The 72,089-nt window shown below is 38.4% G+C and overlaps 2 protein-coding genes across 3 annotated transcripts in view; one reads left to right on the forward strand and one right to left on the reverse strand.

The window, feature by feature from the left end:
* Positions 1-13,628: 13,628 nt before the first annotated feature.
* On the reverse strand, positions 13,629-41,474 carry LOC140549078 (neuropeptide FF receptor 2). Its single transcript, XM_072672358.1, has 5 exons — positions 41,362-41,474; positions 24,948-25,310; positions 22,490-22,589; positions 20,799-21,717; positions 13,629-20,282 (listed from the first exon to the last, which is right to left on the reverse strand). The coding sequence occupies exons 2-5, from the start codon at positions 25,300-25,302 to the stop codon at positions 20,265-20,267; spliced, it is 1,392 nt and encodes a 463-aa protein (XP_072528459.1). The 5' UTR covers positions 25,303-25,310; positions 41,362-41,474; the 3' UTR covers positions 13,629-20,264.
* Positions 41,475-63,600: 22,126 nt separating this feature from the next.
* glipr2 (GLI pathogenesis-related 2) overlaps positions 63,601-72,089 on the forward strand; it is an 11,889-nt gene continuing 3,400 nt past the window's right edge. Inside the window, exons 1-9 of one of the 2 annotated variants that reach the window (XM_072672371.1) lie at positions 63,601-63,680; positions 66,066-66,093; positions 66,820-67,029; positions 67,352-67,429; positions 68,421-68,603; positions 68,859-68,960; positions 70,187-70,396; positions 70,507-70,584; positions 71,809-71,991. In XM_072672371.1, the coding sequence (XP_072528472.1) occupies positions 66,087-66,093; positions 66,820-67,029; positions 67,352-67,429; positions 68,421-68,603; positions 68,859-68,960; positions 70,187-70,396; positions 70,507-70,584; positions 71,809-71,991 (1,051 nt within the window). In that variant the 5' untranslated portion in view covers positions 63,601-63,680; positions 66,066-66,086. Of the gene's footprint in view, positions 63,681-65,705; positions 65,775-66,065; positions 66,094-66,819; positions 67,030-67,351; positions 67,430-68,420; positions 68,604-68,858; positions 68,961-70,186; positions 70,397-70,506; positions 70,585-71,808; positions 71,992-72,089 lie in introns of those variants that run through there. The other variant, XM_072672379.1, reaches the window with a different exon arrangement.

Consider the following 72,089-nt stretch of genomic DNA (forward strand, 5'->3'; position numbering starts at 1 on the left):
CCCTTAAATCACAGTCCATTTACCCCCTCCTCCATATTTCCTATTTCTCACTCCTGTTCACAGCCCCCTCTCACTAGTATCTTGTATCTTGCCCCCTATAGAAACTCACCACCCACTGTGTATTTTTCTTTTACTGACATGGCAACATGACTATGATTATGCCATACTATTAATAGAACCATTTAACCTTTCATTAAGTATTCTTTTATAACACTCATATTTCCATATAGAGAAGATATTAAATGTACACTGTACACTAGCATGTAGGATCATGTAAATAGAATCTGATATGTGACTTTTTCATCGCTTACTGCCATTAAAATGAGGTATCTGCAACAACTGCTTAATGCCATGCACAATGTTAAGCATAGTAAATAAGTCCTGATAGATTCACTGGGATTTGTGTACTATGTATTTTGATGTGTGTTCTTGATTAAAGAGTAACGTCCTGTATTTTATAACTCCATCAATTGTTAGAATGAAAATGGTAAAAAAGAAGTGATATGCAGATATTCCATCTCATCTTATTTGTAAAAAGAGTATTAGTAATAGCGTGGGAAAGTGATTATTTAGCATTATTATTCTAATTATATGGATGCACTAAACCCACACAGACTGAATAGCAGAATTTTGAGTCAGAAGAGATAGAACTGTCTGCTTCTCGTATTTCAAACATATATTTTGCTAATCTGGAACATGCCTTTAGCATACAGTACCAGTCAAAAGGTTGGACACAACTTAAATTCAGTTATTTAAAAATGTTCTGCATTGTAGATTTATACTAAAGTCATCCAAACGATGAAGAAAAACACATGGAATTATTAACAAAAAAGTGCTAAACAAACCAGAATATGTTTTATATTTTAGATTCATCAAGGTAGGCACCTCTTGCTTAGATGACAGCTTTGCACATCTTGGCATTTTCAGAGGCAGCTTAATGAGGTAGTCACCTGGAATGGATTTCAGTTAACAGCTTTGCCTTGTCAAGAGTCAATTACTTAAATTTCTGTCCCTCTTAATATGTTGGAGACCATCAGTTGTGTTGGTGTACAGTAAGCAGTCCTATTTGAGTAGTGTTCTAATCCATATTATGGCAAGAACTACTCAACTAAGTAAAGAAAAAATTACAGTCCATCATTTCTTTAAGAAATTAAGATCTGTCAATCTGAAACATTTCAAGAATTTTGAAATTATCCTCAAGCTCAGTCACAAAGACCATCAAACATTACAAGTAAACTGGCTCTGATCTGGGCCACCCCAGGAAAAAAAGACCAGGACTGCAAGATAACAGCACCCCAGACAATAACCCAGTTAAATGCTTTACAGAGTATTTTGGCTTGTTTAACACTTTTAAGTTTATTCCCTAAGTGTTCCTTCGTAGTTTGGATGAATTTAGTAATAGTACACAATGTAGGAAAAATAAATATTGAATGAGAAGGTGTGTCCAAACATTTGACGGGTACTGTAGACAATTTGGGAGATGATTGTAAAAAGGAGTGTATATTTTTATATATATATATATATATATATATATATATATAAATATATATATATATATATATATATATATATATATATATATATATATATATATATATAAACTACTTCTATAACAATATTTATATAATAGAGGGTATGATGGAGAAGAAAGGGTCATGTGTAAAGACCTGGGTGAAAGGACAGTCAGTCAGTCACTATAGATAGAGTTCAAGTTACAGTCATGCACAGGACAACAAAAGGCTACAAAATACTTTTATGTTTTTTACTTATGAAGAACTAGAAGCTGCACCATACCTCACAGGCACTGCATTAGTGCATAAAGAAGGCTTTTAAAGGAAGCCACAGTGAGGACAACAATCACTGTGAAGGTGTAAGTTCAGTGACTGAAATTGTAATGAAAGTGCATCAGTCAGTGCTATTAAGAGCTCTGGATACAACTGACCTGAATGGGAATGTGGTTAGAGAGCCTCACCATTACTGAGGTAAATCGTTTTGGGAGTCACCAGAGTGATCCAGCTAAAATGTTAATGTTGTGTTCAGCTGAGCTCTTTGGCAAATATTCAAAATGCTATTTGTGTAGCAAACCTAGAACAGCAAATTCCTCAAGTTAACAGTGAAGAATGGGAGTGGCACCAATATGCTGAGGGAATGCTTTTCTTTAGCTGGAAAGGACAGCCTGTTAAAACTGAAGGATGGATGAATGATACCAAATACATGCGGATGGGCTGAAGTATAGGGGGATATAAGACAACCTGCTTCAGTCAGCTAAAAACTAAAGCTTGAGAGAAATGTCCTGTTCCAGTAGGAATATGGGCCTCATTCACCAGTATCATCCTAAGAATTTTCTTAAAACTGTCCTTGAAAAAAGTCCTAACAAAATATCTACATCAGATTCATGATGTGCTTATAAACTGCAGAACTGTTCACATATCTGCTCTTATAATGGTGGATTTCGCTGTCATTGTAAACTGAACAAATAGTAAACATTAGTCAATGTCAGAATCTTTGTTAAAGTGGATTATAAAAAGGATATTTAATGGTTGGTGAATGGTTGGTCAGAGGTTGGTGAATGGTCCTAAACTCAAGGTCAAAGCAACACAAGAGTGGTTTTAACTGTATATGCTTTAAAATAACCACATTCAGATCCAAGTCCAGATCTAAATCCGATAAAGAATCTGAAGATCTATTGCAGAAAATTGCAGTCCACAAACATCACAGTCAACCAACCTGAACAACCTCAAGCAAATTGACCAAGACCAATGTGCAAAACAAACCTTAAAGCTGACTTAAAGCAGTTATTACAAAAATCAGAGGAGATGATTCTGGTGAAGTATATTTGCTTATGAGTAGAATGTTCTGATTGTAATGTACTGATTGTAATAGCAAGTGTAATAGGTTTATTTAACTAATTTAATTATATTTTTAATAATTAATAAATTCAATATTTACCTAAATCAGTAGTGCCCCAATTGTACTGAGGATATTCCACCAGTGAGTTTCATGACAGCAGTAAACATCACCTGAGCAGTAAAGTACTGGAAGCTGACCTGGGCTTACAGAGTTTGCATGTCATTAAGTGTAACCTTTAAAAGCTCAGTTCCCAGTAATGTACTTTCATTTTTACAGTATGTGTTTAAGATTTTTTACAAAAAAGAGAAGAAAACTCTCTTTCACACGACCAGCGTGTTCACTGACTAGTGATAAACAGCAAATAGCAGCTGACATTTGACACAAGTCTGAGCAACTCTATGTACTTTAATACTTCTTTTTAATCCCCTGAGTACTGTTATCTTCTAATAGAGAGAAAATCTTCTCCAAATCTCCTCTGACTAAGGATTTCCTAAGATAATCTATTAATGCATGTTTGGTTGTTCTTTTAAGATCCACTCAAGGGAAAGTCTGCTTTAGCTGTCATCTTCCTGAGAGCTGTAGCATTGTTTCTCTCTGTAGCTTGTTACTGCACAATATCGAGGGACTACTTAAGATACTATTTGCCTCCTTTCATCTTGGTTTTTATATCCTCACTGCTGGAATACACATCATGCACTCTTTATAGCAAACAGAGCCTAATGATGAGAGCTATATTACCAATGTTCTTAGAATGCCTTCCTGATATGGCACCCCACCAGAAACAAATCCTAATATCCTGGTTTGTGTTAGATAATAAATATAACTTCATTAAGCCACAGTTACTACAAGAAACAAAGATGTCCTCAGCCCAAAAACAAAACAAATGCCTTAATGGTTCCCAAAGCTTTCTACTTGGCAATGGACTACTAGTAATGTACAGATTCATTTAAATCCCCCCAGGTTTATTTACATTGTAACAAACAATCAAAATTACTTCAACTTGGCCGGCCTAGAGATGATATTTATAGGACGTGAGATTGAGAGGAGGAACATCCCAAACTAATGCCCTATAAATACCAACTCTACCTTGTTCTAAGAAATTGCAACCCACCACAACCCAGACTCCTCCCTTTTTAACTGTGTTATTTATCAATTTTTGTTACTTCACAACACTATCATGTGTTAAGGGGCCAAAATAAGACTTAAGAATTAAGTTCTGGTGAAAAACTGAGAAATTAACAAGAGCATATGTTTTTAATATGAGTGTAAAACTCCTGTATTACTTTATATACTAAGCCAGATTGTTTGAGGTATCAAAAATGATTTAGTCAAAAGTACTTTCACAATAATTAAATGTGCCATGTTAACAGTAAAAAACTGTAAAATAACAAATGTACTGCAGTATAACTGTAATCTGCTGTACAGGCATTCCAATTAACTAATCTACTGTATATAATACAACTGTAAATAATCATCTATAATTTACTATAGAATTACGTATGAAGGAACAGGTTTAACTGTAATTTTGCCAGACGTATAAATGTGTAAGCAAAATTTATGGGGAGAAGTGCAGGAAACTGAGGCGTCTGGGGCCATTTTCACAAGCACACTGCAAATACTACCTAGTGCTAGCTCTGTGCAAGCTCTGCTTGCTCTAGCTTTGGTGATTTGCATAAACTCTGAAACAGCTGCAGAGAAAAGACAAAGCAACTTAGTTTCCTTTAAGATGAACAAATTATAGTCTTAATTTAGAACTCCTGTCGATAAGTTTTCAGTACTGCATCAAGTTAGATCAGAGTTGGGCTTAGGACTGTGACTCCCCCTACAGCAGAGGTCAGTAACCCACATCAGGGGTCAGTAACCCATGCCCTTATAGGAAAAATCCAACCATTCTTTGGTTAGTACACTAGAAGTATGTACATTTTTGGTGCAGAAATAAAATAGTCAGGACTGTTATGTAATAGCTGTGAGGTTGTAAGATAATGACAAAATGGAAATACCTTAAGTTCCAAGGTAGTTTTGCCAGTTTATTGGGTGAAACCACTGGACAAAACAATTTTATGAAAGTGAAGAAAAACATAAATAAAGACAAAAATCATGATAAACATAAGAATGTTTTTAATGAATTAAAAACCCCATCACCACAGTAAAATCTAAGTGTGCTCTCAGCTTCGTTCTTTCTCCCAACTCCTTCCAGACAATCAAAAATGAGCTTATTTCTGTACAAACCGACCTTCCTCCAGCCTGAAATCCCCTATATTTTCTAAGGCCCCTTAGGCCCAATTACCATTCGCCACCACACACTCAGCTTTTACCCCCCATATGGAAACATAGAACATACACTGTGGAAGAAAGTACTTTGAGATGAAAGGGGTGAAATAGTGTATGTGTAATAGTGTGTATGTGACGTGGAAATGTGTGTGTGATGTACAGACTAACAGCCTAACTTGTTTTTGCATAGATTATTCTGGCAAAAGACAATGTAAAGATAATTCCAAGGCAAATGAAACATCTAATCCATCATGTTCTACTAACTGGTACATTATGATCCATGCTTATATATATTAACTTTAATAATACTGTTTTTAATGATTATACTTCTGATTCTCTTATACTATTGAATAACATAAAGTTGGATGGGCAAGATCCCCAGATCTCTTACAAGGTAAATATTGTTTTCCATTCTAGGTCCCACATTTTTATTGGAGTAGTATATGATTTGCAAGCAGGACTGAGCTCCCACTGTAGACAGACAGGTCAGTTCAGAAATGGGCAGTACTCCAAATACATATTGTAAGACTTCAGGTTTATTATGACTGATGTCTGATCTCTGAATACTGCAATGGCAGCAGTAGTTCTATGTGAATGGTTTATTCCACTGCTACAAAGCAATGGTTAAGCATTGCACTGTATAGCATGGCATAGCAGAGCAAGCTACCCAGAATACACATTTGCTTACACTAATAAATATAAATGTAATGGAATAAAACATTGGACATCATTTAGTGAACCGAGTGAATTGTTTGGTACCAGCTAACTACCTCTTTACACACTCCATCTCTTCATAAGAATTAATGACTGCCCACCTGTTAGACCTGACGCTGATGGAAGACTGAGAGTCTGGGTCTCCGACTGCCTGCCCCAGACCAAGTTAGCTACAATCCACACTTTCAAACTACATGTCTATGTCATCCTGATATGCCAGCACTTGGATATATGATGGAACTAATTCTGCTTTACTATTACTATTACTTCTGCTAAACATGCACTATATGGACAAAAGTATTGGGACAACTGCTCATGTATTGTTTCTGAAATCAAGAGTATTTAAAAAAAGAGTTTATCCAGCTGTTGTTGTAGTAACTATGCGTACTGTTCAGCGATGGCTTTCTACTAGATTGCGGAACATTCCTGTGAGAATTTGATTGCATTCATTGACAAGAGCATTAGTAAGATTAGGATGTTGGATGATCACTACCCTTCCTCTCCCCCAACTCCTCAACCCATCCCAAACGTTCTGGAGGGAGCACTATTATTCCAGAGAACAAAGTTGCACTGCTTCACAGCTCAATACTGGGGGGCTTCATCAGAATCAGAATCAGAAACAGATTATTATACCCTCTATGCTTGGCCTGGTGCCAATAGGTTCATGTTTTTCTGCTCCAGAGAGACAAGCTGTGTCAGGTGTGTCAGCAATGGGTGCAACTTAAAGTAGCTGATTGCATTCATTAGCAGGGTGTCCAACAACATTTGGACATATAGTGTATACATATTGTATATGGGTTATATCAGTAGACCTAACCATAACAATGGACCTATGTAGTGTTATGGAGACCTAGCAAAGTTTCTTCCTCCAGCTTTGGGGAGTCTTTTCATTGCCACTGTTGCTCTTGGCTTGTTCCCTTGGGCTCACATTTTATTGCTTGATATTTTTTGGTCTGGATTACTGTAAAGCAGCTTAACAGGGACATAAAATTGTAAAAAACAAAAAAACAAAACAAACAAAAAAAACTATGCTATATAAAAAAAATGACTTAACTGGACTGTTTACATTGATGTTGTTTGCCCTAAAGAATTGAAATTAACATTATTGTACACATTTAACATTGTTTCTATTAAAAGCTTTAAATTGACTTGATGAAAATTCCAATCCATGTGTTATCTTCTATGGTTTCTACCTTCAATAAAGACTGTCGCTGTACAGTGTGGTGTGTACAGTGTGTGGTGGCTTTTAGGTTCTTTGGCAGTTGAATGGTGTAACACTCACATGTCTGCGTTGCTATGAGACCAGCAGTAAACGCAGCATATAGCCTGCTCACACTTAAAGAGAGACTAGTTAGCAGCCATACATTAAACAAGCATTATAGCTTGCATAAGGTGCTTAGCAAAGAATTGTTTTGGCCACATGTCTCCAGGCTTCTGGGGAAAGGTTTGAGAGTCCTGAGCATGGTGGCTTTGGCGTTGCTGGAAGTCAAACTCATGACCTCCTGATTAGTAGGGAGTGAAAATGCAGAAAGACATTTTGAAAACTCTCCTACAGTGCACACTACATAAACAAAAGTATTGGGACACCTGCTCGTTCATTGTTTCTTCCAAAATCAAGGGCATTGAAAGTAGTTCATCCTGCTTTTGTTGGAATAACTGTCTCTACAGTCCAGGGAAGGATTTCTGCTAAATTCTGGAGCATTGCTGTCAGGATTTGATTGCAATTAATTACAAGACCGAATATTGAATATTAGTTGTCATTCTATCATTCCAGGAAACACAGTTCCACAGCTCCACAGCTCACTGCTGGTGGGTTTTACACCCTTCTAGCCCATGTCTGGTGGTTGGTGTGGCGCAACAGATAACACCACTCACTACCTGCCACTGAGCTTCCACACCATGTGGGAGGCTGGGGTTTGATTCCTGGTCTTGGTGACTATGCTGTGCTACATCGATAAGAGTCCTTGGGCAAGACTCCTAACACTACATTGGCCCTCCTCTGTAATATGAGTACCCTTGTAAGTCGCTCTGGATAAGAACCTCAGCTAAATGCCATAAAGGTAAATGTAAATGTCTGGCATTTGCTCCAGAGAGTCCTATTCTACAAGCAATAGTACTAGTACTTTACTAATCAAGCTGTGTGTGTGCATTTGCACATCTGTGTCAGCAAAACGGGGTCAACTTAATGTAGCTAAATGCATTCATTAGAAGGTGTGTCAACAAACATTTGGACACATAGTTCACTTAAAATAACAATTCTTTATTTAAGTGCTCTGTCTGACCATAATGAAGGATTTGAGCACAGACCTCCTTCAGTTAATTTACCTTTTCATTTGTCGACACAGAAATGTAACTTTTTGGCTGTCTAAAGCCCATTTCACACCAGACATGCATGAGCAAACCCCTCCTATATCAGTCATTGAAGCCTTTGCAATACACTTTGGGTGCAATATGCTCCGGGTGCAATATGCTCTGGGGTTATTTTTGATGCCTGCCATGTGCAATATTCTTGCAGTTTATATACAGAAACAAGTACAAGTACAAACACGTGCAAATATAAGTACAAAATGCAGTATTGCAAGCTTATATATATGCAAAACTCAATATAGGATAATAAACATCTCAACAAGCAGCTATTCTAGAGCTGAAAGCAAGTATTCCATAACAATAAGCTATTTACCTGATACACCTGATACATTAAATAATAACTGAGGCTTATTGAAAAAGCTATGCTCACATTTAGTGCACATAGCATACAGGGATACAGGGACAACATTGCCCTTTGTAGCCTGTATTCTTATCATGAAAAAAACAGGATCCGCTGGCCCCTCGCAACACGTGTGCTGTGTCTAGTGTGAAATGAGGAGTGTCATGAAAGCATTCTGGCGCACCCTGTGCATTATGTCTGCTGTGAAATAGACTTAGGTTCCTCCATAAGTTCCAATCTTCATCCAATCTGGCAACATCGGGCATTTGAGGGTCGGGAGCCCAGGAACCCTGCCTTGGCTGGAGGCTCTATGTGATAAAAGTTAGGAAAAGATCATGGCCTGTGAGTGGAATTTGACAATGATGAATTTAGGGGGAAAGGGAATGCTGAAAAGACATTCAACAAAAATGGAAGCAATTCAATTCAGCTTAAAGTCATTTCAGAACATTGTCAGCACATATTTTATTTGTTAGCTTTCTGCACAGCTTTATTTGAGCACAGTATACATGCTAAAGCTTATTATTTAGTAATTCCACAGACAGCAATGTAAACTGGCTCAGCTATAGTAGAGAGAATCGGAACAGTAGGCCTGCTGGGAGGCCCTGTTCCGTTGCTAAAGTTGCTAGCTACTATTTCATTCTTACGGCAGTTCTGTCATCCTACTGTTGTTCTCACATACAGTATGTCCTTTGATGGGGTTGTAGGGCCTCAGCCTACTTCGGGCGGAGACAATGTTTGCCTGGATTTGGTGAACAATGTGACGTTATTGTGGGAAAAAAATGAACAACCAGAGAAAACGAACTAGCATTAGAAACTTGCCATCCTCAACCCTTGATCTGTTCAAGGGTCTCACATACCACCTGTGGCTTAGTTGCCTTCTTCTCTTCATAATGACAGAGTAGCCAAAGCAGTTCTTAATCCTTTATCCTTCTAGCATTTGTTTAAACGCTTCCGAAACCTTGCATATCACCGTAGCTAGAACTGTGATAATAGTTTACTAGTTGACATTTGGAATTTAACATTGTAAAATGTCACAGTCAGACATCACCTGCAGGCAAAGCCAGCTTGTACAACACTTGTAAACGTCTGAGCGCCTTAGCATTTATCCTGTGCCTTAGTCTAGTGAACTAGTGTCATGCTACAGGCCTATACCAGAAACTCCTAATCTCTAAAGACTGACATGGTCTACATATATGCTAGCTACCTGTGTCCAGCTAGCTTTTGCTAGTTTCTCACATTTCCCTAGATAGAGCCTTAGTGGGCAGACTTAATTAGCCTAGTGAGCGAGCGCCTTCATAGAGGCTGTGCCAGAAATGTCAGAAAGACTAACATGGCTCAAATAGGTATTAGCTCACCAATGAACCACTGGTACTATATTAAAATAACTATTTAATTCTAAATGATATTCTGGCATCCGACTGCCAACTCAGACTAACAAATTGGCCATTGCACTCACACAATTAAAGTTCATTTTAAGGTTTCAAGATATACTTGCCATTTCTAATGCACCTCCTGATGCATTTGAGCCCAAATACAGTCATTTACAGCTCCCGCTCCAGTGTTCACTGATTAAAACTGATTAAATTAAAATTAAAAAGATTAAATCTGTGGAGCCAATGGCAGCCTTCCTCTAAAAGAATGGAGGGGAGCAGGCTAACCTGTCAGCCCCTGCCCATTCATGCATGTTGTATAGTACATTGGTAAGCGCCGACTGGTAACCATAGCAACAGTAAACCAACAAGGAATGTCTGCAGAGCTTCTAGCGATTGTACTGTACTGATTATACTCGTACACTGTTTGTCAGAGAGTAGCTGAACACACAACGGAAGAGGATCGAAGGGGAATGTAAAGGTAAATGACAAGACAGAGCTAACAACAAATGATGAATGGTAAATAAGCATCTCTAAAGGCCTAAATGGTGTCACTTGCTTTTAATGAGATCTAGTTTAACAGGATACTATTTGTATGGTTAAACTCAAACCATAATTTATGTATGCAATATAAAAGCAAATGACTGCTTAATATTTCAGACGGAATTTCTGTGGACTGTGCAGACTATCCTAAAACAATAGGTCCAACATTATAAAGCGAAATAGAAGCTTCTGTGTTGAATATTGTTATGTAATGGCGCTGGTGGCCAATAGCAGCCAGTGAATTTGTGGTTAAGTGGCTGCCCTCATCATCACTTGCAGATTACTTAAATAGATCCAGTATCACACAGTTAGTACCAAGCCAGCAAAAGTATCTTGCACTTGCTTAATGCCAGTAGTGCAGCAAAAAAAATTACAAGCATATATAATGAACAGTGGGTAAAAAAAGTATTTAGTCAGTCACCAATTGTGCAAGTTCTCCCACTTAAAAAGATGAGAGAGGCCTGTAATTGACATCATAGGTAGACCTCAACTATGAGAGACAAAATGAGAAATAATGGTGGAAAATAAGTATTTGGTCAATAACAAAAGTTCATCTCAATACTTTGTTATATATCCTGTTGGCAATGACAGAGGTCAAATGTTTTCTGTAAGTCTTCACAAGGGTGGCACACACCATTGCTGGTATGTTGGCCCATTCCTCCATGCAGATCTCCTCTAGAGCAATGATGTTTTGGGGCTGTCGGCGGGCAACACAGACTTTCAACTCCCTCCAAAGGTTTTCTATGGGGTTGAGATCTGGAGACTAGGCCACTCCAGGACCTTGAAATGCTTCTTACAGCCACTCCTTTGTTGCCCTGGCAGTGTGCTTGGGATCAATGTCATGCAGAAAGACCCAGCCACGTTTCATCTTCAATGCCCTTGCTGATGGAAGGAGGTTTGCACTTAAAATCTCACAATACATGGTCCCATTCATTCTTTCATGTACACGGACCAGTTGTCCTAGTCCCAGAGAAACAGCCCCAAAGCATGATGTTGCCACCCCCATGCTTCACAGTTGGTATGGTGTTCTTTGGTTGCAACTCAGCATTCACTCTCCTCCAAACACAACAAGTTGTGTTTGTACCAAACAGCTCTACTTTGGTTTCATCTGACCATAAGACATTCTCCCAGTACTCTTCCGGAACATCCAAATGCTCTCTAGCAAACTTCAGACGCGCCGGGATATGTACTGGCTTAAGCAGAGTCCCTGGCGGCGTAGTGTGTTACTGACGGTAGCCTTTGTAACATTGGTCCCAGCTTTGTGCAGGTCATTTACTAGGTCCCCCCGTGTGGTTATACTGTCTGGGATTTTTGCTCACCGTTCTTGTGATCATTTTGACCCCACGGGCTGAGATCTTGCGTGGAGCCCCTGATTGAGGCAGATTAGCAGTGGTCTTGTAGGTCTCCCATTTTATTGCTCCCACAGTAGATTTCTTCACACCAAGCTGCTTGCCTATTGCAGATTCATTCAGATTCCAGTCTTCCCAGCCTGATGCAGGTCTACAATTTTGTTTTTGGTGTCCTTCGACAGCTCTTTGGTCTTCATCATCGTAGAGTTTGGAGTGTGACTTTTTGAGGTTGTGGGCAGGTGTCTTTTATACTGTTAACGAGCCATTAATACAGGTAATGAGTGGAGGACAGAGAAGCCTCTTAAAGAAGAAGTTACAGGTCTGTGACAGCCAGAAATCTTACTTGTTTGTAGGTGACCAAATACTTATTGTCCACCATTATTTGCAAATAAATTCTTTAAAAATCAGACAATGTGATTTTCAGAACTTTTTTTCTCATTTTGTCTCACAAATCGCACAATTGGTGACTGACTAAATACGTTTTCTCCACTGTATAAACTGCCACGGTTGGCAAAAACAACTGCCACTCACAAGACAAGAAAATCACTCATGGACCACTTCATCCCACAGACGAATTAACAGTGAATGCTCACCCAGAATTAACCTGTGTTTCAAAGCCTTTGTGAAGCTATTCATAGATCTGAGTATGGGATGTTTGACTGTGTTAAGTTGATAGCCAAGGATGCCAACCAATTCTTGGCAGTGTTTTTGAAAATGATTGCCAGATCTTGTCTCCTTCACTGCTACCATTCTCATGTCCAACAGACTAGCTCTTTCCACTTAAAATATTCACCACAGAATACAATCTACATTTGACTATACTGGATGGATCTTATTATGATTCATTTCCACATGAATAAAATAATTTCACATTCAATGACTTTGGTGCTCAGTTTTTTTCTTTTGTTTTTAAGGTCTTCTAATAACTGTGTTGATGTAATGATCTTGTAAATGTCAGGCCCTCATTATTGTGCCTTCCCGTGGGGCGATCCCGGGTCGCCGCCCACAGGCCCATACAAGGACTTCCGGATCATTACGTGTTCATTTCGTGTTCATGTGTTGCACCTGGGACTGGGAGCATTTAAGGAACCTCCCTACAGATAGTCACTGTCATGAATTGAATCTCCATGTGTTTGTTGCGTGATCCTGTTGGCTGGTATCTTGACCTGTTCAAGTTATCTTCAAGTCATGTTCTTGAGTCAAGTCCATTACATCGCGTCCAGTTCATGCTTCCTGGTGGCTCAAGCTCACGAGGCAGTTTCACGACATACTCAGGTTGGGCTTGCCCTGGTATCTAGTTCAGCCAGCTACCCCTTTGTTTACATAAAGCGGGGCTCTAATTCTCAGTTCTAGTTTCACTTTAGTATTGCCCAAGCACGGCTTGTGGCTGTGGCTTGTGACTGTGGTTTCCCAAACGAGGCTTGCAGTTTTAGTTCTGTTATTACTCCTCTGTCTCCCAAGCTAGGCTTGGTTTTCGTTTGTCCCCTTCCCACGTTCTGATTTTGGTAGTTTACGGATCTATCCCCTGTCGCTCCCTGCTCCTCCCAGTCCCAGGTTTGTTGTTTTCACTGTTTTGTTTGTCACATTCTGTTTGTGTTCCTGTTTTGCCTCTTAAATTGCTGTTCCTTGGTTTCACTGCACCTTATTTTGTATCCCTGTTGTGTTTTAATAAATCTTGCTTAGTGACATCTCTGCGAGTGTTCTTCTCGTCTTTGTCTGGCCACACACGCTGTGACAGTAGAAATTTATGTGAGGAGCCTTTCTTCTAGATGAGTATATTTGACAATCACAGGCAGAGTGATCAACACAAAGTATGGACTTTTATTCATTTGTCGTTTACAGCATTTACAGTCCTTCACTTACAGTCACACACTTGAACAATAACAGTTTTAACAGATTCTTGCTTTGCTCTGGATACCAAATTGTTATGTAACATGTAACTTATACACAAAGTATTGGACTTTGAACTAAATTTGAAGTAAAAGTCTCTTTTTGTGAACTGCCTCCCCAGTCTGGAATTCATCTCTCTCCACTGTCTGCACTTTTGCATAAAAAACACTGCTTACATGGAACACTGAATGAACAAACACACACACACACACACACACACACACACACACACACACGCACGGTAAACAATGTATGAACACAATTGTCAATGCGCCCTCACTACTGTGAAACGAATAACCTGTAGATAAATTCCAGACTCCTTTAGTAGGTAGTCCCTGTGCCAAACAGTCTTGCAAGAAAACTGTTTAATAGTATATACAGGTTTTCACTATGAACACCATGCAGGCCCATTAGTTTGACATTCCACGTCAATTACAATTTCCAGTGAACTTATGCAAATCTAGCCATAAAGATGTAATGATAACCATTGATAATTTGCATTACTAAGTTGCATTACCACAACAGAACTGACAACAACTATTTACAGAAAGAGGTCTCTACAAAAAGGCAAAACAATCCTAATGTAATGTCACTGACAGGTGTGAGATGCTAGAAATTGTTTCCATTTGTATCATGTATTCCTGGTACAATAACCCATGTTTGAATAAATGTCATTGATTAGGTGATTTATTATTTATTAGGATCTTATTTAACTTAACAATAGAGGAATCCAAATGTACACAGTTGCAAATTTGAGCTAGTAAGTTTCTGTTGTGTTTACAGTAATGTTTTGTAGACAGCAAAGCATCCCTTACATTTTTGCAATTTTCTTTTGTATTTGACGTGTTTTAGAACATGCACAGTGAATTTTGGACAACTCTGATCAAATGACAAATTTTGCTGATTTTTAATACACCAAATGTTAAAATATGAAAATGTTTTATAAAAGAAAATCAGCAAAAGCTATTTCACAGTTACTTTATCGTAACTTAAAAAAAAAACAAATTTTGTAGAGTCTTCAGAACTTAACTTGTAATTTGTTTGCTGACTCATTAGGACTGGTTTGACTCTTCAACAATCATGGGCTCCTCTAAGCAGCTGGTAGAGCATCACCTTACAAAAAGGTGTCAAAGTGCTTTCAGCTAAGACATTAAGGGAACTGTGGATGTCAGATGCTAGATCTCAAAGACCAAGAAAAGTCTTTCAACTCACTCGATGACCAGAAAGGCAAAGCGAAACCTCTATATGACGGCAAAATTCTGCAGAAAGGTGCAATCTGCAATGTACAACCTTATCAACAACCTCATTACAACTAACGTCTGAAATATGAAACACAACATCTATATAAACCACAAGATGTTCTAAAACAAGCACTGTTTATAATAATTCTTTTCTTTTCTACTTCTATTACCAAAGAATAGCCTCACCAGTTTGTACAGAAGTCCCTGTTGTTACTGAATAATAGACCTTAGCGTGTAATACTCCTTGCTGCTTGAGGTTAAACTTGTTGGCAGGCAGGAAACTTTGGTTTGATGGAAGAATGGATTCCACAAAATATCAGCCAATTCTAGAACAATTCTACAACAGGCAATACATCGCAACATCCACCATCGTCTACCATGATGGCAAGGTCCTCATAATTCCCTGATGTAAACATTGATAAAAATGAGTTTCATCAATGTGATCTGAAACAAGCTGTGCGTGCAACACAGCCCAAGAATACTGCAGAGCTACTCGTGTTCAGAAAGGAAGAGTGGGTGAAAACTGCTAAAAATAGAAAGGACTTTCTTATCATTTGCAAGCTGTGATATTTGCCAAAGAAGGTGTTACTAAGTACTGATTTAGTAACCTTTAAACATGCCACAATTTATTTTCTTCTGTTTGGTTTAATAAAAAATCAAGACATATAATTATGTATCAAGTAACTGTGTATTAACAAGTGCAGAACAGTTTTATTTATAAAAGTAGTTTGCTTAAAATTTTGCATGTACTTAATTCATTTCCAAAATCAACAAAGTACTGTATGTCCTTTTTCCAGACTTGCCCAGACTTCAACATTTTACTGACTGTCAAATATGGATATATTCAATGACATACCCAGACAGTTTGCCAGTTGTGTAATTGTGTAATTACCTTTAACAGCATAGCAATAACTGTAGCCTATTAAAATCTTAAAGCTAAACAATCATAATGTTAAAGTTTGCATGGACAGTAAGAGTATAGGATTTGAATCGTGAGGATTCTGTAAGTTTAAAGGTTTTCAAAGCCTCTTTTGGTGTGCTTTTAAGACAGCCTTGCAGGCATGGCTCTAGACCAGCTCAACTACCTAAATCCTTAAGTACGCCTGTCTAAAAACTAAATAAATAATAAAATAAAAATAAAAAAAATGCAAAGCTCTGGGTTGTCAGAGAATATAGTCTCACTTCACTGCCTTTTTAGAACAGAAGACAAGCAAGCTATATGCATCAGAACCCTTTTCTCTATTTATAGAAACACACTTATAAATGTTTTAAAAGTTAACTGCTGTGCAGCTGTCACATTAAAGTGACAATGTTTTCATGTGCACGTCACTATAATACAAGCTGGGCTAGTATTTGTGGAAAACAGAGCAGTTCACCTTGTCCACATAGCAACCGTAAAGCTTGCTTTGTTACACACAAGGTAGAAACCGGACTGTTAGTTAGTCAGCAGCTACATGAAAATGAAACAAAAGTGTAGTATTGGTGGTGTAGTCTGGTCTGAAGAAGTGGGATACACCGTGAGTAGCTGGTAGCAAAGCTTCTCTAGCTAGTACATACTGATGAAATAACAACAATTAGCTAGCTCATAGCTCATGGACCCATAACCAACTGATCTGTCCATCAGTTACTTTGTTCAGTTGTTCGGTTGTTTTGCACATGCAACTCTACTGTACTCTTTAACTTTCTTTACTGTTTTTTTTTACTTCTGAATCTTACAACCTGCCATGAAAACACCCCAAACAGACATGTACATGTATATAGTGGTATACACTATGTGGATATGTCCATTAATGGATATTTTCCATTAATATCTTAACCCTGATTTCCACAATCGCAAGTGAATGTCCAGGTTGGTGGAACCATCTCCAACAAATCCTTTTCAGATCTGCACTCAGGAATTTCTAGTGGTTCTTTGTATTAGCCAATCCAACAAGTTCTGTTAAACTAACCTTTTTTTATATGGGCACAGATCAGCTACCAGCTGTAGTCCATCATGATCACTAACAGGAGGTTAAGAGGCCTTGGCCATGGCCAGTTAAAAGACCTTTTGGAACTTTCTACACCACTGAATTAATCACCTAAGAGGGTGGGCGTTTTTATATTTTAGGCTCAGTATGTATAATTTGAGAGTTGAAAGCCTAATATAATGATAATGTTAATATCCTATTCCCACTTACCATCTTGTGAACTTGTGAGTTTTAATGTTTATTAAGAGGCTGGAGCTTGGGTAACCTCAGTTGGCAAACCGAATAAATCTGGATATACATGGTGCTGAAAAGCTCTGTTTACCCAGAGACTTTCATTCATTTGCCAACATTTTGGCATTAGAAGAAAGTTCCTAGCAAACATGGACAGGCACAGGAAGCTAGGCACACTTCTAGGTGTTATAGGACCACTGAGTAAATCCCATTGAAATGAAAATGTGCTCTTTGCAGGTGTTATAGTTCCTATGCCACTATGGTGGTTACCTTCCTCTTAGCCCTGTACAGTGTACAGTTGGTGAGATTGGCTCAAATTAAAGGTCTCAGTGACCATCTAAACATCTAAACTGAGCTTACAGTTTTGTGAGCACACAATGGCTACTGTGTAATAAAAAAGTCTTGCAATCTGCCAATGAACAAAACTTGCAATTTGCCAATGATCGGGCCAATAGTTGTTGTGCCACTCACAACTCACAGGAACCTTTAAAACCTTTCATTTGGATTTTAGGAAAAACAAAAGAGTAACATTTGATGGTAAGGATGGACCATTCTTAACCATCTGGACCGTATCGCAATCTTTAAGTAACAGGAACAAAATGTAGAAATAACAGTAGGAATCATGGGGGTTATGGCCCGGACTTCACATGACTATTTCACACGTACAATAAATATTTACATCTTTACAATATTTTGAAAATAGCACACAGGTTATTTTAGCAGCAGTTAGAGTAAACAGACCATGTGTGTAAACGTCATCTTTTCAGTATAAGCAATCTAGAAAGTTACATCTGTGTGAGGTCACTGTTTTTTTATGTACAAAATAAGCAGCAGAATTTGTAATGAGAGAAAGGGCGCAGGACTGAGACAGAGAGAGAGAGAGTAAGAGAGAGAGAGAGAGAGAGAGAGAGAGAGAGAGAGAGAGAGAGAGAGTGAGTAAGTGTGCCATCCATAATCATCAGATGAAATGGTCAACGACAGTTATGACAGCTGTCCCCTTTGGATCTATTTCCTGACTCATTCAGCTTTTTGAAGCAGACTAAATCTCACTGTCTCTGACAGGCAGCGTTCTCTTTCTTAGAAAACACTAGGAGGGCAGGGTCATTTCATTTTCAATAGGTCATTACAGAGCATGGAAAAGCAAGCAGGGACATGACAGTGAGAATTTGTTGGAAAAATGTCCAAAATTGACAGCATAGTTAAAGATATATCGGTTATTATGACGATAAAGTAGCGGCTGGCAGAACATTTTTTGGGTCGACTCAACTTTTAGTTTAGCCTTAGTTTAGTTTCCCTTGGTCACATTTTTAAGTTCTGCTTCTCAGGTTAGTCAGCAATAAAATCAAGTTGGACAAGATGGGAGTTAACATAAAAACATTAGTAAAAGAGTTGCAGCTGAAATTGATTATTTTGTATTGAGTTCAGTCTGTGTTCCTCTCCTTCAATTACATCCCAGCTTCAGGTCTGGACTCCTCCTATCACACGGGGAAGCCTTCCCATTCAAACTTATGATTTCCTGTCTCTTAAGAATTGCAACACAGAAGAGCTGTAAAACCATGTACGTATCTGTGTCCAAAAAAAACTGAAAAAAAGAAAGTTAACTCATAACTGTGTTTTATGTAGCATAATTTACAGTTCTAGAGTGGTACAGTCTAACTGCCTGCTTATCAAGTGTGAGAAGACCTTAGGTTCAAATCCCAGCAAGAGTTCAGCCCTCCACTGTCAAAAGAAGCTAGGCTGTTACAGTCTGAGGTCATGTGATAGATGGATATTCTAACCTACTGGTGGAAATAAACAGTAAACTAATTGGAGGAAGAAACACTGACTAAGCATATCGCACAATATTTTAGCAATTTCAGCTGCAGCTTATTTACCAATATTTTTAAGTTGGCTCAACTAAATATATATTGTGTGACCTAAATAATAATTGTGAGTTAGGAGGGTTTTGTAAGTAAACTGAATTAAATAAAAATCAGTAACTTTATTATTTTAATTTGGCCTGACTTTTTCAGTGTGCATAATCAATCTGGACTCCTATTGGAATCTGGACTACTGGAATACTGGAATGTCTCCAGACTACTGTAGATTCATTTTTACAAGCCATCAGTAAAAATGCCATACAAAACTTTCATGTAGAAAACACAGATCAGCCATAACATCAGCATCTCTCTAATATTGAGTAGGTTCCCCTCGTGCCACCACAGCAGATCTTACTATTCAAGGCACAAACTCCACAAGCCATCTGAAGGCGTCCTGTGATATCTGGAAGCAAGGCGTTAGCAGCAGATCCTTTAAGTCCTGTAATCTGCGAGGTGGAGCATCCATGTCACCGGTTTACTGGTTGTTGTTTCTTGGACCACTTTTGGTAGGTACTGACCACTGCATATCAGAAAAAACCCACAAGCCTGCCCTGATGTTTCAGTGGTGTCCTGACCCAGTCATCTAGCTATCACAAAAGTGCCTCAGGTCCTTATGGTTGCCCATTTTTCCTGCTTTTAACACCTTTATCACCTTTCAGAACTGACTGTTCACATGCTGCCTAATATATCCACCACTTGCCACTGTAGTGGAATATAACCAATGTTTTTTCACTTCACCTGTACTAATGTTATGGCTGATCAGTATATGTTAATGAGAGTATGCTTTCCAGGCTCTCTACTCAGGCACTCCAGGCTGTGAAAGAGAAGTCCATTCATGACATAAACGAACATGCCCCTATGTATAGTGGCCTTAACATTTACTTGGCATTTCATCAGCTCATTGAGTTGACCTTCTCAAGTCAGAAAAAGCTGCAGTCAATGCTCATGACAGGAAGCATGCCTTGCCAACCAGTGAAATGCATTTCCATTTGAATTAATCCTCAAGAAACTGGCAGAGAGGTCACTGTGCATTGTTAGGACACTGATATAGTGTGATATGACTGCCTGAAAAGTTTGAAGAGAATAAAAGCATAGGACTCTTTGATGACTGCGGTCCATTGAGGATGTTGTCTTACACTGCAATTTAATCAACAGACCATTGTTTTTAAGAAGTCCATAGAATGGTATAATGTATTTCCAGTGTTGACCATTTTGCTGAAACACGGATGATTTGAAGAGCAAAAAGTTCTTTTTTATTCCAATGGTGCCATCTTAAAGGTCATAGATTACCTGTAAACAAAAGAAAAATATTAAATAAGTGTATTTCATCACAAATTTACATTTCATTATGGCAAAGAACAAACGTATTGCCCTAGCTAACCTGTAATCCAAAATGTAGCAAGCAAACAAAGTCAGAAAGCACACGCCAAGTTTTCCAACTTCTGTATAATTTCGTTTTGCAAGGGTTTGTGCTTGTGAATTCATGCATAGTTTCTAAATCAGCAGATGACAGTATGCTTCTGTAACCCAGCAGCATGGTCATTGCCTAGCTGTTGTTATTTTCTGTGGGTGCTGTAGCATTACATTCAAGTCTAAGTCAAGTGGATGTAAAGTGGGCATAGGTCTTATTAAAAGATATAATTGAATTCCCCATTAGGATCACACTATGAAGGCAATGAATAATTACTGAATTAATAACAAACAAAGACAGAAAACAAGATCATAAGGTTGCTCATAGCTATTATGTGCTGGCACACTATCAATAGTTTGAGAAGACTTAAGCAAAACTACATCCAGTATACACACCTTTTCTAGATCCTCCATAATCAGATCCTGTTTTTTCAGGTTCTCCTTCCCAGAAGACTGGCTGCTCTCACCTAGACCTTTCCCATTTCCCACTATTTGAATTCCCTGAACCAAGCCCAGCCCAGGTCTACAAGCCCCAGTTCCAAACTCAGACACCTTGGTCAAGTGCAAGTTTGTGGGTAGAACTGCGTTGCCTTGTACCCGGTGCGAGTAGGTCCTCCTCTTGCCCCGCTGGGCTGAACAAAACTGCAGCTTGAAGGCAATCTGGAAACCTCTGCGAAAGTTCTCGTTGAAAAACCCGTAGATGATAGGGTTGACACTGCTATTGCAGAAGGCCAACCAGTGGGCCAGTGGGTAAACGTAGATGTTGATGACCCGATGCTGGTACTCACTCAGGCTGGCGTAGTCACTCAGCATCATTAGTGTCCACAGAGGGAGCCAGGACAGAATGAAGAGCAAAGCCACGACCAACAACATCTTAATCACACGTTTCTTTTTCCGAGACACTGTGTGAGCTTTGCCTTCATAGGCACCTGCTTTTCTAGAGCCAGACCCATTGGCGGACTCAGAGCCCCCAGCTTGAGCCGTTGCTGGGACAGCCGTCTTGAAGAGCGTAATCCCGATGCGAGCGTACATGATGACAATGAGGGTCAGGGGAGCCAGGTAGATGTTGGCAAAGAGGACAGTGGTGTAGATCTTTCGCATCTCCTGGCTGGGCCAGTTTTCACGACACCAGTAGAAGGGGCGGGTGGCATTGCCGTCACCCAGCAGGATGGAGACTCGGCTCTCTTTGGTGACCTGGAGCATGACGCCTGAGGGACACATGATGGAAATGGCTAGCACCCAGATGATAATGATGATGACAGTGGAGGTGGAGATGGTGAGCTTCTGCTTGAAAGGATAGACAATGCAGCGGAACCTGAGAGAAAGACAGAGAAGGGAGAAATGGGGAAAATAAGTTTTGGACCCTCTTTATTTGGATAGCTCTTGGAAAGCAGTTTACTACAAACTACTGAAAGTCAGTTGATTCATCAGTTGAACATCATTAGGGCTAGGGTTAGGATTAAGATCAGGATTATGTTTAGGACCAAGGTAAGGGTTAGGATTAGATTTTGAGTTGGGATTAGCATTAAGGTTAGGTTTGGGAACGGGGAACAATGTAAGGGTAAGTATTTATAAGATAATAAAAAATTGTTCATTGTGGCATGAAAAACAATCCCATGGTAGTTTTGCCAGTTTATTAGATAAAACCTCTGGAAAACATCATAAAGAAAACAAAACATGAAAGAGTAGTTTTACAGTCTATTTTCTACAGTGTACAGCATGTTAGTTACTTATATTATACCTTATATTTAGGTGAATAGTTAAAAATTAGGAAAGCATCTACAGTGGGATATCCAAATAAAGTGTTACCACAGTTTATGTTAGTCATGTAGGAAAATTCATACACTTAAAAAAAAGAAAATCTGTGTTATTCAACTGAAATAAATGACTTGAATAAACAAGGTATTTTTTGAGCTCAATACATCTAGTAAATTACAAAACTAACTTGTTGCCACCTTAAAATGTTTTTAAGGTGAATTGACATAACATTTGTTGTGTGTGAGTGTTGGGACATGACATCTTCTTAGACATTTTCTCATGGGTGTTATGCAAAATCATGTCAATGGCACATACATACAAAAACTTACCTGTCCACAGCAATGACTACCAAAGTGAAGACTGAAGCAGAAACTGATATTCCTTGTACCATCCCACTCAGCTTGCACACCAAACTTCCAAATGGCCAGCCTGTCAGAAAAACAAAGGCACAGACTTAACAGAGAAGCTCCAGTCATTCTTTTGACATGACGCATGAAACAAGCTCTATTGTTCTCTATTGCTGTTTGTACCATAATTATAAGTGCATTCTCATAGACCTTCAACAGCACTTTGAAGCGTCTTCCATAGCTGTGCTCCCTCACAAGCTCAGATGTTGACTCACAGATGTGGATAAGCTGAAAACCCAGGTAAGCATAATCAACTTTTCAACTTGGATGAAACACTGATGAAATATGAAAACTGCAGACAGCTCTTACTCTTTTTCTCTCTCACGCTCACTGTCACACATTTCTGCTCTTTCCCCTATCTGTCTTTTAGTGTTTTTCAATTACTGACACCACTTAGAGGAAATCCCCCAACTCCTTTAGACTGCTGCCACTCTATATGCCTCAGGGTTACTGAAGAGGCAAAACATAATTCTCAGTAAGTGTGAGTGTGTTTTTAATAAATGCTTCTGAAAGTAAGAAGGACCCATAGGAATTGTTACAGTGGCTGATTAGATTCTCAGACTGAGCCTGACGGATAGCCTCAGTGCTGGTAAGAATGATGTAATGTGCTGAGGACACTAGGCAAAGACTACAGCAAAGACAGAGCAAAAAAAATAACGAGCCTGACAAATGAGAAAAAGTGAGGGAGCGATCAAGAAAGCGATCAAGAGAGAGTTGAGGCTTTTATCTCTTTTATATCCAAGTTCACATCTACTTCAAGAGGAGGGGAACCTTGCACTTGCAAGAGCATTTCAGACACCCCCAGATACTTTTGGGAGAACATAGGAGTTCAAATAGTACATTCAGATAGATACATTTAAAGCAACACTGGAAAAAAACACTTTGAAATCGATACCATCGCGAGACTACAGGAGATCCAACATGGCGGCGCCATGCTACTGAAAGGCAAAACACGGATAAACTAAGACGCTACTGGACAGAACACCTTCTCAATGAAACTCTGAATAGCACTTTTGGTTTCCTGGATGATTACTATAATCGGCTGTGCATCATGAGCACCATGAGCAACCCAAGAAAGCAACTGCGACACGATTGCTCCTCGATACGGAGGAAGACACGATCACTACATCTCGGGTCATTCTGCTCCACTCTATCAATGAGAAACTTGCTATGCTCGAAATGATGCATGCCAACATAAAAGAACTCAAAACACATCTTAAGTTCACCCAGTCACAGAAACAGACAGCACTATTAAACCAATAAAATGAGGCGAAAGTACATATTTTAGATTCAGACTCAGAAAACAAAAAGCATGCAGACTTAGGAATGTGGCTTTAAGTGTGCAAGGCAGTGCAATCAGAAAAATGCCTAAAAAGACACTTTGCAGCTGAGAATTAGACAGGTCACTCACAGTCTCTTGCTTCATAAATGACAACAAATGCTTTTTGTACAATCACTGCATAGTGCATGGCATTGAATGGCTTATATGCTGTTGTGTGATGTTTTTGGTATGTTATGGATGATAAAAGCTTGCTTTAAAATCTACATTTTCTAGCGCTTCCTGGAGCATACAAGTTCTTCAAAAAACACACTCCCTCAAGATATGAACTTGGAGCCAGACCTTAACAAATGATCCATTAGCGCTATGAATGTTGTCATGAATTGGAAATACTTCTTCAGTCCTGGGGTCTCTGATCACTGGACATTTCTTTCAGTGGTCAAATTTCAGTCACCAGCTATGAAACTTGCTGAGTGTAAATTATAAAACTTCTGAAACTTCATCATGTCATCACTGTTGAATGATATTTGCCTCCTTAAACGTCTGCTAAGGCTGAACTATACCTAAATATAGGGCAATGCAGTATGAACAGAAATGTGTATATTGTAAGCAATTTGCATTGTACAATCATCAATGTAAAAAACCCAGAATTTAAAATATAGGTATTTTCAACAATAATATAATAATGCAACAAAGTCATATTACCGTAATAAAAAGTAAGCTGCTGGTTAATGATATTTCCTCTAATATTGCAATCTTAAGCTCATGCACTGAAAGTAGCGATGGGTTCATTTTAAATCAGGCACAAACAAAATAGGATCCACCATAGGATGAATTTTAAAAGGTATATGGAATGAAGTGACGTATCACCCTTATGTATACCATCACATAATCAACTATTTCAATAACTGCTTTTTGCTTAAATTTGTCCATAAGATTCAAGTTGTGTTTTTAAATGCAGATTTGTTCACAGCTTTGCTCTTATTATGGATCCCACTGTCCTTGTAAACTGAACAAATCCCAAATAGTAAAACATTAGTGAATGTGAAAATCCCAAAATAAAGGATAACATTGTCCAACATTTAAGGGGTTTTTACTTACCTGTGATAATGTTATCCACCAGGGTGGTGGGCATGCAGAAAATACCAACCAGCAGGTCACTGATTGCCAGATTGAGGATGAACAGGTTGGTGACGGTGCGCATGCTTTTGCTCCTCAGCACAATGAAGCACACCACCCCATTGCCTACCATACACACAACAAAGATGAGGAGGTAGGACATGATAAAGATGGCTGATACGGAGGGCTCATGAAGGTAGAAGTCCACATAAGTAATGTTGGGGCCGGGCAATTGATGATAAAGACTTGAGTCCAGTGAAAAGTTCTTAAAGTTCTCCAAAGTAGACAGTGGCACAGAGGACACAGTTGAGTTGAACTTTGGGGGCTTCATCGCCATTTTATAGCCTGCAGGAGAGATATATATTAATGTGTGGCGTGTGTCATCATAAAAGTACAAATAGAAACAATACACAGTTTATTAGGAACATTAACTAAACAGCTTCAGTGCTTCATGGCAAAAGATGTTGGAAACATTTCCCACAATATTACACCAACTCCACCAGCCCAGACCGTTGACACAAGGATGGATTTATGCTTGAGATCCTGCCGTCTGTGTCCCTTAGTAGAAAATCAGCAGATCATGCTACATTTTTTTACAGTTTTCAACTGTCCAGTTTTGGTGGGCTTGTGCTCACTACAGCCTCAGCCTTCTGTTCTTGGCAGACAAAAGTGGAACCAGACACGGTCTTCTGTTGTTGCAGCGCATCAACCTTAACCTCTTAAAAAAAAAAAAAAAAAACATTCTCTTAACATTCCCAGGCTTATTACACACTAAGGCGTATTACTCAGTACCTACAGGGACCTGATGTGTTATGCATTCTTGGGTGCTTTTTTGTTCAGAGTGGTTCTCTGAATTACCAGAGGCTTTCTATTTAGCTCAAAGCAGTCTGGACATTCGTTGTTGAGCTCTCTCATCAAGGGGGCATTTCTGTCTGCAGAACTGTGGCTCACTGGATGTTTTTCCTTTTTTACACCATTCTGACTAAGCTCTAAAGACTGTTGTGCTGAACATTACTGAGTGTTTATCATTGATTCCCAATAAAAAAATCCAAAGAAACACTCAAACTAGCCAATCTGGCAGCAAAAATCAAGTCATTCTGAGGGCCGATGATTTCTGAAGCTGCTGGCCTGTATCTTCATAATCTATGAAGGTGAAAAAAAAAGGTGAAATACTGTATATGCAGACATTTGATTCATCAGTCACATTGTAGTTGGATTTAGATTTCCTGGAGCTTTCAAACTACGTTAATGCTTTGTGGATGTGAGTTTGAGTGTGTGTATATGACTTAAATACAGTGCACAGGGGAAAAAATCCTAATATTTACAATTCTACCTATATCTCTTCGGAGAGACGTTGAGAAATGTCACTAGGAAAGTCACCACACATTCACTCTGGTATAGCTGTCACACACACACATAAATAACACATTCCTAACGATGCTTTTGCACAGTGGGAGTCGTAAAAGATGCATTAGCTGGTCTGAACAAGAATGAAGCAACCAACATAGGGACCTGGAAAACACTGGACCAAAGACGTTATCATGGTAATAGCACCCCCACTCTCTTTCTCTCTCTCGCACACATACACACACCTGCTACTTTTTGAGAATTTAAACATCACCGTATCCGATTTCTTCAGAGGAACTTTACATATCCTGATGTGACACAGCCTGAGGCACGGAAGCTTTGTATGTACTGTATTTTTCAATAGTAAAAGCTCCAGCTGTGCTTTCCTGTTGGATCTGCATTGCCCTGCCTAACTGCCTCTACCAACTCCATGCACTTTACTCTACTGATCGACAATTTTCTTTACTATTTACTTTTTACCCTTACTATTTACCTTTACTATTTTTAGAAGCTTCCTAGTAGCACAAAAATGCTTTTACAATTGCTTCTCTGCAACAATGAAAGCACTCCTCCTGAAAGCACCATTTGGGACTGACACATTAACAACACACTCACTAATGCTACGCACGCATAGGCAAAGACTACATTAGCAATATACACTGATCAGTCATATCATTAGTACCACTGACAGGCAGCAAATGATAAAAACAGTGTTAAAAACAGGAGAAATAGGCAACCATAAGCATCTGACCCACTTTCACTAGGACCAAACTGGGATGCCTAGGCGACTGGATCAGAGCATTTTCAAAACATTAGCCAGGTCTTGCAGGGTGTTCCCGGTGTGCAGTGGTCAGTATCTACCTAAAGTGCTCCAAGAAAGGATAACCTGTAAGCCGGTGACAGGGTCATGGGCAAATATAGCTCACTGATGCGGTCCATGGAGGCCCCACCTCACAACTTACAGGATCTGCTGCTAATGTCTTGGTATACCACAAGGTAAACCACAGGACACCTTCGGATGTCTTTCAGAAAATCCATGCCTCAAATGGCCAGATCTGTTGTGGCAGAACAAGGGGGACCCACTTAACATTAGGTGGGTGGTGCTAATGTTATAGCTGATCAGTGTATGCAGGCTATGTGACCTTGCCCCATGTTTTCTAGCTGTAAATGGGAACTATGCTGTTGATAATATTTTGCATTTTGTAACCGACGTCTCAATAGTCAACAATGATCCACCACCATGTTTAACAGCACAGAAAAGCCCCTAAAAGATCTTGAAACGAAAATACTTTTAAGAGACTTTCTAAGACCTTTTCTAGAGTGACCTCAACATTAGAGACAGTACAACATTGGCTTTGGGTCACTTCTGCTCCTTAGGACAAGGCAAGTATACAGAGTGTTAAGGGAATTGCTACTGGATACAAAAGCAGGCACAGGTGGAAACGCTGTTTTAGCATTTAATATACGATTGTCTCTGCAACGCTTCTGGTAGTGATGGTCTGCAACAATATAGCAGGGGTCATAAAACAGTCAAGTGCACAGTGCAGCCATGAGTCATTAAGACTTGAATGAAATAAGGGTTATAAATTATTGAGCCTCCTGGTGTGAATAATTTTGTACCCTCAGATGGCATCTGTGCCTCTTGTGGTCTCCTGTGGTCTTTTGTGGATAATGTAAATGTGGTGGTACAAATACTGAAACATCTGTAGAGCCAGTTTTATTCTAGGCTAAATGGTCTTGATTCTAGTTAGCCATAGGTTTTGTTTGCGCTAAAGACAGCTCATTAAGCGTTGTTTTCTATACCATGTAGACTCGAGAACACAAGAGTTCACCAGTCAGAATGTAACATTTGATAAATTGCCTATGTGGCTAGACAACTCTGAAAGCATCTGCCTGATTCATATAAAATGAGAAGAGATGTTTGAAGCTGCCGGCAGTCTAGTTCCACTCTACTGCAATGTTTGGATCTCTACACTCTGTAGTGGGTCTACTCATCTCTGAACACTGCTAATGGTAAGCATGATTCTGAAATTAAAAAAAAATGTAACATAAAAAAACAGTTGACATTTATCTCTCATAATGTGAAATACAATGTGTAGATTGAGGAGATTTTTGACCACAGTAATCACTGGTCTGGCTAAATCTGGAGTTAGAAAACTCAGTAAGTTCTGCATTTCTTATTTTCACTGAGGACTGACTGATACAACAAAGTACACAAGCTTCCACAGGGATGGAATGAAAAAATAGCACTGAATAAAGTCTGAGAAAGTAGGTTACCAAACAATTTTGTTCTTCACACAAATGAAAGAGTAGAAGTACATACCCAGTCTAATTATTGGTAATGGAAGAAAGTTTTGTGACAGCATTTCAGGTAAAATGAACAATATCAGAACACAATATTGATCTATACTGGTTTGTTATCTGGGTGCTTGCACAACCTGACAATCAATAATTGGGCGCTTTCAGTTTTCAGACTGTGCCTGAAAGTCTGCTACATCCTGTTTCTTCTGCAAACTGATAATAAAATGCAGTTTATTACCACTGTAACAAACTACCTTCACTACTTCAATTATTAATTATTCAATTATTAAACTTCACTGTCAATTTCAGAACTTTTATAAATAATATTTTGGATAAACTATTTTCACTAGATGAATTAATGTGAGATAACCAGTGAAGTATAAATTATTAATTTAGCTTCTCTGAAAGTATCAATAAAGCAAAAGACCTTGTTGTGATGTATTATTAATCACCTAAGAACAATGTTCTGTGAAAGGTGAACTGAGCTTTGATGGACACTCTTCTTTGAGCAGCAGTAGCTCTGATGGTAAATTTCCATGCTCCTTTAGCCATTGCCTGGAGAATATAAGTGACTGATGATAACATTAGGTGTCTTATTTGGACATTGTAAGGCTAGGATTTTAAAAGTACTTGTACACCATAGAATTCACATTGTTTAGGTGGTCAAATTCAACAATTCTGAAAATGTGTTCTTAATATCAAAATTGAGTCGAGCTTCGGTTGATTTTTTTTTCTTGACTGAACCGTGTTTACTACCAAAATAGAGTCAACAACAGCAGTTAGTCCAAGCGCTACAGATAAGATTCAGTAATGTATTTAATGAGTGCAAGGCTTTCCACACGAGGAGCAGGTTGACTATACATTGTATAGTTGAGTATACAGGTAGAAATGATAATAAGCTAACCTGACTTTTTACATTCTATTATTGCCACTTAATAAAAACATACAGTTCTTACATTTCATAGTTCATACAGTACTATGGCTCACTAAATGCTCTTTGCAGTTGGTATAGCCTGCAAATGTACTAGCTTTTATGAAAGGCTTTCGACAATGATTGACATTTCAGCTCGGTGAGGTTGACCTCAGTGATCCACACAAGCTTTCAAGTTCATGATTCACAGCGACCTCATCAGTAGATGCATCTTTTGATTTCCCTGGAGAGTTTAAGGTAAAATCAGCCACAACCGAAACATGCATTTCTCTCTCTTTTTTATTTACAATAATAATGATCCTGAACATCAGGGTTCATAGTAAACATATTATATATTATTATAGTGAAAGTTCTCATATTGCAGAAATATTAATGCAACCATTTTAGCACTGAAGGGCAGCAATGGCTTAAAGATATGTGGCCATGGGACCGTAAGGTTGTTGGTTTAGTCTCCTGTACTAGCAGAAAGTGGGGGCGGGGGAGTGAATGAACAGCACATTGTCATCCCTCAACCTTCATGGCTTCATGGCCATTGAGCAAGGCATATAACCCTGCAACTTCCCAGTGCTGAGGTGGCTATCCACTGCTTTCACTGCCCTACTTAATTTTAATCCTATAACAATTTACTACAGATTTTCTGTCAGCCCTGTGAGATTTTCTGTCCTCTTTTAATCTGAACAGGGCTACAGAGAGAAAACATACCTTCCACTAATCTGTCTTTATGGCAAAATCTTTTTTTTTTTTTTAACATGAATTTATGAGGGGCATTGGGGATAATAGTTTCAGCAGAACTATCATCCTTTTCTCACTATGACACTAAGAGCACTAACTGCTAGCTACAGTATAATGAACCAGATGTGTATCGAAGGACACATCCTTGCTATGTTCAGCTGGTTTGGTAGCGCAACAGCTGTTTGCCATTACAAGGTGATTTGATTTGAATTGTAGAGTCTTTGCCTTTGGCCAGGCTTACGTTCTCTGTCTCAGAACATGCCATCCTTGACAAGGCATGTTGTGTTGCAGCTGTAGACAGCAGGATTTGTTACAAAATCATCAGAACACTGCCATAACAAAACACTCTCAACAACACAAAGCTCCCATTCTCTCCTCAAAGTCTATCTGGTGTGTTTTTTTAATTTGGAAAATTTCATTTTTATTATATGTGAATAAAAAAAATAGAGGAAGTTGTCACTTAAAAAGACAATCTCAGGGTTTCAGTGTCAATCTACTTTTTTGCTGTCTTTTTTCGTTGTTCTATTGCCACTCAATAAAAACATACAGCTCAGAGATATTTGCTACATAATTATTATTTGATAATGAATACATGGCTCACTAAATGCTCTGTGCAGTTGGTACAGTCCGCAAATGTACTAGCTTTTGTGAAAGGCTCTCAGCAATGATTGACACTTCCGCTCGGTGAGGATGACCTCAGTGATCCACACAAGCTTTCAAGTTCATGATTCACAGCGACCTCATCAGTAGATGCATCAGTAGATGCATGATTTATGGCAACCTCTTCAGTGGAGGTTTAATGCATCTTTGCATCCCTGCACTCCCTGCAGAGGTAAAGGTGAACACTGGAGATAAAAGTTCTCCACTACTCCACTACTGGGTTTAAATTAGCAGATGTGAACCATGGACTAACACTGTAAGTGCCACATTATGTAGTCGTTGGGGGGAGGCTGTGTGGAAATCTGAGAACACTTCCACTGGGAATGATATATTCGGCCAGGAAATCAGTTGCTTTCACACACATTTTAAGAGCCACTGGCAATTTTACTACTTACTCTTTTATGACACTAACTGGAAAAGTAGCTCCATATCATTATTCTGTGCACCAGACAGAGAAATTATTATAGTAATATACAGGTTGGTGCAGCTGAAGGTAAAAATGTGGATCAGTTACATTTTTATAAGCATTCTAATGTCATTGGTATTACAAATAAAACCATTTACTGTTAAATGAACCACTACTTAGATAGTAAGAGTCGTCTGCATTCTCAAACTTTAGCGCCAAACGTTTTTCAAGGAACATCTAACCTATTCTGATGCATTTTGGAAACAAGTCCCATCAAAATATATATATATATATATATATATATATATATATATATATATATATATATATTTTGTCCACAATCAGCAAAGGTATGATTGGAGAAAAAATAGAGAGGGATGAATTCAATTTAATTCAATTTAAACTTTATTAGAAACACATACAATAATCAGCACAGATTAAAATGATACAAAACTAACAACCAAACAATAAATGTTAGCAAATTTAAGTGAATATTAAAAGTCTTGGATAGATTCATAAAAATTATCCCAGTTTCTAAGATTTTGCTTTGTTAAGTTTAGATGTTAGGTATTTCATTCAAACTATATTTTGAAAACTAGAGATGCAAGATTTCATAAAAGTTAATAATTTAAAGATTGAGGGGAAAAGGCTGTAAAACATACCATTAAAATAATTTGCTTAATCAAAGAAATTTGAGAAGAAATGTAGAAGACATTAATGTGGCGAGAGTTGTATGCTTACATTAAGTAGTTTAGATAATATATTCACTGCAGAAATCCATATGTCTGCTACTTAGGGACGTTTTCAGAAAGTATGGATAATATATAGATAGATAGATAATTGTACCAGGTGCTGAGTTACTGTATCTAAATATCTTTGTTTGTAGGACTCACATAACCAAATCCTTTACTTCTAAAATGCTGGCCCATGTCCATACATGCATTATTCTAGGTATCGTTAACTTTTTAGTAGAACACAGTCCATTTTTGCCCAACAGAATCCGTTCATTGACAATATGATGGCAACACTGGCTCTCAAACTGTTTACTCTGAACCTGGGAGCCAGCATGGAGAAAAAGGCATTAATAACTGGAAGGTGAGTAATGACGGCAGGGAGAGATAAATTGAGGCTGATTAACAATAGAGCTTACACTGCTTCCAGAGCAGCTTCATCATTGTGTCTTAAACAAAAGCTTTGAAAGAGATAAAACCCAAAGAGGAATGAGAACCTTTCCACACATTTTCACAATGTGTAAGCTGGAAATAGGAAGTACAGAGAGTTAGTCCTGAATAGATTCATGATATTTCTGTAACATAGCTCTGAAGCGCAATGTAACTGATGACTGAGTATGAGCTGAAAAAAGGTACTAAGATAGATCTAATATAGATACACATTATATGTCCAAATGTTTGTGGACACCCATCCTAATGAATACATTCAGGTACTTGCACCCATCGCTGACACAGATATGCAAATGCACGCACACGCAGCTTGTCTAGTCCTTGTTGTTATAATAAATATTATTATATATTATATCTATATCTATATTAATATTATGATATAGATATCATATCATATATATATGATATAATAGGATTGTTTGGAGCAGATAAATAAACATGAATCTACTAGCACCATGCCTAATGCCATGTAAGGGAAGGGGTAGAAAGGAACTGTGTTCTCTGGAAAGATGGATGGTGTTCCATCTAGTTCTTTTGGGATGAGTTGGGAATAAAGTGGGGTGGTGATCATCCAACATTCTTATCTGAACAGTAGGGACAGTTCCTCCAAGAAAAGCAGGATAAACTCTTTTTAATACCCTTAATGGAAGAAACAATGAAGGAGCAGGTGTCCCAAAACCTTTGTCCATATAGATCGTTTGACTTTCTTTCTAAATCTAATTAGGATATATGGAGTAATTATGGAGTTGACCTAGTATTTCTTGTGTCTGGTGTTGACCAGATGACGATGGTTCCCTCTTTTGAGTCATGGTTCCTCTCAGTGTTGCTTCCTCTTGCTATTAGGAAGTTCTTTTGTTGTTATTGTCATTCTTTTCTTGCTCACTAGATTCTTAGACTTGGATTCCCACCGGGTGTTATACTCAGTATTATTAAACTACATGGCAAGTTTAGATTTTCAATAATAATATGAGAAATGTGACTGTGTTGTTCTAACATATCAGGAGTTAAGGTCAACAACCCCTTTCATGTTAAATAATTGAAAAACACCACCAGAATAACAGAGTATTTTTAGCCTTTGTAGCCATGAGAGTACTTTGAGCTCATTTCCTATGACTAATTCTAAGGCACTTGACAAACAGCAGCCCTGTGAGTCAAGTGGCTTATCAGTTTTTTACACAGGTATGCAGGCAATCCAAACATAAGTAGATGTTCTCTGAACCTGGCCCTGATGTGAAACATGGCTCATGGCCCTCTGTCATTACAAAGCCTTGCATTCATCCTGGTAACAATATGGTCTTTCAAGGCCATACTTAAGACGTCAAATTTTTGGGAATTTCCCCACTGCGGGACTAATAAAGGACTATCTTATCTTATCTTAAATCACCAACATAAATACAAACTGCATATTACTTGTAGTTGCCATAGCAAATCTATTTTTGCTGTATTTATATCTAAAAAATATATAAACAAATAACTTGCAATTGCAATTTACTGCTGTGTTTTTAATGCTTGGCAAGGGTTTTAACCTTCTTGACTACTATGTAGTTTTTAGCTGCTGGGTGTCTTCTTTTCATTGCATATAAGTTGTTTCCTGTTCTCTATTTGGGGCTACATGTGCAATTATAAGAGAGGGTATTCTGCATACTTGTATAAGCAGGTCATGTTCTACACAACTAAGAAAAACCTGTTAAAACCCAAACAGTTAACCCTAAAGGATGACCCTACCAGTGGGATTCAAACAGCATTGTGTACAGCATACAGCTTCAAACCGTGAACCAATGATAAGTTTTAATTCCATTGATTTATCAAATGTGGCCTAACACTAAAGGAAAATTTACCATCAAGCTCTCCCGCTACCCACCTGCTGCTCAGCCTCCAGATACTGCTTCCTGTCTCAGACTGGTTGCCCACCCTCCATTACTGACTACACAGAAGTTTACATGGACACTAACTACAGTGTGTGCAGAATTATTAGGCAAGTTGTATTTGAGAGGATTATTTTTATTATTGAACAACAACTATGTTCTCAATCAACCCAAAAGACTCCTAAATATCAAAGCTTAATATTTTTGGAAGTTGGAGTGGGTTTTTTTTTGATTTGGAGGATCTTAGGAGGATATCTGTTTGTGCAGGTAACTATTACTGTGCAGAATTATTAGGCAACTTTATAAAAAACAAATATATACCCATCTCACTTGTTTATCTTCACCAGGTAAACCAATATAACACAAAATTTAGAAATAAACATTCAAAAACAAACTAAAAACAAATCAGTGACCAATATAACCACCTTTCTTTACGATGACACTCAAAAGCCTTCCATCCATAGATTCTGTCAGTTGCTTGATCTGTTTACGATCAACATTGCGTGCAGCAGACACCACAGCCTCCCAGACACTGTTCAGAGAGGTGTACTGTTTTCCCTCCCTGTAGATCTCACATTTTATGAGGGACCACAGGTTCTCTAAGGGGTTCAGATCAGGTAAACAAGGGAACCATGTCATAATTTTTTCTTCTTTTAGAGCCTTACTGGCCAGCCACGCTGTAGTGTATTTGGATGCATGTGATGGATCTATCTATCTATCTATCTATCTATCTATCAGTACCCCACCTCCACCTTGCTGACGTCTGAGTCGGAGTGGAGCTCTCTGCCCTTTACTGATCCAGCCTCGGGCCCATCAAGAGTCACTCGCTTTTCATCAGTCCATAAAACCTTAGAGAAATCAGTCTTAAGATATTTCTTGGCCCAGTCTTGATGTTTTATCTTATGTTTCTTGTTCAAAGGTGGTCGTTTTTCAGCCTTCCTTACCTTGGCCATGTCCCTGAGTATCGCACATCTTGTGCTTTTTGATACTCCAGTAACGTTGCAGCTCTGAAATATGGCAAAACTGGTGGCAAATGGCATCTTGGCAGCTTCACGCTTGATTTTCCTCAATTCATGGGCAGTTATTTTGCGCCTTTTTTTTTCAACACGTTTCTTGCAACCCTGTTGGCTATTTGCCATGAAACGCTTGATTGTTCGGTGATCACGCTTCAAAAGTTTGGCAATTTCAAGACTGCTGCATCCCTTTGCAAGACATCTCACAATTTTTGACTTTTCAGAGACAGTCAAATCTCTCTTCTGACCCATTTTGCCAAAGGAAAGGAAGTTGCCTAATAATTAAGCACACCTTATATAGGGTGTTGATGTCATTAGACCACACCCCTTCTCATTACAGAGATGCACATCACCTGATTTACATGTCAAGCCACAACTTGCTTGATATGAAAGGAACATTTCTACTGTTCTTATTTTCCATAACACATCTACCAGAGGCAGATTATATCTGCCCAATATTGTTTATTTTTATTCCAATCTTCGATACACTAAGTGCATTATTAATATTGTATGTTGCAGCCTCAATCAAAAGGGAGACATTTTATCTATAGTAAAACATTTGTTAAATAAAAAGATGTAATTGTATCTAAGAAATAATAATAATAACAATGATAATAATAAGAAGAAGTGGAAGAATTGTAGACCGTAAAACTGTGGTATTTTCTGAGATGGTTATTTCTGATCTGATATTCTCTGCATGTACAGCCTGCTGATTTCCACACTGTTCAGCAGAGAGCCGAAGCTGTGTAACAGTCACACACTAGAACTCCAGCTGTGCACATGCTAAAAGAACTTGCTGAGGGCAGGCTGTTACAGACAGCCTGAACTCTGTAGAGAAAGACTCTCCCTATATATATTTTTTATTTAGGAATGTCAATTAATTCAGAATTAAGGGCAGAGAGACTCCCTTTTAGCGTACACACTTAGAAATCTAGTGTTGGGTTCACTGTTATTTGTCCAATTTATTAAATGGACACATACAGTTTTCTAAAAAGGTTTTGGCATCCCTGGTCAAATTACATGTATTTTTTGTTGTTGTTGTTGTTTTTACATTCACTACTGCACCCCAAATATGTACTTAATTGTCTGGTAAACCAATAGAACATTTTATAATACTGTTTAGGTTTTTTGCTAAACTATTTTTTTTAACTGCATGTTGAACACATGACTAAGATGTAAGCTTTAAAACTGGGATTTTATTTTAGGAACAGCTCTTGATTTACCCAACAGGATAAGAAACATTTGTTGAAGCTACATTTTTTTTTTACCAATTTAATATTTTAGTAGAGTATATTAATATTTAATATAGACATGCCTTAAAGACAGCACTGAACTCACTGGATTCTGCATTGAGATTTATAACACATGCTTGTTATTTAACTCATCACTGCAAACTCTGCAAAAATTACTGGTTCTTTTACTTCCCTGGTTAAATAAAGATAAAATAAAATTAATAAAAATAAATATAGCAACACACTTCTGCACATAAGCACAATTACTGTTTGCTTATGATTAATTTCAAATATTGCAAACAACATCAACAAAGATAAAGGCATATTAAACATTCATAATATAAGTTAAATTCAGGATATAAATGGGTATCTAGAGTCTTAAATGAGCAGGAAATGCCATGTGTTAAGTTTATTTCATGTAGATGATTTCCTCACATACACACACTCAGAAAATCAAACAGAATGTACTCTTAAGTTTAAATATAAGACCTGGCTTCCTACTGAACCCTGCAGAAAACTACATTAAATGTTTGTGGATAACAACACAGAGCCACTTTAAAGATTCATGACAGCAAATGTAGAGTATTCACACTGTTAAATTTTCAACAGTTCTTCAACAGTACTTCACACCATGACTCAAAGTGCCTATTACAACAATAGATTATTTGCATTTTTATTATTTTCACAAAGCAACAAAAAGAGAGCTCCAAACTGCACACTGATCCATCACCTTCCAAACGTGACTGGAAGTCTTTGTCTCTTTCATTATTGAACATTAATAGATTTGTGACAGTAAACCAAAGAACTTATCTGAGGTCACCACATTGCAAAGGTCATTAAAAACCATGTTCTGCAGTAGTGGGTTTGGTGTCCATACTGACCTAAATCAAAATCCTACTGATGGACATAGATGTCATGCTGATTTCTTTGAGCTGTTCCTTTTCTGGGGCAGTTTAACACAGGGTCAGAATTCTACATACAGTTTAATATTTGGTTTAATGTCATACAAAATGGCACCTTGGCCAGATGTTGTGGTAGCCATCAACAAATGTCTTGCAAAGTTCAAAGAAATTACAGAAAGCCTGATATTGCCATGGCCATCATGTCCATTTTGAGTGTATTCAAACATACAGCCGCAACTCTATAAACATAATTAAACACAGTAAACAAAAGGGCATGCTTTGTTGTGTTGGTGGTTGCAGAATCCTTTACGCTAGGGCTAGGATCAGGTTTAGCAGTGGACCCAATATGACATTCCAACAGATTTTGTGTTATACAATAAGCAATGCCATAGAAGAACCATTTTTGGTTCCACAAAGAACCATGTTTGTAAAGATGATGCTGAGTTGTGTTTAGTGTTTAGAGCCTTGTAAAGGTTTAAAGACCCTTCACAGAGTGCAAAGGTTGTTTTTACTCACATCTTTTACAAACATTGATTTTTTTAGGCAAAGGTCTCAGCTCTATGTCTAAACCTAGTGATCAGGTTTGTTTTAGCAGGAAACCAAATGGTGTAGGACATCAGCACCCCAGGACTGGAACTGATGATCCCTGCTCTAAATGATTTTAGCCATTTATCTGAATAAAAAAAAAAATACTACATATCCACATGTCAACCTTCCTGTCAATGTCCAGGACTAAAATCTTTAAGTCTAGGCTGAAAACCTGTGGTACCACTGTTGGTGTATTCAGGACCATACTTGCCGAAATGCCTTGTAGTGTTTGCATGTGCTACTCACCTACCTGCAGCAGTCCAAGCTTTAGTAAAAATCTGATCATCAGTTTTTAATTAGTACATCCTGCATCATTCTTGGTTTTAGGCATCTGCCTTGAAATTTGATTGAATTTCTAACTGTCATATGTTTTCACATTTGCAAGATCCTGCATGCACCAATCAGCCATTACATTACAATCACCATCCCAATAATGTGTAGAGCTCCCCTTGTGCCACTAAAACAGCTCTGACCCAAGGTATCCTGTAGAATCTGGCACCAAGACAGCAATGCAGCAGACACTTTAAGTTCTGTAAGCTGTGAGGTGAGGCCTCTATAAAGGGCATTAGTGAGTCATTTAGTCGTTGTCAAAGTGTTCGGTTTAAATGCTTGCCCTGCTTTCATGTTTTTCCTGTAGCCTTTTCACTAATGGCCCTCCCCTTGCTAGGGACCATTGTAACAAGATAATCAATGTTACTCGCTTCACTTTACATCAGTGGTTTTAACGTTACAGCTGATTGGTTTATGCACAACATAACCAACAATGCCAATTATAGGCCTGAAAAATCGGTGGTCCCACTAGATGAGCAGTTCTCAAAGCAGTCCTTCAGTGGTCCATGGGGGCACAGAGGACTGGTTTGAGAGTAACAGACTTTTTAGCATCAGGTTACTGGACTCCTTTGTACAACAACCTTTTGTAAGCCCACAAAAGCACATTACATCTCTAAGAAGAACTTCAGTAATACTCAGTACAGCCTAGAAGAAGGTGAGTGTTTCTTTCTCAGAATTCTAACGTGTTTTATGACGTTGTCCTCAGCTTCCTCATTAGTTATTAGCATGCAAAGAGCCATTCGAGCACTGGCAGTAATCTCTCATAAGAAGGGCCATTCAGAGGTGACATCACATTATTCTGCTGTACTTGACAAGATATTATAGAAAACTGCTTATGCAAGAGATGCTTAAACACAAGGCATGGCTTTGGAAGATCCTTTGATTTGTTTGGATGTAACCTAAAAATGTCATGCTCTATCATTTTCACTTAAGGAGAGGATATGGTTGATATTCCACCAAAGGTGGATGGTGAGATTCATATGACTGTTTAAAACCAAATGCATCATCCTTTTCAACAAATACTGGAACAACTATAGAGAGCTACTTAGGAATTGGTCTTTTATAGAATGTGAACTTTTGAGACTATTTTGGTGGAACATCCCTTTAAGCAGAGAATGCTGAACTAAGGCTTGACTTGAGTTAACAGCAAGTGACGAGTTCTTAAATGAACCACTCAAACAGACTCTGGCTTGTCAGTTTGAATGTGAATGAATGAAGTGCTGTAGCACTAGCTGAATAACAAAAAACAAAAGGGCAAAAAATCCAAGCAAAGGGCTGACTCTGTCCTTTCTTTCACCTAAACAATAAGCAACCTGGAACAGGAAATTGATGTAAGAAATGTAGGCCCATGGCTTTGTTTTATAAATTGTGCTGAAAAGTGTACTTCTTTTTTTTCATAATCCTTTACTGGGACACATAGAAGAAGAAATGGAATCCTATATTATAATCAACCGAACCCAAAGAATCAGCCTGGCTCTTAACTGGCATTGCATATGTTTACATCTCAGTTTGATGATTTAGCTGATCTACTAGCATGATCAACAAGAACAAGCTTGTTGAAAAGCATGACCATCATGACTATTCTGGTTTACCATCATGACCAGCTTCACCAAACTCGTCTATTAGCTTTATGAACCTAGTCATCCAGTCAGACAACCACCCAAAAGTTGATTAAGTTGGTCATGCTGATAGACCAGCTAGTCCAAGAAAATACACCATTTGGACAAAAGTATTGGGATGCCTGCTTAATTATTGTTTACTTTTAAATCAAGGGTCTTAAAAAGAGATGATCCTGATTTTAGAGCATTGACCCCACCTCATCTCTCACCTCATCCCCCAACTCCACAACTCACAACTCCCAAAAGTACTGAATAAAGCACCATCATTCCTCGATTCCACTGCTCCACAGCTCACAGTTGGTGGGTTTTATACCTCTCTAGTCCAGCCTGGCAGAGTCATGTTTATCAGCACTAGAGAATCCTATTTTATTGGTAATACTTCTCTGCAGGGACTAGCTGTGTGTGTTTGTGTGTGTGTGTGTGTTTGTGTGTGTGTGTGTGTATTTGCAACTCTGTCTCAGCAATGGGTGCAGCTTAAAGTATCTGAGCACATTCATTAGAAGGGCTGTCCACAAACATATAAAGTATGTGCTATGCTGATCAGGAACTAACTATGCTAGTTAACTAGCTGGCTCACCAGCCTAAGGTATGTTTCTGCCAACATGACCAGTTAAAGTCCAGCTTAGAGCAATAAAGTCCAGCTTAGACCATGTGAAATCAGCTTCCAGCTTAAATTGAACTTTTTTGCAGGACATTCTTGGGTTTCCAAAGTTTATGATTATACAACAGGTGGTTTTAGAGCACACCTTTGTGGGGTTTCCAGCTTAAGTACACTCACCCGTTTTAGTAGGTGTTAGAGCAGGGATGTCAGCAAACTGTGATGGACTAATGCCCCCCAGTTCATCACCCCTGCTTAAGAAGATGGAAAACTGTTTGCTTGACTTATTGTGCTGAGCTAGTGCTGCCCCCTGCTGGCTAGAGAGAAAATGACCATCCCACAGTTTTCATGCACGGTAGTTCAGCGGATGTCAGACTTGTCTTCACTGGTCATTAGCTAGCTTTGGAGGGGGGTCACTCTTTTCAAAAAGACAATCAAGAAAATCCCACAGAATGGACTAATGCACTAATTTACTAAAACAATGGGTAAGAGCGAATATTAGATGATTAGCACAATTACAAAGGGCAGAAATGAAAAAAGAAGAACACCAATCTCTGCTAATAAAAAAAGTAAAACGTTAAATAAATGTAATATCAGATACTAGTAAATCATCAGAATATCTGTCTATATGTAGCTTTAACGACAGCTGCCTTTTGGGTTTAGTAAAGAGGCCAATAGAAAGTCAACCCACCTTATTTTTTGATGATCTTGTGTTGGGAAATTCTTATCTTTTGTTGTTTTTCTCAAGATAATCAAAAATCAAAAGTCCACATATAGACATGGATATTCCTCTCAGGATGGATTCTGCACTCCAGTGGATGAGCACTTTTCCCGCTGCGTTTCACAGGGAACCACGCGAGCTATTTTTTCTCACTCCTGTTCTGACAGGCCCCGCCCACCTGCCTCTCAATTGGCTACTTACTGGATAGTATCTAGTTCCATTAACAGCCCCATGTACTGAGGCACGCTTAGAGGACTTGGTGTTTAAATGATTTGGATCCGTCCATCGATGCACTCACAGGCAATATTAATAAAAAATCCATTTTTCTTACATGATGCTGAAAAACTACCATAATACCTTGCTGTTAGGTCGCTCTGCTAAAAGCCTAAGCAGTCTCCAGTTAGTCCAGAACATTGGCTGCCAGTCCAATTCCACATGAATTGCACAATACTGGACTAATGTCCAAATGGTTCGTGGATACCTCTTCTGTTGAATGCATTCAGCTACTTTAAGACTAGACACAGCTTGTCTAGTCCCTGTAGAGAGGTATTGACAATAGAATAGGACTCTCTGGAGCAGATAACCATGATCCTATTGGCAACATGCCTAATGCCATATGTGGGCTAGAGGGGTATAAAGCCCCCCCTTCAGCTTTGAGCTGTGGACCAGTGGTGCTGTGCTCTCTGGATTGATGGTGCTTCATCCAGTATTTTTGGGATGACTTTCTGGGGAGTTGGGGGTGAAGTTGGGGTGACATCAGGAACGCTCTTGTCACTGAATGCAATCAAATCCTCGCAGTAATGCTCGGAAATGGACTGTTCCCTGGATGGTACAGACAGTTCCTCCAAAAAATATAAGGATAAAGCAGGTGTCTCAATACTTGACCCTTAGTACCTGAATGACCACATCTTCTTCTATGAACCATCATGCATGCTTAGATCACCAGGTGCTGGTTTCCTTTTAGTACCCAGAATTATGAAAGCTACTGCAGGGGGAAGAGCTTTAACTGCCATACAAAGCCCCTCAGCTTTGGAATAGTCTTCAAGTCATTGTTCAGGACACAGTCCTTAAGCATTTGGTAATTCTTTTCCTTGCTAGATAAAAGGTGTAAATCTGGGGGTTCATTGACATAGAGATGTCTGGTTACTGAGATGTTGGTGCTGTCGCCCCACCACTCTCACACATGCACTCTGGTTTGTTGACCGTGGAGCGCTGGTGTCTCAGGGAACCCTCACATCTATGTGTCCTTCTAATTATCTCTTTTTATGTAGATTGTTTGGTAAGTTGTTGCAAGGTCTCCCAGAGTCTGTCTGCATCCTGTCTGCACTCTGCTGTACTGTATAAGTTGTGTCCAGTCACCTCAAACCGAATCTCACAATCTGTTTTTCTTTCTGGCCAGTTGAACCACGCCCATGTCTAGCTTGATCAGCGTTGACTCGTTGTCACTGCTGCTACTCACTAGACCGACTCCGCCACCATGGAGCTGCATGCATGTGCCATTCACCCTCCATCTGAGCCAGAGAATCCCACTAGCATGCTCCACTCATCCTCTTGATGCCACTGACCTACGTTCACACTTCCACAATGTTCTCGTTTCATTCACACTGTTCTACAATGTTCTCCCTCCATTTATACGATTCTATAATGTCCTCCATCTATTCACACTGTTTTATACTGTGGTATGCTTCAATATTATCCTTCATTCACATTGGTTCATGTGTCATTTCTCATTCTGGAACAATATACAGCCACCTGTCACCATTGCTAGTGTTTTTGGAGAACTTTGGGTTTAATGTACCATGAAACAACACAGATGGATCTTCAAAGATGAAACTATCTCTCCTTTTAATTATGCTGTGATAATCAGACCTGCTGGAGTCGTCAGACATACCCTGATGCTGATGCTCAACATTCTCTGCCCTCCATAAAATTCCTCTTAGAACTAACTTTTCTCTTTTTACCTTCTTCGAGTAAATGGCCACCCAGCCCGACCTGCTGGAAGATTACCCGCTGAGGTCCCCTCTACCTGCGTCTAACCAGCTGCCACCTACCAGTCCGGGCAGCGGGTCCCCCCCAACCCGCCACCACCCATGGCTCACCCGCCTGCCGCTGCTGCCTGTTTGGTGGCCGTGCTGAAACCTAGATGGACTCGTGGCTGTCTGACACTATTAATATCACCACTATTAACTTTCTGTTGTATCTGCTTTGGTAATTTTTATCATTAATGTTTAAATAGTCTGGCCAGAGGAGGATGGGTCCCCCTTGTGAGTCCTCCCAAGGTTTCTTCCTCCAGCTCTGAGGGAGTTTTTCCTTGCCACTGTCGCCGTTTGGCTTGCTCACGGGGGTCTTTGATCCTTCATGTTATTTCTTCTTTCTTCTTTGTCTCTGTCCTTTATTAAGTACTAATTATGTAAAGCTGCTTTGTGATGACAACAGTTGTAAAAAGCACTATACAAATAAATCTGACTTGACTTGACTTGACTTGTGTATTCTGTAGTGTTCCCTTTAATATCCTAACATGTCTTAACTGTGTTTTCTTTCCTTACTTTATTTCTACCCTCCCAAATCCAGAGATGTCAAATATTAAGACATCTTAATATTAAGACACAGAACATACTCAAACTGAATCTGATATTATTAAACTCAGTCACAATTCAAAGGGTGTATGGTCTTTACCGAGAGCGTATTTCTGTATTACACTAGCAAGAAATGTCAGCAGCCATTCAAGGCCTTCATTTGAGCCATTCAAATGGAAATGTACTTGAACAAAATGTGTAGAATCAAAGGAAACAGTTGAAGAAACTTTAACGAGTCATTAGGATAAAATATGCTATGCAGAGATTTTTGTTTAGCAAAGATGGGACTTCGAGGATCTTGCCACATTGCAAATATGTCATTCATTCCTCTCACAGCAGGCATGCCGAGATGAAAGAGTTGGGGGATTAAGCCCAATTAAAGTAAGTAACCTCGACAAGGACATGGGTAGATGCTGGCACTGGAAAATATGCTGGGTGATATTTTCTGTCATTATAGCCAGTTAAAACCTTTCATTTGAAGCACAGTGGCAATAGAGGTCAACTATTTATAAAAAGCCTGCAGTTCCAGACTATATCAACCAATATGGAACCTGCATAAATACTTAATAAAAATAAATGGGAATACCTGCACTTTAACTTCGATAAAATAAATCATGTATATTTGCAGCGGAAATCATGCAGTAATGTACTGTATTCCTGAAATATGGCAGATCTATTCGAGAAGATACAGGTCAATCTTCTTGTCAAAGATGTAAACTGTTGGATTTTGCAATAAAATGGTGAATTTACAATAATATTCATAGCATTTTGTGTGGTATGGAAGAATAGCTTGGGCCTTTGAGCAAGGCATATAGCCCTCTCTGCTTAATGGACACTGTAACATGGCTTACTCTGTGTTCTGACTCTATCTTTTGAAGATGGGATATGCAAAGACAACAGTTTTTTTTGTACTGCATAAGTATTATTGCAATAAAGGTGCTAAACAGCGTATAAGATGTGCTTTGTATACTGGTTAACGTGGTTGTAATTAATATCATGATCATACTGTTGGTTTTAAATAATATATATGGTTATAAATAATATATTTAGTTAAAATGAAGTGAATAACATTGATTATCTTCATTTACAGTGACACCAGTCAATGGGTGGGCTATATTAGGCAGCAAGCAAACAGTCAGTCCTTGAAGCTGATGTGTTAAAGGCAGGAAAAATGTGCAAATGTAAGGATCTGAGCCTTTTTGACAAGAGCCAAATAGTGATGAACCCCATCAGAACATCTCCCAAAAATCAGGAAGGTCTTGTGGGGTATTCCCGGTGTGCAGTGGTCAGTGCCTACCAAAAGTGCAAGAAAGGACAACCAGTGAACCAGCGACAGGGTTATGAGTTTCCAAGACCTTTTGATGTGATCTTTGAAGGCCACACCTCACAACTTACAGGACAAGGATCTACTGCTAACACACCACAGATACCACAGGATGCCTTCAGTGGTCTTGAAGACTCCCTGCCTAGAATAGTCAGAGCTGTTTATAGGCATGAGGGGGGCCTACACAATATTAGGCAGGTGGTTTTACCTTATGGCTAAACGTAGTATCATACCACATTATTACTATGAAATCAAGAATGACAAAACAGTGAAATGATTCTGTACATAAACAATGCCTTAATTTGAAAACAATCCAGCCCAGGTTGGGTAAGTAAATAATACAGTAATAGCTGGTATAATTGAATTGCAACTCTGTACTTCGCAGTGTGCTGAAGTAAAGAACCAAAACAAATGAACCCAAATGTGTCACTGTCCAATTTCATCTGGACTGCACAAATAATGTTGTTAAAGATATCTAAATGAGATGTTAGCAAGGTTATTTAAGTCTCACTCAGTGATTTGTGTAGAGTGAAGGTTGTAATTTTGTTTAACATCAGTCCCACAGTCACTATAAAGTGAGCAACATGTAATTTTATTCATGCTGAAGATACAAATTGCATGTGCTATAAAGGTTAACAACACCATGTAGAAAACAGTGTGTGTGTGTGTGTGTGTGTGTGTATGTCTGTCTGTCAGATCCATACTGAATATGAGATTCAACACCATTTGATTACATGCCCAAATGCCAGAAATGCTTATCACCAACTTGCAGAAATTCATTGGAAGACCAGAATTGGTTAGTCTCCTGCAGTTAATCTCATATGTCATATCCATGCAGGTTATTGGGACACATATGAATACAGATCATGCTCCCTAAGCTGCAAGAAAACAATATTTCATTTTTATGTTGAATAACAAGCCAATGCTCAGCCAAGTAAAATATCATAGGACAAAACATCATATCTCCAAAAAGGAAGCAGGAAACATTCTGACCTTTAATGTGGACCTGACAAGATTTTGTTTTAGGTTATTCTAGACAAAATCTGTTTCGAATCTTGTGTTGAATTATGTGTTGTTCAAATTGCAACATTATCTTGATCAATACAGCCACCTACTATGTACATGCTTCATAGTAAAGGCACCAAAAATACTCACTTTTAAAAATGCTTCCTTGGTCAAAGCAGTCGTTTAATATGGATGAACACTTAATATCCATGAGCACTCAAAGAACAAGTAAATTGTTAAACTGCTCTTCTCTGTGATGAGAAACATGTTGTATTTAGTAAGCAGCAAAATTATTCTGCTATGCTATGGCTAAATCATCCAAAACATTTTCATTACCACGACATCTTTTTTTAAGACTAAGCAGGATTTTTTTTTTTCGGTTTCTTCTGTGACATTGATTCCTCACAAGTGTTTTTTTAAAGTATGTGTGTGAATGTGAAGGAAAGTTTAAAGGTTTAAGGGGACATCTGCAACATTGTTCTTGTCTCATATATGTTCCAAAAACTTTTAGCTGATCATTTTCCAACCTTTTTTTTTTATCCCTCTTGCTCACCTGTGAAACCCACACTTCCAATCTCCTCTCCTTAACTGAAACCCCTTGTGACAATTCGCTCTTGGAAAATCATGAGCACAGAGATTTACTTACTTACTCAATATGCTCAGAAAATGAAATGGATGTTACAACTGTTTGTGTGTTATTACTTTAGTCAGATTGTGTTTGTCTATTATTGTGACAATCAGACACATTTTTATTAGTAATCAGTGCAGAAATACAAATTACAGTAACCGTCATTAATAGGATTTGGTTTATAATGAATGATCTCATGGTACCTAGTACACTGGTATCTAGTTACACAGCAAAACAAGCTCTCTTATTGATTGGGACACACTATTGCTACCTGATTTAGGCTCCCTCATCTGTATCACACATGTCTGTTTTATTTTTAAACAAGGAGACACGTTTACACAAATTTACTCTTATATACTCTTATAATATGTCAATTTTAAACATGCTCTAACCATACAGATAACTATACAACATTGTCGCAGACTGGGAAACCACACTTAGACTTTCTTAGTTTCTTAGTTTCTTTCTGTTCATTAATGTTTGAAAAAAGTGTTTCATTTAGAGTGCAGGGACACAAGTGGGGTGTATTGTGCTGTTTTCCAGATTTTGCAAATCCGGTAGCGACAGGACTAATGCGCATGACTAACCACCAACATAATTAGGAGGTGAGTGACAAATCAATTAGTTATTTAATGATGTACAATGGGTGGGACGAGTTTTTGCCTTAGAAACACTACTGCAGGCCTTCTGGAACTTCTACATGTATCACTGAATGTGATTCTAAGCAGTAGCCTAAGAAGCATTCAGTCAGTTGTTAAAAGTGGAGAACAGTGTACAGAGTACAGCTCTGTACCAGGTTAATTTACTGAAATATACTTTTTTGTAACTACAATATACAAAGGACAGGTGCATTACCTTTAGCTTTGCACTAACATACTACCAGAATCCCATTGTGGAGCCAACAGAAATGAACATTATTGCACTAGTTTATTTTTTGTTTTTGTTTTTTTGGAGCATGTTTGGCCTGAACTAGAGAATACAACATAGTTTTGGCTCATTATTGATAGAAACTTAAGGGGATCAGTGAGACAAACCTGGAAATGACTTTACAATGAGACTTTGACAAAGTTATATTTATTTCTTGCAAGGTTGAGTGTTTCTGATGGTTAGAAGGTTAGAAAAGCTGAACACTGATAGATTTATTTGAAAGTGGATATAGGTTTCATATCCTGGATCCAGAGCTGTAATTCAGTATTCAGCCAAAAATAATGCAGCAAGATACTATTTTCTGTAAATAGTATTTTCTTGTAAATGTCACCCTGAAATTAAATGCAAATGTGTGAATCACTTGTGCTCTGTAGGATACTCTTTGCCAAGGAACTGAATTTTATTTAGAAGATGGGAGGTATAACTCTATGTTAGGCACAGGGGAGTGTCTCTGTGTTTCTCTCATCTTGTTTGCTCCCATAGAGGATATCTCTTCTTCACCTTTAATCTATGTTATAATTCAAAGTCACAGCTACAGTCTCTGCTACATTATTCCAGGCAGTTAATCTTCAGCATGTACAATGTGATTGAAAAAAAAAGCATATGATTATGTTTGTAAAATTGTAGGTATGAATTCTCCGGCATAATGTTCTCAAAATAATAGACACACACTTGTATGTCTCCAAAAAAGATTTCACATACAGTATTTAAAGCCTTCCTGCGATGTAGAGGGAGATGCTCACGGTATGTTCCCAGTCTACAATCAGTGCTCTTAGGTATATATTCAGAAGAAAAGGGTGAAACGCTGATTTCACTATTAGGATTTACCGTGTAGACAGAGGGAGCAGTGGCAATGCATGCAAATATGGAAAGAAAAATTCCACAGCAATAATGTGAGGCCTTCTTCAGGCTGTAACCTTGCGGTGATAAGACAGCAACACGAAATAGCCAGTTAGCTTTGCACAGAGCGTGACGGGAAGGAAATCAGCACCTCGGAGAGTACCAGGGCTACCAAGCCTGCAGAACACGTTGTCTCTCATTAATCGATTAGGATGCAGAGTCCAATGTTCTTTATCGATCTGTGGCCCCTTAGATGAATTTTTTGGCTGGCATTTCTTTTCTAATCAGGGTTTTTGCCAGCGAATGATAGAAAGAACCAACGTAACAGCAGATAATTGGACATGCTGTACTTCAGGTGAATTTGCAAAGAGCTGGTGATGTGGCATCTCACAGGGTGCATGTACAAATCACCATGCCCCCCTTTTTCTCACAAATTAATGTCAGATTAATGACAACAGCAGAATCCTGCTGTTTGGAGTAAACAACAGTCATTGTCAAATGGATTTCTGCCTCAGACACAATGTGATCCTTTATAATAAGTTAGCAAACTGCAGGCAAGTGCCTAATTGGCATTCAAGAAAGTCTTGTACTCCTTCCGTCTGAGATGTTATCGCTCTAGCGCGTATACAGATCTCCAGACATAATTCAACAAGCACAGTGGCATGCCAAAACAGTGTCAATTGATGGATGTTGTTTATTAGATTCCGAAAGAAGCCCAATTATTTTGTGACTTAATTTTTTTTATATTCAGTTTTGATCAACTCCATTTTTTCTGTCATATTACACCATTTATACGCATCCACCTTAACCATCAAGCTTACTTAAAAAACATTAATTGATCACATGAGGCATCTTTTCACTTCCTCTAAAGAAGTAAAAACACTGCTGATGAGTTCTTTGGTGCTAATGAGAGGGCTAAACAAAAGAACGCAATGTAGCTGAGGAACTGCTCATTAGAGGGGGTCTATACTAGACGTTTAATCATGGTGCCCCACCACTCACCCTAGCTTTGAAGAATAAGCTGTAATTTCAGACCCAGAGATCAGCAAAGAATATATCAAGGACAGGATGAGGCTTTCCTACCAGTGAGTATTGAAATCTTTGATAAATTAAAGTTACTTATTTTTCATGTTCATTAGTCACACACAGTTTTCTGTCTGTTTAACCTTATTAAAAAAAATCCTTTAAAAATAACATTAAGAATTGTATGCTTACTACTACTACTACTCTATTGTCTTTCTCATGTCACTGTGTACCCAAAAATCTCTTCGGATTGTATATTTAGCTCTCCCTTTTAGGTTTAGTGTCAGCACAGACACATCATACTAACCCAAATCTATGCATGTACAGATCTCAGGAGGAACAGGAACAGAACCAAACTAAGGATGAGCTTTTGTTAAATTTGAAAGAAATATAAAAATAAATACTGTTGAAATATACTGTTAAAGAAGCGTTAACCTGCTCAGCAAACTGCTAAGAAGCCAACAGGCATTTCCCAGGTTATTCACAGTTAGGATTAGGTTTCTTTTTCTGTAAAGCTGCTTTGTGGCAATAGTAAAAAGCTGTAAAAAGCGCTATACAACTAGATTTGATTTCATTTAATCAGAATTGGATTCACTCAAAAAACACCTCTAAACTAACCTAGACATCCAGTTGAACAAACAGTACTGGTAGCTTACCTGTGCTTACCTGTCCTTTCAGCACCGTGTGCTGTTAGGAAGCTGAAGAGGTTGTAGCTGGTCTAGCTTTTAGTCTAGTATCTACTCATTTCCTCAGGTTCTGCCTATTTGAATCTTACTAAAAAAGTGTGTAAGTACATTTTGAAGGTGCAATTAAAATAAACCATTACTGTCTCAGGATTTGTTTAGGTTTGTTTTACAGTCCTGTTTTAGTTACGCTGAATCTTCATTATTCAGCTATGCCAAGGTAAATACGGTTTAACGGTCTAGGGTTCTTTTGAAATGTACAGTTATTCACTATTGCAGATAATACTCTTGTGCTTGTTAAGGATTGTAAGGAAAAAAGAATGCTACCATGTTGAGCATTTAATATGTAATTATGTGGAGGTTCTTTACAAATGTAATTACAAAAAGTTTTTTCTTTTAAAGAACAATGAGGAAATAATGTGGCACTCCAAATAACCCTTCGGGCACCTTATTATATTTATTATTTGTTTAAGTGTAAACTCCTGTAAAGAATGCAAATAAAAGCTTATTTCATTAAGGCAATCCGTGCTATTTAAAACAAAAAGGAGATATAGGGCTACACATAAAAGCATCTAAGAATGTTTGCTAGATACTTGAGAAAAGAATATCAGAGATCTTTTCGTTTTCCTTATCTGGACTTTCAGAACTGTGTTTGTTATGTCTAGGGGAAAAGCTTTCTTAATGGAAGATCACAGGAAGCCTTTTATCATTCTTTACTGATGGGTCAAAATTGTCATAAGTGGTTTTTACCCTCCTCCTTTCTCTCTGTCTTGTGGATGCAAATGTCACCAGGCTGCCTTTTTTCAGACTGGCAAAAAGTCTTTCTCTTTCTCCCACTTTATGCCTGCCTTGAGTGAATGTGTGTCTGTAAAGCTCAAAGCTCAAGGCAGTGCTTGTACTGTCTATTGACTGCTCTCAGCATGTCCTCAGCAATCAATACTGAATTTTTTTTTCTACTCTTCAACCCTGCAGTGCCTGGCAAATAAGTGAGAACTGGAACTGTATCTAATAAACTCTGATAATGAGGAAATCAAGATGACACTGAGGATGAGTGTTTAAAAAAATCACACTTCACACATCACAACTTTGCAGGGTTTATTAACTTTGTTAAATTGTCCATATTGTGTCTATCCATAATTATGTACACACTCATAAAACTAAAAGTGCAAAAAAATTATTATGGGTGAAATGTGAACTGTGACTATATGAAAGTACACTGTTGAGGTCAACCCCCCATATACACTATATGGACAAAAGTATTGGGACAGAGTCTCATTCATGGGTTTATTCTGCTTTTGTTGGAGTAACTGTCTCTACTGTCCAGGAAAGGCTCTGTACTAGATTTTGGAGCATAGCTGTTGTTTTTGATTGCATTCAGTGACAAGAGCATGAGGTCAGGATGCTGGATGATCACTACCCCACATCATCCCCAACTCCCAAACTTATCCCAAATATTTAGGATAAAGCACCATCCATCATTCCAGAGAACACAGTTCCACTGCACCATAGCTCAAGGCTGGGGGGCTTTACATCCATCGAGCCCATGCCTGGCATTAGGCATGATACCAATAGATTCATGTTTTTATCTGCCCCAGAGAGTCCTATTCTCTACATAGACCAGACAAGCTATGTTCATGTATGCATTTGCATATCTGTGTCAGCAATTGGTGCACCTTAAACACATGTTAATGTCACAAGCAAATTAATATTTTTTAAAAGGCAAAAAAGATACGTCCAGCACCTTCAGGTAATGTTCAAAAGTACCATCAGAATAGGGAAAATAGGGAGTTTAGGTGTGGTTTGATTGTTGGTGCCAGATGTCCAACCTATACAATATATTTTTCTCAAAGAAATTCCTTGTAAGTCAATAAAGATCTATTAAATCTTTCAAACTCACTGAAGTCAGATGGCCGGAAAGTTGCAGTTCACATTATCACATTGCAAGTCTTCTGCGAGAGTTTGTGTTTCAGATTTGTGGAGGTCATTACAGAAAAAAGGATTATTTCTTCATAATACAACTGTCCTGTCATATGATTCAATATAATATGAATATGAAAGAAAGGAAACATTTGAGTTCTATTTACATGATGCTATTTGGTGGGATAGAAACTTGCATAATGGAACGTATTGGTATCATTAGCCTCAACATTTAGTGTGAAACTAAACACTAGACACCAAATACCATTTTGTATAAATATGTATTCATTTGATTTGTCCACCATTGATTTCAGGTTGGATGCACTGCTCTATAATTTTCAATTATAAAAAATCAATTGACCAATTTATTCTCCTTTTGAAGGTTTCTGCTTCCTTCTTTATCTGCTCATTTTTTCCTCCTCATCATTCCCAAATCTTGTTCACCTGTGACTAGAATGTTACCTTTGGTTATCTCAGTCTGTTTTGGTTATCTCAGATTTCTTGTTTGGTGACCCTCCAGTTTCCTATGTCTCAGCCTCCCAGCTGTCCTCTTTGCCTTGATGAAAAAAACCAATACATTTTCCCTGCCTCTAAGCTACCCCATTCGTTGCGGTTATCTAACAAGGCTAACAAGGCTTCTGGGCAGCAATGATCTGTGCCCACATTATGGATGTAATACTGCACAATTTAAGTGATTCCATGAAATCAATTAATGTTCATACAAATGCAAACCTGGTCTCCCTATACAACATAAACAAAAATGAACAAAACAGTAGCATATATAAGATAAGATAAGATAAGATAGTCCTTTATTAGTCCCGCAGTGGGGAAATTCACAGTGTAACAGCAGAAAGGGATAGCAGGACACTCAGTTACAAAAATTTAGATAAATAAATAATTTACACTACATACACACAATATAGATAAGAATTAAAAAAGCAATAAACAATATTATTTACAGCAAAAGACTCTTAATTGCACATGGGGGTGGGATATTGCACATAGTATTCCCTGAACATGAACATGTGTGTGTAGTTAAGTGTGTGTGTATGTGGTCCGCTGGGAGCAGTATTGGTTGTGTAGTCTGACGGCAGCAGGAAGGAAGGACCTGCGATACCGCTCCTTCACACACTTGGGGTGAAGCAGCCTGTCGCTAAAGGAGCTGCCCAGTGCTGCCAGAGTCTCATGCATGGGGTGGGAGCTGTTCTCTAGCATGGATGCCAGCTTGGTTGTTATTCTCCTGTCCCCCACCACCTGCACTGGGTCTAAGAAGCACCCCAGGACAGAGTCGGCCCTCTTTTTGAGTTTGTCCAGTCTCTTCTTATCTGCCGTCGAGATGCTACTGCCCCAGCAGACCACTTCATAAAAGATGGCAGATGCCACCACTGTGTCGAAGAACGTCCTCAGGAGCGCTCCCTGCACTCCAAAGGACCTCAATCTCCTCAGCAGGTAGAGTCTGCTCTGGCCTTTCTTGTAGAGAGCTGTAGTGTTGACTGACCAGTCCAGTTTGTTGTTCAGATGAACACCCAGGTATTTATAAGAGTCCACACTCTCGATGTTCATACCGCGGATGTTCACTGATGGAGGGGGGTGTCTGCACCTGCGGAAATCCACCACCATCATTTTGCTTCTCTAACATTCAGTAAGCATTCTTCTTGGGTAAGGATTTTACCAGTCTCTTGCTATTTGCTTCATGGCCAAGCAGAACACATCAATTTCAGGATAAGAGAATCTGTTAATGACTGAAGGAACATGTTGTCACAGGCCAGCTTTAGATTCGAGTTCAAATCCCAAGAGAGCAAGCCAATGGTGACAGGGGGAAGGAAAAACTCATTTAGAGCGAGATGAAGCACTCTTAAGAAGAACCAAGACTCAAACGAGGATGCTAACCCATGCTCCTCTGGTGCAAGACTGGTGCAATTCTTACCTGACAGTACAGGTACTGTTTTTAAAGGGTCCATAGAATGGAAAGCTGTGTTTACCTTAGCATAGTTCAATAATGGGAGTTTAGTACTTAGAAGCTAGGATTAAACTGTGCTATGCTATGTGGCTGTGCTGCTGTTCTGTGATGTAAACCAGATAATAAAAACAGTGCCTATTGCTTTTGCCCCCAAAACAATGTCACATTCTTACTATTTATACATTAAATCAAGTGTCAAATCACATAACAGCTTAAAATACTCAAATATAGAAAATGGCACCTTTAAGACAAATCCATTTGTAAAAGAAATACAAACAATATTTAATCAACAGAACTTAACTCTCATAAAAACTGTAAGAAATACATTGTAATTCCTGTTATGTTTAGAGAAAGATCCGGCACCATATATAAGATCAGATATATCTATAAATAGATTTTTCATCTGCCTCATTAGCTTTTGAGTATGTTTTAACATTACCAAAGCCAGGTGACAGAATAGCAGCAGTAGTCTGCATTAGTAAGGTCCTCAGTGAAGTTTGTGCCTCAGGCTTCTGGAGGTCATTACAAAAGAAAAGGGTCGTCTCTCCATGATAAATCTCTTCCATCATCATTAATGTACAATGATTCGCAGAGTTCTCTGTGGGATCTCATACAGTGCAATGAAATGTCAATCACAGAAAAACTCAGAAACTCTGATTAAAAAATAAATAAATAATAAAAGGACGGGTACAATGTATCTTCCCAGCATGAAGATTGAAATCATGTTTTTTGTTATGCTTTGTCTTTTTTGGCACGCTGTGTAAAATATATTAATTAGTATCAGAATGCCGCCTGTCAGGTTCTTGGCAATTTCCGCCTCAGTTCTGACACATATTAAATGATTCGTCTCTAAAGTCATTTCAAAGCTTGCTTTTGTCTTCACATCAACTGAAAGACACTCAGCTTGACATTTCGCCGCAAGGAAGCTGAACCCTCTACACTGACAAGAGCGAAAAGAAAGAAAGAGAATGTGGTGTGAACTAGAAGGAGAATTATGTCAGTGATGAAGAAAAAAAGGCTGTTACTGAAGGTCAGTTTTATTTAAATATACATTAGTGAACTAATTGATAAGCTTTATAGAAAACACTATGAAACAACACAATTCTATCAGGCATGCACTTCAATTTGACCTTCAGAATTCACCCATACTAGTAGTTGTAGTACAAGTCTTTCTTACCCATTTCCTCAAATGAAATAAAAAATTTAATAGTACATTACACACAAGCAAATTTATTTTATGAAGTAAAACACATCAGGTAAGTAAGTCTTTTCTTCTCATGTCCCTTTACTATAAGAAAAATAATTTAAAGATCTTTAGAAATGGTCCAATAATGCAATAGTTTTCAAAAGACTAATAAGAAGATTAGCATAACAATGTGTTCCACTCTAATTATGCATTGTTTTCTACAAATGTTATATTAATTATTATTTCCCATCTTCTTATCTGCTTCTCCCTGGTCACAGTTGCACCAAAAAATGAACAAAAAAGCTAAAGGGAGCTCCCCTTCATGACTTATGACTTATTAAAAAGGTGGAGGAACTGTGATTAGTCCAAATCACCACAGTATTTCTTCTAAGACTGCCCCCACCCCCACTGTGACTGCACCAAATCACCATAGAATTTCTTCTAAGACCTCTTGATTGTGATTGGTCCAAATCACCACAGCATTTCTTCGGTATTTTGTCTAAGACCTCCCGTTGACTGTGATTGGTCCAAATCACCACAGTATTTCTTCAGTATTTCTGCTAAGACCTCTCCCTGACTGTGATTGGTCCAAACTATTATGCTGTTTCTTCCTCCTTCTAAGACTGATTGAGAAATATACAAGGGTTTGACCACAGTTAAATATAGGTGGTTGGTGTGGCGCAACAGGTAACACCGCTACCTGCCACTGAGCTACTACACCATGTGGAAGACTGGGGTTCGTGACTATGTCGCGCTACACCAATAAGAGTCCTTGGGCCAGACTCCTAACACTACACTGACCCACCTCTGTAATACCAGTAACCTTGTAAGACGCTCTGGATAAGCTTGCCAGCTTGATTTTGCCAGCTTGAAGCGCTCTATTCAGCAAGCAGCAAGTCTTAAATGCAATCAAATCCATCCAGCAATCCTCCAAAACTAGTAGAAAGCCTTCCCTGGAAATTAGAGACAGTTACTTTAACAAAAGCAAGATCGCTTCTATTTAATATCCTTGATTTTAGTGGAAATAATGAATGAGCAAGTGTCTTAATATTTTTGTCCATGTCAAGAATATCAAGAAGTCATACTTGTAAATAAGGAACGATTGAAACATGCTCATATGCATGGAATATCGTATGTGGAATGTATCAAAAAGTGGCCATAACAGTGGCATTATATTTTATGTCAGGAACCAAACAAGCAAGTATTTGAGATGACTTCACAACACTGTGCAGCTTGCACAATATTGACAAACTGGTAGGGTTACTCAAGTCTGGTTTCGTTTCGAGACCAGTCTTAAAACCACTAATGTATCCATTAACTTATCTTGGTCTTAAGATAAGGGTGAATTTTAACTCCATTCAGCAAACTTGACCTAACTCTACCAGGTGAGGTGAAAAGCATTGATTATCTTCCTCTACAGTGGCATCTGTGAAGGGGTGGAATATATTACATAGCAAGTGAACAGTCAGTTCTTGAAGGTGATGGGTTAAAAGCAGGGAAAATGGGCAAGCGTAAGAATCTAAGCCAGTTCGGCAAGAACCATACTGTGATGGCTAGACAACTGGTTCAGGACATCTGCAAAACAGCAGGCAAGTCAAGTGGGTTGTGGTCAGTACCTATCAATACGCGTCCAAGACAGGACAACCTGTGAACCGGTGAGAAAAGTGCATATTCCATAGCTGCTTCCTGTACACTGAGGCCTTATTTCTGTGTGTAGTGCCACAGAAAGATTACATGTAGAGGGTGAACACTGCTGTGGAATGACTGTTTTTTGTGTTTTTTTAGACCTAAAATATTTAGTTAATCAGTTTGTAAATCTATAAAAGATAATCTATAAAAAAATGTATATCATTCCTAAAAATGTATATAAAAATAAAACGTAGATGACACACTACATGAGAAACAAAAAGCGAACCAATAGTTGTGTAGGTGTCTTTTTAGTAACAGTGTGATTCACTTTCTTACTTACTCCAAACACAATCATGCACGTAACGGTATTGTGCAGTCAAACAGTCTGAAACACATGAAGAGCACAAACTGATTCCGCTGCACTTCTGAGTCATCTAATAAGTGTTAAAGCATGGTTGATTGCATGTTTGTGTACATGCTTTACTCAAAATGTCAAACAACAGACGGTTGCTTTATTATTATTCCAGCGCATTCGCTCTATAAGGTCAATGGGACTTCATGTCGGAGCATCATACCCTTGTTAAAGCAGGCACTACAGCCACGATTCACTGACCTGGGCAATCAATACTGAACTTGAACTGAATTCAAAATTTGTACTTATCAGGCATAAGCAGAGGACCTTGATTTTAGGCATGCTAACAGAATACATATAAATAATGCATTCACAGGCTTAAAATATTGATTTAAGGAGCAAAGAATCTAAATAAAGATTTAAATAAAGGTTAGTGAAAATCACCTATTATTCCCTGCTATGATTGTACTGTGATGTTGGCCCATATTCATCCAGCTTGCTCATGTGGTGAGAATTAAGAAGGGTGGTGCCACCTGGTGGCCCTACTCCTATGTAACAGACCTTTTGACTTTAAATGTCCGGAATGGAGACAATACATTTTTATAGGCACTTTTGGTATGTATCAGTAAATCAACTGCAGCTGAAACTGATAAACTGATGATGGCTGTGTCCGAAATGTAACAAATGAAGTCTATTCAGGCAGTATTCGGAGGAAGGAAGTGACAGAGTCACGCCCTAATCGAATGTTTGTATAAAAAGCTGCCTGTTAAGGTACCTTCATCTTGCAGATTTGTGAATGCTGCATAGTGAAAGCTGTATCCTTTGCTGTTTAAGTATTCCATGATCTCCTGTGATTTGATTGCAATCAATGACAAGAGCATTAATGGGGTCAGGATGTCAGATGATCACCACTACACCTCATCCCCAACTCCACAACTCATCAACAAGTTTTGGACGGAGCGCCATCATTCTATAGAACACAGCCTAATGCTGGGGAGCGGTTTACCCCTCAAGCCTAGGGACTAGACAAGCTATATGTACATCTGTGTAACATATGGACATAGTATATATATACAGGTTTCCACAGCTCTAGAGTGGTGCAACTGTCTACCTGTCTGAAAATAGGTAAGTGTCCCCATGCAATAGTGGGAGTTCTAACCTGTAGATGGAAATAAACTGTAAAACAGATGCGAAGGAGGAACACAGACCTAAAAATCTTACACAATATTAAGACAATGTCAGTGTAGTTTTAAAAATATACAGCTGAAATTTGTAATTATGGTGAAACATTTAAAAACACCAAAAGATTTTGTCATTATCCTTCACCAATGAGGACAATTTATAGCCCATTATAGACCATATTGGCCAGCTCATGTAAAAACCTCAAAAGATAAGTAATCCATATGTACACATACCTATGTGCAGTAAATGATTTAGCTGACAAGGCCTCTTATGTTTTTAACATGTTTTAATCATGAAACTCAAATGGTTTCTTGTGAAACCATTTACACGAATAAGACAGGATGTTTGACATAGTCATTACTGGTTGAGCAGCCTTGGAGGCAAGAAATGGTTTCTCATGTAATGAATTTGTAAGAGGGACAAATGTCAATAGGCAGGCTGATACAAAAAGGCAAATAATGCATTCACAGGCTTAAAAATATAGGTTTATGGAGCTGAGAATTCTTTGGATTGAAATGAAAGTCAATAAGAATCGCCTATTATTCCTTGCTTTGATTGCACTGTGACATTGGCCTATGTTCACCAAGTTTGCTCATTGCAATTGTGGTGCCACCTGGTGGCACTACCACTGTTTAATAGAGCTTTTGACACTATATGTCTGGATAGGAGACAATACATTTGTATAGGGAATTTTTGTATGTACAATTGAAGCACGTTACAAACACACACACACACAATACTTTTTAACTAGTTAACTTTTTAATGCAAAAAAAGTTATTAGTAGTAGTATTGTCGCAACCAGAAAAATATTTATTTTTTAATTTAATTTCTTTAATTTATTGCAACTTCTCAAGGCAAATTATATTACTAGCATATCAATTTAAGTGTTATGCAATTTAAGTGCAAAGTGCAAAGTGATTCCGCTGCACATCTGAGCCATCTAATAAGTGTTAAAGTGTGGTTGATTGCATGTTTGTGTACATGCCTTGCTCAAAATGTCAAACAGCAGACGGTTGCTTTATTATTATTCTACTGCATTTGCTCTATAAGGTCAATGGGACTTCATGTCAGAGCATCATACCTTGTGGACTGAAAATTGTAATTAAGGTTAAAAAAAAAATAAAAACACCAACACATTCTGTCATTATCCTTCACTAATGAGGAAAATGTATAGCCCATTATGTACTATATTGGCCAGCTCATGTATAAATCTTGGTTTTAGTAGTAGTATTGTCAGCTATGTGCATGGGGTCTGACACCACTGCACATAGTCTGACACCACCAGCGAAAATACTTATTTCTTTCTAAATGTATAGCAGTTTCTCAGTGCAGAGTATATTACTAGCAAAGCAAATTAAGTTTTGTGCAATTTAATAAAATTGTTGGGTTTGGTTTTGCTTTAATTGAGACTCAGACATGGAATCTACAAGTCTATGCTTGTGGAAAAAAGCCTCTGAAGAGCAGATCAGATCAACCTGAGAGTCATCTGACCACAACTATCGACATCTATCATTAAATGTCTGAATGTCTAAATATACTAGAGCTTTATTAACTGTATAAAATAATGCTAGTCATAGTCTTTACCAAGCGAAACAAAACAAATGCAAAGGCAGACCAACTTAAAATGAGTAAGCACACTTTATTTTGGTCACAGGTTTTCCTTACTCACATTTTTTAAGTTATATGTCTCAATTAGGTCAACATTATATTGAATTGAGGCCGACATTACTGAAATACATTACTGAATGAGCTAAAGCTAAAACTGATTCATATTTTGTAAGATCTTTTGTCTGGTTTCCTCCCCTTCAATTTGTTTATTTCCCCTCTCACATGATGTTTCCAGGCTGGGAGGCTTTTGACAATGGAGGGTTGAACCCTTGCTGGGATCTTAACTTTTCATGTCATCATACTTGATGAGCAGGCAGTTAACCCTTTGTGCCACTCTAGATTTGACACAGATTTGAGTAAATCTTACTTTTCTAGTCTTTCCTGGACAATGAGACATCATATGACATAAATATTATGACACCTGTTCATTCTTTGTCTCTTTCGTAATCAAGGGTATTAAAAAGAGATTATCCTGCTTTTGTTGGTGAACCTGTCTCTAAGGAAGGCTTTCTACTAGGTTTTGGAGCATTGTTGTGAGGGTTTGATCGCATTCAGTGACAAGAGCTTTAGTGAGGTCAGGATGTTGAATCATCTCCACCCTACCTCATTCCTAACTCCCCAACTCATCCCAAAAGTATTGGTGGAACATCATCATCCAGAGAATAAAGAATAGAAAGGTTCCACTGCTCCACCGTTTAATGATGGGGGGTCCTTATACCCCTCTATCTCATGCCTGGCATTAGGCAAGGTGGCAATAGGTTCATGTCTATCTGCTCTAGAGGGTCATATTCTACTGGTAATAATTCTCTACAGCATGGTCTCACAACTCTAGAGTGGTGCACTGTTTAACTGCCTGAGAGTAGGAAGGTCTCCCCACAAGTAATAGGGGGAGTTGGAACCTGTAAATCAGATGGAAATAAACTGTAAAAAACTGATGAGGAGGAACACAGGCTGAGAAATTGTACACAATAATTAATCAATTATTGCAATGTCAGGGTTAACATAATTATGCCACCCATTCATTCTGTCATCGTTCCTTATCACTGAAAAAATGTATAGCTCATTATAGACTTTATTGGCCAGTTCATGTGTAAATCATGGTCAAAGGGTAAGTAATCCATATGTACATACACCTATGTGCAGAAATCTGATTTAAATAATTTAGCTGGATAGCTTAGAAGGCTAGTTAAGAGGACTAGGCCTCTGGGTGGTTAAGTTATTAACATATTTAATCATGAAAAAAATAGTAGTGTGTTTGATTACAGTTCCTGCGAAACAATTTGCACAAATCAGACAGGATGTTTGACATTTAGTTTTGTTACTGGTTGAGCAGCCTTGGAGCCAGTAAAGGGTTTCTCATGTAAGAAATTTGAAACTGGGACAAATGTCAACAGGTAGGCATATACAAACAATTGGGCTAATTGTCCCAGCACTGTGTGGGAACACATGAAGAATGGCAAATAAACAATTGATACCCAAAAATAAATGTACCTACAAAAATAAATGTACCTACCTGTACAAGGTAATGTTTCAATATAAAAAAGGTAAGTTTCCAGTATGAATGTGAATCTAATGTATGTTATGTATGTAATTGAGGGAACTGATGCATTGGTGATGAAAAGTACAATGCAGTGTTTTCACACGAGACAGTTTGTACATACCAATTCTGAGGTGTATAGGTACATGTGTATATACTGTCTGCAAAGATTCACACTGAAACTGAGAAACTCACCTGATGACCCTTCACAGTGCAGACAAAGAATGTGTCCAATTACTTAGGAGCCCATACAAACAGGGGGGCCTGTGGTTGTGGAAAATGTTCCCCATTCATTTGGATGTGAATACTCTCAAATTAAAGCTAAATGTTTTACTCTAAGCTCTCATTCCTTTTTACTCTCATTTAACCCCTTATGCTCAGTGACTTTTATTACACCATAAGGATTTCTAATTTGTAATTACATGCAAAGCAATGCAAACTGGCTGAGTTGTTCCTACATTATAACAGTGGGGAAAAAAAGTCAGGAACCACCAGTGGTTCTGCAGAGCTAAGAGGTTTATTTCAACTCCTACATGTTGTGAAAGACAGCTAAAATAAAACCTTTTTGTTGCTGTTGTTGTTCTTTTTGTTGTTATTGAACTATTTGTATGCTAGGCTGTTTACTCCATGCATCATCTTGTGGTTTCAGTGTGGTTTCTTTAATCTGATTGCTCATAGATTTTGTTGGGTGTAAAAAAGATAGATGGTGTTAGGTCTAAAAATATACATGAAATGTTCTTAAATGTCAGAATCATTCCCTGACCTCAACCCAACTGAACAGCTTTTCACTTACTGAAGACAAAACTAAGGGAACAAAGACCCACAAACAAGTAGCAACTGAAGACAGCTGCCTGGCAAATCATCTCAACAGAAGAAGCTAGATTTCAGGCAGTCATTGACTGCAAAATATTTGCATCCAAGTATTTAAAATGATCCTTATATTTATAATTGTTAGGTTTTCCAGATACATTTGAGCCTGTAAAACCAGCTGTAATTCCTAAACAGTCAATGCAATGTACTTGTTTACTCGTCAATCACTTCCTGGTTGCTTCATTTCAAACCCATCAATGTGGTACAGACTTAACTGTATTTACATGTAATTGAGAGTTAACAATCCATTCTTTCTCTTTTCCCAGCACAGTCACCCACTGGACACACAATACAATTTCAACATAGATATTGGTTCAACATTTTGTTTGATAGCTTTTGTCCCAAGGGAATTTTGTGAAATGCTTTTAGGGGTGGTTGGCCAGAAGCTTTGAAACAGATATCTATTTCTTTCACTTGTGAAAAATGTCAGTTATGGTAATGTTATCTTCTATATCCTCCATTTCTGTATTCAGGTCTTCGCTTCGAACGAAAGGTTTAGAATCTTGCCATGCCACATGCAAGGCCAAACAAACCGGTTTCCTGAAAACCTGTTTTCTGAAAACCAGAGTCTAATATTTGACTTCTGTTGTCTGTTTGTCCTGAGTTGCCTTGGTCATGTGGACCAAACAGGAACCAAAGAGTACGAGGTGAGAAACCACAGCAGGGGAACTGACGATGGTGCAAGAGCATGTTATGCACTCTTGATTATGACGAGAACTTGCCCTGTTTGAGTATGAAATAAGGAGTATACACTGTACCTCACTAAACAGGTTACAACATGAGAATCATTACTTTTCTTCTGAACAGTTAATCAACAAATATTAATTATGTAAGGCGTGTGCATGTGTGTGTGTCTGTGTTCAAGACACAAATGCAGTTTCCTCAATGAGCAGTAGTTTCTTAACACGGGAGGGAGGTGCGTCACACTGCAGATAAATAGTCCCCCTGCTGCACAGGCAGGAAGAGAGAAGAGCGAGGGAGGAACTGAGATAAAGAAAGAGGCGAAAGACCGTTGACTGCAGCGTGTGTACTGACAGCACAGGTATGTACATGTGTGAGCAATGTTACCCTGCCATATGCACACTCAGCTGCGCATATGTCATACACTGATGCTTAGCAACCGCTGTAGGTGTGTTTGAAGGGATTGATCCCTACTTTTTCTGTATGATTACCAAAATATTAAAGATCATTCTAAGCACTGTAGGTTTGTGTGGACAGCAGTGAAGAGCGCGTGATTAGAAAATCTGTTCAGAAACCAGTGTGCATGCTTGGGTTAGACCCGTCCATCGTAAATCGTAAATCAGGGTAAATGTGGCAGCACATAGATTGTCCAGCCAAGCACAGCATGCCACAGAGAAGAACAATTCCTGAAGACCCTTAAAAAAAGGTTGTGGATGCCTATCAGTCTGGAAAAGGTTACACAGCCATTTCTAAGTCCCTAGAGCTCCACTGAACTACAATTAGGCAAACTATCCACAGGGAGACAGTTTAGAACAGTGTGCCAAGAGTCGACACCTTCCTAAGATCTCTGTAAGAGCAAGGTGTAAAATTATGCAGGACGTGACAACGGACTGATGAATTCCATCTACAGAACTACAGACCTCTCTTACCTTAGCTTAGGATAAGGATAGTCTTTATAATGCATTCAACAGAACAGCTAGCAATAATGGGATCCATGGCAGAATAGCACATCAGTCATCAAGAACACCTAGATTAAAAAAATTTATTTTATTTTATGAAACCAATCCAAAGTGGAACTTTTTGGTTACAATCGGCCCCATCATGAGAAAGAACCTTAAAAATCTGTAAAGCATGGTGGTGGTAGTGTGCGATTTTTTGTGCATATATGTGCATATATATGCATGTGTGTACCCTAACACAAATACACAGCATACAGCTACCATGTAAATACACAGACAGACATCCAGGGGTCTCATCTTTATTTTTATTTATTTAGTTTTATTTAATGTTTTTAGATACAAATCCCTTTCAGTATAGAAAATGCTGGGAAGGTGTTTGAGTAGTTGTAAGACAAACATTCAGAGCAGTCTAGTCAGATGTCTAAACAGATGTGTCCATTTTTTAATCAGTTCAGTATCTAAACATTTGTGTTTGCACAGATGTGGAAATCTCATGTGTCCACTTTTCTTCTATCATGTTGACCTGTGTTATACACAGTCATATGAAAGAGTTTTGGTATGTGTGGACTTGAAAGTAAAAGCTTCAGCTCTTGCTGTCTGGCTGCATTAGGAAAACAATCATTTCAATTTATAGTGGCCTAATTGCCTAAATGGAAACCACAAGGTTGCAGAGGGGCCCAAGCACTGAGAACAGAATAAATCAAATCAAATCAAATGTATTTGTATAGTGCTTTTTACAACAGGCATTGTCACAAAGCTGCTTTACAGAATCAGTAATCAGTGAGAAGACAAGAGATTAACAAGACATGACGACCCCCAGTGAACAGCCAAAAGCGACAGTGACAAGGAAAAACTCCCTAATAGCTGGAGGAAGAAATCTTGGGAAGACCCACAAGTGGGACCCATTCTCCTCTGGTCTGAACTATTTATGAATTATTGATAAAAGTCACAGAACTACCCGCATAAGACTGTTGTGCTGCTCAGGTGTGCAATATAATCATACTATTTCATTCAATTTCAATTCAGTTTCAATTATATAGCTCTTTTTACAACAAAAACTGAAAAAAAACGTGTGTTTTCCTGGGTAGACGAAAAGTTCAATTTGATCTCATCTGGTAACTGGTTGCACCAGAACTTTTTAGGGGCGTCAGGGCGTTTAGGGGGTGAATACATATGCACATTTTCAGTATACATACATATACATATATATACATGTAATAACAACTCAAATACCTCAACAAATAAGAATTTATATGTGTGTGTGTGTGTGTGTGTGTGTGTGTGTATGTGTATGTGCGTGTGTGTGGCTTACCTAAACCACTATGGGAGTTTGCCATTTGCAAATATGATAGCAATGTATTTGCATGGTACACAGCGGACACGCTCTTTCTGAAGACACTTTGTTTGGCTTTTATATCCACTTAACAAGAGCCAAGTGCACTTTAGGAAAGAATGTAACTTCTAAGGACATAGACATACATGAGTATAAGAACAATGTAAGTATGTTGACTGTTTGTGGTTTAATAATCCGGTTAAACATCCTGCGTCAGACGTCTGAAATTCCAAGTAAAGTGCAGCGGTCAAATTAGTGTTAGCAGTTAGAGTGTAATGAGCGTAATTTTGGTTTGTTTGTGTGTGCTCTTTCGCACCTTTCCCACAGGTTAAAGGCTGTGTTACTACTGACAGACTGGTCCATTTGTCATGTTGTTTTATTATTTATTTTTTTAAGAACTGTGGTCACAAACAGCTGGTTCACATAACTCATTTGTTTTTACTGTGTATTGCAGCTTTCAAACAGACATCTGAGAATGGCAGGTAAGTTTGACTTATTGGTGGCTTTTTCTTTCATGTTTTTTATGTTGTTTACTGTAGCCTTCTTAGCTCTTAGCATGAAGCATAACCTTAGCACAATTTTTTTCAGGCACATGATAATGGAACAATGCACCATTACTAACACACCACAGACCTAATTTGTGAAACACAGAATATCCCTAATACTGTACAACATCTAATAAATAGGACACAAAATGACAGTACAGCTAAATCCACTAGTAGCCACTGTCATCTCCTATAAGTTTAATTTAATAATAATCAGTTTACAGTTTACAGTTATCAGAGTTTTATCTATAAAAGGACAAAGGTACAGTCTAATACTAAGAACAATTCTTAGTCTAAACAGTGTGTATTGTTCTTTTGTCTGTTTTATTTTTATAAATAACAACTTGTCATACAATGTTAAAACCCACAAACAGCTTTTTTTCTGAGAAAAGTTTGACTAAGATTACTTTTGACAAAATGAAGAGTTTAGATGCACATTTGTGATAATTTAGGCTTGCAGTTTGCAAGTTATAAGGTTGGAGGTACAAGCTTCCATTACTTGTAAGCTATGTGAGCCTTGTAAGCCATGTAGCTTCGTCCAACATGAATCCAAATCTTTAAGCATTACCAGTCTGACTGACAAGAACGCCTTCACTACAGTGCACCTGTTCTACTGTGTGAGACTCGTTGCGTAATTCATTCTTCTTCTCTTCTGTCTTCCAGACACTGGCTTTGAGAGGGAGTTCCTGCAGACTCACAACACTTATCGTAATCAGCATGGTGCCCCGCCCCTCACTATAAACCGTGACTTGTGTCAGTCTGCCCAGAAGTGGGCGGAGCACCTGCTGTCCATCAAAACCCTCAAGCACAGCAATGGCGACTGTGGCGAGAATCTTTACTACGCCTGGAGCTCAAAGCCCAAAAAACTTACAGGCAAGTAAATCTTACACTGAGGTGTGTTGTGAGTGTCTCCCTTTGCCTGCTTTTCACCTCTTTACATAATGTGAATCTGGCAGTTTTTCTTTACATTGGGTAAAACTGGATTTTTAGAAATGCTCTAAGTGTAATCTTTTTACTTTGATTTCCATTGATGGTTAAGATGTTTTGTCCTTCTCCTTTAGAGTTGCCATTATAGTGTAATGAGTTTTTGCGTAACAGCAATGAGTGAACAGCAAAGCACTCTTGTAGGCCGCTCTTAATAAGAGCATCTGATAAATGCCATAAATGTAAATGTCTGAATGTTGATTCTGTCCAGGGCGAGAGGCAGTGGACAGCTGGTACAGTGAAATAAAAGACTATAGATTCAACAAACCTGGATTCACCTCTGGAACAGGTCAGTACACATGAAAACACTGTCCAGTAGTTTTTAGACACATCACATTTAACAACATTGCATCAAAAGCTGAAAGGAGAATGTTGGTCTTATTGTTTAGTGACCTATAACTGGTCAAACAACACTATTATACAGTTACAGGCAACCATTTCATCCTAAAATGTAGAATCATCTGCGTCTTTAATCGAAACACCTACATTATTTTTGTTCACCTACTGTGTGTGTCATGCGCAATTCTTTAGTTGCCCTTTACTACATGACTGTGATTTGATCATTTTTTGGTAGTGGAGTCTAAACACAGCATTGACACTGAGAGCCTGTTTACACTGTTTACTGTTTGAATAAACACCTGACATTAACACTTTTGGTTTTTGGTGATCGGATCACACTTGGATTTCATATGCCTGCATGAAATGCTATGTTTAAATACCCTGACGCATTGTGATTAGATTACGATCCCCCCCACATTTAATACAAGTGTAAGAAGAATGTGATCGGATTCCGCCAGGCAGGTGGAAATACATCTGGCGAAAAACGTTAATACGAGTTCAATCGGATCTCATGTAGTCACACTGGGGAAACATTCTAATGACCAGTGTGAGCAGAATCCGGTCAAAGTAGATACAGATACTATCTGGATAGAAAACACATGTTAATGCCAGGTGTAAACAGGTCCTGAGGTGGGTGGTAGTGCCATGGTAGTTTGCATGGCACTGGTACAAAATGAATGAAGCACAGCAGCATTGGGTTTTGTCCAAGACCAGTTCTGCTATTGACCACTGATTCGGGATCATAGGATGATAGAACAAATTGTGCATTAAGTGCATTAATTTACACCATGACATACAGTATGTGGATAATTCTAATAAAGTTAGTAGTGAGTATGAGTGTATACATCCAAATATAGAAACAGAAAAATATCAGTGGTTCTTTATTATTCAAAAACCCCAGTTCTAGGTTAAATAACACCCACGTCTGTTTGCCTCTGTAGGTCACTTCACTCAGGTTGTCTGGAAGGACACTAAGGAGGTGGGGTATGGGGTGGCCACAGATGGGTCTGCAATATTTGTTGTGGGCCAGTATTCTCCAGCAGGCAACATCACCAATCCTGGTTACTTTGCGAAAAACGTTCTACCACCAGATTCCCCTGTTGACCTAAAAACAACCACGTCTGGTATGTAAGCTTTTCTGTTAAAGTTTTAATTCCTTTTATAGTCTCACAAATGTGAAATTTTGAAATGAGTGGAGAACTAACATGTGAATTAACACATTCTTTCAGTTAGAAGTATTGGTTTGTATATTTAATAAGCCTCTGTGGTTTATGTTTATCCTTCAGTGGTGTGTTCTTCACAGAGATTGGCGATTGACAAAATTTGCAGTGTTTTGAGACTCTGATCGACTTTTTAATTTTTTTTTTAATGCTTGATAGGTCCAGTAGATGGAGTTGGACAAGCACTTGGTGGGCTCATTCTGTCAAACAAGATTTCAACTCCTTCTGGTCCTGCTGAAAAAGGACTATCAGGGGGCAAGGGTGAGTGTAGGTCATGAGAGGTCAACATATCCAGATAGACAAGATTCAATTTAATCTCTTAAATTAATGGATTATTTTTATTTAGTAAGGTCTCTTTCGCAGTGAGAATCTATCATGCATTATTCAGTAACTACTTAAGCAGCATAATATTAATATTAATACTAATGATGAACTGTAGCTTAAGGGGTTAAGTACAGTAAAATGACAAATTTCTAGCATGCATTCACTTTTAAAGTATAGTAAAAGTAGTTTACTCAATGTTATCTGTACAAATGGGCAAAAGTACATTGCATAGTTTCTTAAATCGCAAAGATCTTAAACTGAATCAGTCTAATTAAAATGACTACCTGTTTATATGCCATATATGTCATTTTCACAGTGTTATTCGTGAAGTTTAAGCTATTTGTACACGTTAGTTATATGAGCTTTTTAGCTACAGTGCAAAACCAAAAAAGCAGACTTCAGACACTATAGATCAGTTTTCTGGACAGGGCCTAGTCCAGGACTATATATTTCTTTCAATGGAGAATCTCTGTTCAGAATTCTGTGCAGTCCAGCTTTTTTCTGGAAAAACTGACTCTCTTGGCCTATTGACCAGATTTAAAGCAACTGAAGAAGGAACTTATCTGAACACTGTTATTCTTGATGTGTTTTTTTGAGTGATGCCATAGAAGACCCACTGTTAGTTCCATAAAGAACCATGCTTAACCGCTTAAACAGGCTATGGTCCTAAACTTATAACCTTACAACTATAACCAAAGAATAGCACCACCAGTTTTTACAGACGGCCCTGTAGTTACTGAATAATATGTCTTAGTGTGTAATAAGCAGCATTAAGGGGTTAATAGAGATGTGGGAGGGTGAAGAACCTTTTAAAGGCTTGAAGAACTCTTTAAAGGTTCTTCACACTCACATTTTTATTACAAACATGTTTTTTATGGAAGCAAAAGTGATTCTTCAATGGCAGGTAATACAGTTTCCAGTCCTGAATTTTGTCTGAAAAGTTATGAGAACAGTTAATGGAATTGATTTGCCATGTAGTGTCACACCTACCAAGTATTACAAAGTCCAGGAATAGAAAATGGATTTAACACCTTCTGTTATGTTGCATAGCAACTTTATTTTGTTTTAAACCAAGATTTATCACTAGTTTTTCACTACAGTGCACCAGTTCTACTGTGTGAGACTTGTTGTGTAATTCATTCTTCTTCTCTTCTGTCTCCCAGACACTGGCTTTGAGAGGGAGTTCCTGCAGACTCACAACACATATCGTAATCAGCATGGTGCCCCGCCCCTCACTGTAAACCGCAACTTGTGTCAGTCTGCCCAGAAGTGGGCGGAGCACATGCTGTCCATCAAAACCCTCAAGCACAGCAATGGTGACTATGGCGAGAATCTGTACTACACTTGGAGCTCATCACCCAAAACACTTACAGGCAAGTTAAGCTTGTTTTGCATTCTTTGAATGCTTCCCTCTTACACTACCCACAAGAGCCACAAGTTATGTGTAACTTTAACATGTGGTATAACTGTCTGTTTTGACCAGGGCGAGAGGCAGTGGACAGCTGGTACAGTGAAATTAAAGACTATCGCTTTAATAAACCTGGATTCACTTCTGGAACAGGTCAGTATACCTGGTAACAACATGTTTGAGTTTGCAGACACATCCTTGGGCACATCCATGGAAATGACATCAACAGCTAAATGGGCAATGAAGAATAATTACAGTTCCAGACAAACCTGTCACAGCCCTGTCAAGTCTTTAAATTAGGGGTGTAATGGTACACAGAAGTCAAAGTTAAGTTCATGCTATTTGGACACCACAAATCAGTATGAGTGCGGTACAACAGTTGTGCAAGTTGCAGTTGGTTTCATCTAGTCATGGAAGTCCCCCTGGGGTAGTTGATACAGTATGTAGAGTGTTAATTAAGCAGTAAAGTGTAAACGTTAGTATATGCAATGTGCACACACACACACACACACACACACACAAATCCACCAACACACCATCCTCGTCAAATCCAATGTTGAGAATAGTGAGAGATAAAGAAGAGAGCTACAAACTAAGCAGCAAATGAGAGAAAAGAAGGAGGAGGTGCAGGGGGGCAAACAAGACTACAGTTACCACTGTAATACTACTAAACCACTACAGTTCCCACAGTAAACTGCTTACAGCTTGTGAAATTACCATATTTAGTTGAAAACACGTGAGTGACTGTGGAGTCTATTGCAGAATTGCTGGTTCAGGGTTATAGTAACACTACCGGAAGTCCAACTAGAACTTGTAAAATTAGAAACTGAAATCTCTGCTTTGTGGCTTAATAAATTGTGTGGTTGTGTAAATTTGACCAAGACAGAACTATATTAGTGCAATATATCAAACCAGGAGAAACATAGTACAGTACATTGAACATAAACTAGTCACAATATTATGTTAAATAAACAAAAGTAGGCATTTAGCTACAGCATGGTAACAGGTGCACACAAGCAGCAGGAGTCTATTAACAGCATAGTATGACTACCTAGCATTACATTTGCATCATTCTCAGTTAGCTCGGCATATACATATCTGTAGCCTACAAACATCACTCAGTTCTAATTAATTCTTAAAAGTGACAGCATGCACACCAAATCTTGCAACCTAACCACTGAAACTTGCTCTGCTTCAGAAGAGCAGATCTGTGTTCAGACTGATACTGACTAGAACTTGCTGGGATGTTAGAATAACTGTCTCTAACTACACACCAGAAAGTAGCTAGGTGTTTTCAGTGGGTGTATACCATCTAATAAAAACAACAGAACTTTAAGATTTAAGTTTCAGACACCCAACACCTGCTTCTGTCTTCAGGCCATTTCACTCAGGTGGTATGGAAGGATACTAAGGAGGTGGGGTATGGAGTGGCCACAGATGGGGCTACCATTTTTGTAGTGGCCCAGTATCTTCCAGCAGGCAACATCGCCAATCCAGGTTATTTTGAGAAGAATGTCCTGCCAGCAGGTTCCCCTGTCGACCTAAAACCAACTACATCTGGTATGTAAGCTTTTCTGTTAAATTAGTTCAAACAAGTTATGTTTCAGGTCATTACAATTGTACGTTACTGAAAAAGTCAAATGTGAACTTTGTGGGGT

The sequence above is a fragment of the Salminus brasiliensis genome, chromosome 1 (assembly GCF_030463535.1).
Source record: "Salminus brasiliensis chromosome 1, fSalBra1.hap2, whole genome shotgun sequence".
In the NCBI taxonomy this organism is placed as follows: domain Eukaryota; kingdom Metazoa; phylum Chordata; class Actinopteri; order Characiformes; family Bryconidae; genus Salminus; species Salminus brasiliensis.

What these genes read in the sequence shown, in the direction of transcription:
- LOC140549078 (XM_072672358.1), bottom strand. Translation starts at nt 25,302, where the DNA reads ATGGCGATGAAGCCCCCAAAGTTCAACTCAACTGTGTCCTCTGTGCCA. An exon ending in GGTGGATAACATTATCACAG is followed by an intron (nt 22,590 to 24,947) that starts GTAAGTAAAAAC and finishes TTTTTCTGACAG; the next exon opens with GCTGGCCATTTGGAAGTTTG. An exon ending in GTAGTCATTGCTGTGGACAG is followed by an intron (nt 21,718 to 22,489) that starts GTAAGTTTTTGT and finishes TCTTTCTCTCAG; the next exon opens with GTTCCGCTGCATTGTCTATC.